Below are 72,089 nucleotides of genomic sequence, written 5' to 3'. Positions count from 1 at the left end.
AGAAGAACCAGACTCTGAGCAGTTCCTCTCTCAGGACTCTGAAGTCCATGAAGGAAGAAAACGGAATGACTCAGAATCAGCTGTAAATGCAGAGCTGGAAAAAAGCAGCATATTTCATAGTGATGGAGTGGAGAACTTTCCTGAGTCAGAGAAGCAGGCTGGATGTGAAAAGACTCTTTGTGAGGAAACATGTGGTGAAACTGTCCGAAAAAAACCTAAATTAAGTCAGAACTCAGGAACTGTCACTGAGAAGAAGAAGATTAGTTGTGAAATTTGTGGTAAAGGTTCGACCTGTCAGAGTGCATTGTTGATCCACATGAGAATTCACACAGGTGAGAGGCCGTATTCTTGTCAAACTTGTGGGAAAAGTTTCAGTACACAGAGTAATTTGTTGGTCCACTTCAGAACTCACACAGGTGAGAAGCCGTATTCTTGTGAAACATGTGGGAAGAGTTTCAGTAGACGTACTACTTTGTTTCGTCACATGAGAACTCACACAGGGGAGAAGCCGTATCCTTGTGAAATATGTGGGAAAAGTTTCAGTCAACGGTTTGACTTTTTGCGACACAGTAGAACTCACACAGGTGAGAAGCCGTATTCTTGTCAAACATGTGGGAAACGTTTCATTCGACAGAATCATTTGTTGGTCCACAATAGAATTCACACAGGTGAGAAGCCGTATCCTTGTCAAACATGTGGGAAACGTTTTTTTGAAAAGAGCACTTTGTCGGTCCACATGGGAACTCACACAGGTTAAAAAGCCTTTTTCTTGCGAAACATGGTATAATTTTTTTTTTCCGGCCAAGTAGTTTATTGCTCCACATGAGAACTCACGCTGGTGAGAAGCCACATACGTGTGAAACATGTGGGCGAGCCTTTGCCCGGCGGGGTGCCATGTTGGGCCACACACACACAGGTGAGATGCCATATAGAGTTGGGAAGACCACGTGACTTACATGAATGTGCATAAATGTATTCATGCTGTGCATCGTTCTGCACTGTGAAAACTAAAAATATGTTACATGTTATGTATATTTCATTGTATATACTTTTTTCTTTTCTCCTTTGATCACTTGCCTCTGACATTTTCTTCACTTGCATTTTAAAAAAATTAAAAAAAAAAAATTCTGCACAATGCGGAAAGTCACGAAATAAATCTCAAATGCTTGTCACAGGTGCGGGATGGAAGGACCTACGTGCAGGCAGCCAGGCGGAGTTCAAACTTATTTATTGTGGTAACAGGAACACAGGATTCAGGACGGCTCCGCTCGCGGAAGACGTTTTGGAGCTGGATTGTGAGGATGACTACGAGACAATCTCGGAGCTCCTCATATCCGAGGAGGAGAGTGAGGACAATGTCCTCATTCCCTCCGCCCAGCTTGCCGCTCAGCTCGGCACGCCAGGTGCTGAGGCTGTCCTCGGGGGTGAGGAGGGAAGCTCGCCCGCTCCCTCCGCTGTCAGCATGGACATGCAGGACGTGTGCAAGCGCGCTGCATCCCAGCTGAACATCCCCTGGCCCGATGTAGTAAAGGAGACCACCAGGTCCCGTTATGAAGGGAAGAAATTCCCACAGGCTTCGAGGACAGCTAAGCAGCTGCTCCCCGTCTTCCCCGAGCTGCTCGATGAGTTGTCCTCCTCATGGAAGGATCACCCATTCATCGGCAAAAGCTCCGTACACGGAGCTTCCTCCCTGGATTTCGAGGGCATGGAGAAGCTCGGTATTCTCCGTATGCCCCCCATGGAGCCGTTAGTCACTGCACATTTGCACCCGCAGCTATGTTACGACCCGGCTCGTAGGGAAAAGGGACGCAACATGGATAAAGAAACAAAACATTTATTTGTGTATGTAAAGAAAAATGGCACAAACCAGGTGGGCAAAAGGTGCTGTCAAAACAAAACAACTAAAGAACTAAAAAACCCAAAACTCTAAATTAACTGAGCACTCACGCTGCTGCTTCTCAAAATAAGACAAAACATAACAGAACCAGAAAACCCAAACAAGAAAATGCCCACAGACTTACGCTGAAACAGCACCCCCCAAACTGGAAATTACCAGCCAAAGCCTGACACAGCAACTCTCTACACACACAGCGTTAACAAGTGATTCCTATCAGGTGTCTGCCCCCGTCTGCATGCAGCTCCCGGCCTTTTATCCCTGCTGGCTCCTAATTGGTGTGGTGAGGCACCAATGGCAGGATCGAGGGGCGGAGCTGGAGACCTCTGGTGGTCCACTCAGGGACGAGCACTGACACACTCTGCTTTGCATGCTCTGAGGGATGCACACCTGGAGAACAGAGGGGGTGGAGCAGAAGAGGAAACACAGGGGGGGTCGTAACAGCTAGCCGCTTCATCCAGGGATCCCACGCTGCCCTTCAAAGCAGACCGCGTCCAGTCCGCCATGACTGAGCGGGCTTACAGGGCAGCAGCGCTGGCTGTCAGGGCGCTTAATGTCTCCTCCATGCTCTCCGCTTACCAAGCGGAGCTGCGTGAGGACATGGCGGCCAAACCTGATCCAGCGCTGTGGGACCAGATTAGAACAGCTGAAAAGATCATCGGATGCCCTCTTCCCTCCATCAGAGACTTACTCACATCCCGCTGCCTCAGCAGAGCTGAGGCAATCAAAAGAGACAGTACCCACCCAGCACACCACCTGTTTGAACTGTTACCCTCTGGCAGGCGCTACAGGTCCATCAAAACAAAGACAAACAGACTAAGAAACAGCTTCTTTCCACAAGCCATCACTGCACTGAATCTGAAGGGTCACTGACAGACACGCACTCATGGAAATGTGCAATAATCTGCAAATACTGCAAGTTCTTTTCTATATATGATTATTTTCTATTTATATTTTCCTTTTAAATTTGCACTATTGTTAGGTTGTTCTTTTAAATTATATATACACGGATGCTGCTTGAAATTTCGTTGCACATTGTGCAATGACAATAAACTGATTCTGATTCTGATTCTGATTCTGAAGCGCAGCTGGAACCTGGGGCACGCCTGAGCGAATCTGCCTCCCCATAAGGAGCTGCCCCGGAGAGTAGCCACTCTCCAGGGGTGTGGCGCGGTACGTCTGCAGTGCCGCTGCCTTGTCACCTTTTCCTTTCCACAGCCCTTTGACTGTGGCCACAGTCCGCTCTGCCTCGCCGTTGGCCTGTATATATCTGGGGCTGCTGGTGACGTGAGCAAATCTGTATGTTCCGGCGAAGGTCTGGAACACTGAACCGCTGTACTGCGGCCCATTGTCAGATATTACAGTCTCTGGTGTTGAGGTTGAGATTGAGGGCCCTGATCGCTGGGAGGCCTAATAAAGGCTTGGACAGTTCATTCACAACATACACATCCTGTCTAGTTGTTTTGCCCTTCACTGTCAGACTCCCTTTAATCACCCCTCAACCTCATGTCTGTGGTGCCCTTAGCCACACAGCATTTTTCTTGGCTGCTGCAGTGCCCCATGGACTCTGCTGGAGTATGTGCTGCTGGGAATCGCAGTGACTGCAGCCCCTGTATCCAACTTGAACACTGGCCGGGCATTCTTTCCGTGGATGTTTTTTTAGCGTTCCTACACTTGCCACAACGAGCTGTCTGGCTGTCTGTTCTCTCGTGCACAACTTTACGCCCCTTTTGTATCTTTGTTAAGGATTCTACTTGTCCTGCTGTCTGCTCAGCCACTCTCAGCACCGGCTGTTGTTTCTTTACTGCTGCACTTTGTTTAACTTGAGTCATGGCTTAATAGTAATGTGGTTGGTGGTTCCAACAGTAATGTGTTAGTTGGCTCTAACAGTATTGTGGCGGGTGGTTTGAATACGAACGTGTTGGTTGGTTCACAGAGTAATGTGTGGATTAGTTCTAATAATAATGTGTTGGTTGGTTCAAGTAGTAATGTGGTGGGTGGTTCTAATAGTAACATCAGCCACTGACAGATTTTGCACTGGGCCTCTGAAATCTTCAAATATCAAATTAGAGCCTTGAAACCACGTCTATACCACTTAGAAGACCCCCAGCTGATTGTTATCTTATTTGACATATCTTCAAATGTCAAATTAGAGCCTTGAAACCATGTCTATACCAGTAGCTGCTTGACATTTCCAAAGGCAGCCCTCTTTTTGGCAACAGCAGAGGTGTAATCAGCAAAGATGGAGATCTTCTTGCCGTGATAAAGGAGAGGGGAGAGTTAACCCACGCAACGTAGAATCTCATTTCAAATATGAAAATAGTGGACTCTCCCCACAAATGGCCGAGGTGAGGCTCCCTCCTGGGGCTTGTCCCGAAGTGTCCGATGTGCACGGTCCAGCAGAATCTTTTCATCCAGGCGAAGCAGATCCTTAAGAGCTGGGCGATGAACTCAGTGGCGCGGGGCCCCTCGGATCCCTCTGATAGGCCTATAAGCAGGATATTGTTTCTCCTGGATCTCCCTTCAAGGTCCTCGCAACGGTCATCCAGGTGCTTCACTTTAGCTGTTCGCGTGCTAACTGTAGCCTTCTGCTCCGTTATACGGCCACTGTGGTCTGTAGTGTGATTGCTTGCTTGCTCGAGGTTTAGCATAGTTAGCTCGTGTTGCTCAACTTTGTTTTGAAGTGGTTCAATCACGTCTCTCAGTTCCTTGCGAACAGAGGTGATCTCGGAGCGAAGACTACATGACAGCATCCTTCTTTTAGAGTCCAGCTTTCCAAAGATATCAGCTTTAAGGGAGTCCATCATGGATTGTAGAAGATTGGCACTGAGAGCGTTGTTGGCAGCATCAGCAGTGGGATCATCAACTTGTTGCACGGCCACTTCAGGACAGGTCGAGGCTTTGCTGCGGCCTCCTTTTTGGCAAGTAGAAGACATGATGGTCGTTTAGGTTGGTAAAAGGACACCAGTTGAACTGGCAGATCGCAGTAGTGTATTTTGACACTACAACCCAGCAGGCACTTGACGTTGATGTAACGTTGGAACAACGTTGTACTCCAACGTTGGATTACCATTGGATTATGATGCGAAAATGAAAGTTAGGTTTACGTTAAATCCTTACGTAGCCTTGACGTCAACTTCCAACGTTAAATAGACATTGAATATTTGTTGGACTTCCAACGTTGGATTACCGTTGGATTATGATGCGAAAATGAAAGTTAGGTTTACGTTAAATCCTTACGTAGCCTTGACGTCAACTTCCAACGTTAGATAGACATTGAATATTTGTTGGACTTCCAACGTTGGATTAGCATTGGATTATGATGCGAAAATGAAAGTTAGGTTTACGTTAAATCCTTACGTAGCCTTGACGTCAACTTCCAACGTTAAATAGACATTGGATATTTGTTGGACTTCCAACATTGGATTAGCATTGGATTATGATGCGAAAATGAAAGTTAGGTTTACGTTAAATCCTTACGTAGCCTTGGCGTCAACTTCCAACGTTAGATAGACATTGAATATTTGTTGGACTTCCAACGTTGGATTAGCATTGGATTATGATGCGAAAATGAAAGTTAGGTTTACGTTAAATCCTTACGTAGCCTTGACGTCAACTTCCAACGTTAAATAGACATTGGATATTTGTTGGACTTCCAACGTTGGATTAGCATTGGATTATGATGCGAAAATGAAAGTTAGGTTTACGTTAAATCCTTACGTAGCCTTGACGTCAGCTTCCAACGTTAAATAGACATTGAATATTTGTTGGACTTCCAACGTTGGATTACCGTTGGATTATGATGCGAAAATGAAAGTTAGGTTTACGTTAAATCCTTACGTAGCCTTGACGTCAACTTCCAACGTTAGATAGACATTGAATATTTGTTGGACTTCCAACGTTGGATTAGCATTGGATTATGATGCGAAAATGAAAGTTAGGTTTACGTTAAATCCTTACGTAGCCTTGACGTCAACTTCCAACGTTAAATAGACATTGGATATTTGTTGGACTTCCAACGTTGGATTAGCATTGGATTATGATGCGAAAATGAAAGTTAGGTTTACGTTAAATCCTTACGTAGCCTTGACGTCAGCTTCCAACGTTAAATAGACATTGAATATTTGTTGGACTTCCAACGTTGGATTACCATTGGATTATGATGCGAAAATGAAAGTTAGGTTTACGTTAAATCCTTACGTAGCCTTGACATCAACTTCTAACGTTAAATAGACATTGAATATTTGTTGGACTTCCAACGTTGGATTACCATTGGATTATGATACGAAAATGAAAGTTAAGTTTACGTTAAATCCTTACGTAGCCTTGACGTCAACTTCCAACGTTCAATAGACATTGAATATTTGTTGGACTTCCAACGTTGGATTAGCATTGGATTATGATGCGAAAATGAAAGTTAGGTTTACGTTAAATCCTTACGTAGCCTTGACGTCAACTTCCAACGTTAAATAGACATTGAATACTTGTTGGCCTTCCAACATTGGATTACCATTGGATTATGATACGAAAATGAAAGTTAGGTTTACGTTAAATCCTTACGTAGCCTTGACGTCAACTTCTAACTTTAAATAGACATTGAATATTCGTTGGCCTTCCAACGCTGGATTACCATTGGATTATGATGCAAATAGAAATTTGGATTTACGTTAAAACCTAACATAGGCTTGAAGTCAACTTTCAACGTTAAATAGACATTGGATTTTGAATGTAGGTTTGATGACATCCTCCAACATTAAATAGACATTGGATTTTGAATGTAGGCTTTTTGAATGATGGGTTGACGTCAAAATCCAATGTCGGGATAACATTAACCTCCAACACTGAACAGACACTTAAAGGTATAATGGACGATTTTCTCGAAAAAGTCGAAGCCAAATGTCTCTTACTTGCTTTTTGAAAAACGTGCATGCGCCAGACCATCCTACCGGCTCTGCTGCTCCTACGAGCACGCTTGACGGCGTTACGCAAGCATTTCTCCAGCATGATTGACATGTTAGAGGACCAATAGTTGAGACTCGCATCACGCCAGTCATTGGTTAAAACATCGTCTATTATACCTTTAAGTCAAGGAAAAAAAAAAAAGCTTGAGCACACAAAAATGTAGGTCACAAATTTACTCTTTAGAATTCTTTAAACAGTGCAAATAATGACTATAAACTGCGCATATAAAACAGCATTATATAAAGCTAGCTTCTTTGTAGGTCCCCTTCCACATAAGTTGAACTCCGCCTGGACTTCTTGCGTCATCAACCTGTGGGAATAAGGATACAATTATACATTAACTTAGCAATTATCTAGTGTTCCAGGGCAAATCATGGATTCTTAAAATGTATCTGGTCGCCAAATCTGTGCAAGGCTTGATTTACCTTATCTTCACAATTTCACATGTGCACAAGTAACTGTGGTGGGGTGGCGAGTGCCTGGTGGCTACAGCTTGTGTAGGCGGGGCCTATGGTCTGATTCTACAGAAAGTGTACAGCTGAACTAACGGCTTGCTACACATGCATCGCTTAAACTTACTTGTCCATGACCTATTTGACATTGGTTTCCATACTCGTTCCTCTGTCTACCATTGCCAAGCGTTGAATCTGAAATTGGAGAAAATCTGTGTTAAACAAGGTTAGTGTTCAGTATATCCCCATGACTGTGTTACAAGATGATTCAAACAGTACACATGAGAAAATGCATTATGTTGTAGCCTTAACATTGCCAGTAGGGTTGGGCACCGAACCACGGTGCTTTGTTGGCACCAACCGAATGATATCAGTCCACCTATGACCAAACACTAGTTATAAATTCGGTGCTTATCTTCAGTACTTTAAAAAAAAAAAAAAAAGGGAAAAAATACACCACCACAAAATTACATCAATCCCGTCCTTAGTGCACATGCAATCAGTGAGGAATGCTCAGAGGAATCGGGTGTGCCAAGATCGGATGATATTTTCCCTAAGGGCAGTGTTACAGCAATGATTTGTGTTGAAACCCAATGCCTAGGTTTTGTGACCAATATTGCTTTCAATCTAGCATGTAACTAAACTACAAAAATCAGTTTGTCACCAATTTCGACAAAACTGTTGGAAATTATTTGCCACAAATGAATGTATTGAAGGGTCATTTTTCATCTTACGGAATTCCATTGCAAAGAGATAATGATTTATGTTTTAAACAAAATATTACCAATGTGTTATGGCCACGTTATTTGAATAATGCCTAATAACAGCATGTCTCTAGTTTCTTTTGCAGGTTGTTTTGTGAAGATCGAGCCACATTTGACCGAATGACGCCAGCTCTGGCGAACCAATATGCTGTTACAGAAATTTGTTTAAGACCCAATAATGTTGTTTATTTGTCACATTTCCAACCACTCCAAGAAGATATAATAGGAATTATGGGTTTATTATGTGCATTTGTTTGTAATTAATAGAAATATGACCAGTCTTTATCACCAAATACGGTGAATGCGAAAAACTCTCCACTCATCCCTCAATTAGTGCAATGTGTAAAATAATTTGTAGTGTCCGTCCCCCGAATGTTCTGTCCTGATTCACATGTAATATCAAGAAGGATTGGGGAACTATGGTTGTTCATATGTGCATCTTTGCTTAATGAATAGCAACATTATGTTTGAAAACATGATTCCCCATCTAATTTTTGAAATCGGGGCCACATTAGTCGCTGTGTAGTGTCCGTCCCTCAGTAGTGTCCGTCCCCTCTTATTCTCTGACCTTCAATTACCAGTTGTAATTGGTGCATTATTAGGGACCGAGCCCCGGAGGGCAAGGTGGCCGCAGGCCACCTTGCCCGTAGGGCAAGGTCTCTATTGTTTTTCGTTCGTTTGTCGTTCTCGTTCTCCTCCTCTATTATTATACTAACGCCCAAATAAACGCCAATTTGACCCCCTAAACATGCACGAAAACTCACCAAATTTGGCACACACATCCGGATCGGCGAAAAATTCGATAAAATGGAAAAAAAAACAGCATCTGCTCTATAGCGCCACCTAGATCCCGAAAAACGTCTAAAACAGACGCTACGGCCCGCAGGAATGTCGTAGAGAGATCAAACCAACACTCACGCGTTCGTCTCATCAAGATCTACATTTCACGCGCTCACACCCCTGACCTAAATCCAACAGGAAGTCCGCTATTTCCCTTTCAAAGTAAAATTTTGCTCAAAATCACTCCTCACGAAAAAATTATCTCCTCCGAGACCGTTTGTCGTGCAGACATAAGAGTCACGCGACGTGAAAGAGGACAATTTTCTCTACAAAAGTTGTGAACAACTTTGTCAAAAGTCTGACGGTGTGGATTTTATTAGCGTACAAAGTTGGAAGTCTGAAATCCTGCCTTGCTCCGGCCCTCATCCGTTATAATGGGGAAAAAAGGAAAAAAGTCGCCTTTTTTCAGCACCTCAAACAAGTGGCGGCTGCGGCTAAACCGTGACTCCTATCAACAAACCGAGCACATGGAAAGTTCCAGCAGGTTCTCCCGAACAAGATGATGTAACATAAGTGGGGAAAATATCATGTTATATGTATGTTTTCACAGGTAAGAAAAGGTGTGCGCTCTGCATTTTTTTGGTTCTCAGTTATAATGGAGCCGGATGGGGAAAAATCTCGCGCTTCTCACAAACTGAGGCCTCTGCGGTCCAAACTAAACGTCTGACTGCTCTGAAAGCCTCACCAACTGAAAGACAACAAATTTTTCTATCAAACGTGATATTTTTTGTTCAGTTTTGCCAAACAGCAAAGGAACAAGGACCAGTTGTTTCCCGAAAAAAGACTTTTATTTTCTCCTCTCTCCACTCTAACTGAAATGACCATATATGGGCATGCATTGCAGTTACACAGCTGACAGCAGCTGTCAATCAAACTCTGCCACTGATTGCCTTCATTCAGTGACTGTCAAAAGCAGCTGGGAGAAGCTAACAACTCCATGTTAGTGGATGGAACATGCTAACAACTCAATGTTAGTGGATGGGAGACGCTAACTACTCCATGTTAGTGGATGGGAGATGATAACTACTCCATGTTAGTGGATGGGAGATGCTAACTACTCCATGTTAGTGGATGGGAGATGCTAACTACTCCATGTTAGTTGATGGGAGATGCTAACAGCTTGATGTTAGTGGATGGGAGATGCTAACTACTCCATGTTAGTGGATGGGAGATGCTAACTACTCCATGTTAGTGGATGGGAGATGTTAACTTCTCCATGTTCGTGGATGGGGGATGCTAACTACTCCATGTTAGTGGATGGGGGATGCTAACTACTCCATGTTAGTGGATTGGAGATGCTAACTACTCCATGTTAGTGGATGGGAGATGCTAACTACTCCATGTTAGTGAATGGGAGATGCTAACTACTTTATGTTAGTGGATGGGACATGCTAACTACTCCATGTTAGTGGATGGGAGATGCTAACTACTCCATGTTAGTGGATGGGAGATGCTACCTACTCCATGTTAGTAGATGGGAGATGCTAACTACTCCATGTTAGTGGATGGGAGATGCTAACTACTCCATGTTAGTGGATGGGACATGCTAACTACTCCATGTTAGTGGATGGGAGATGCTAACTACTCCATGTTAGTGGATGGGAGATGCTAACTACTCCATGTTAGTGGATGGGAGATGCTAACTACTCCATGTTAGTGGATGGCAGATGCTAACAACTCTGTGTTAATGGAAAACAGATTCTAAAAGCTTCATGTTAGTGGGTGGACGTCTCAGTCGCTGGCCGGCGGGGAGGCTCGGTCCCGACCAATGCCGCTTGCGGCTTTAATTTATCATTGTTTATTGTTGAAGCACAATTTCATCAAAATGCGTTGCTTATTTCTGTGTCAGGAAGGCATTTGTGTTAAATTGTGTAGTGTCTGTCCCTTCCTTTGCATGGTCTGTTACATGATGTTACATGAGCTATGATGGAAATTAAATAAGGGTTAAAGGTTCGACTGGAGAAAAAAATTAATTGTTGTCTGATATTAACTGATTTAATGGCAGTAAGATACACATGTAACTAACTGTGGTGCGTTTAGTATGATTCATTGACCGTGTTGACAACATGATCACATGATGATACTCATCAACGATGCAAACGACACTCAATATCAAATGATATTTTATAATTTACTTGAATATTGACATTTTGAAACACTGAAAGCTTGCTTTGGGACAAAAACTTGCAGAAAAACACCATCAATCCCATTGAGATCACTGTTTAAATGGTCTTTGTACGAATATGTCATCAGGCGTAGCGTCCGTCCCCCTTTTCTTGTGAATCGTTACTTAAGCTACAATTGATAAGGAACATAGTTAAATGAGGAATAAATGTTTAAATGGAGAAACTGAAAGGTTGTTGTTTGATATTCAACTAAATTAGAGCAGCGAGATTTCACTCTGACGAACAATGGGGGCAGATATAGTCTATTCACGGCATGAAATTTTTAAATTTTGTGAAATTACTCATAAAATCAGTTGATATTTTGCAAGTTTCTTGCATTTTGGTGTTCTATAACACGAAAAGATTACTTTGGGTCACAAACATGTAAGAAAGACACCATCAGTACCATGATGAACACCCAGCAGTTGGTCTCAATAGGATGCATGTTCGTGTTGGAGTGTCCGTCCCCTTAAAAAATGCGGATTTGGGTACCTGCGTTCGTTGCCTTTTTATGCGATAATGGTGTATGGATACTACAAATCATTGGTGCTTCATTATAGAAGAGGTGTTCAAGTACATGTTGCACCAACATACATGGGAATTTGCCAACATGAAATTTTCAGTCACCCTGTCCTGAAAGTCATGATCTGATCTTGGCACACCCGAATGCATTATTATATTATTCTCACTGCGCAAGACTTCACAACAGATATGAAACCTACCAGTTTTTGTCTTTCCTCCACCGAGTTCAGCGACTCGTCAAGACTTTTAAGTTCTTCAACTGTTGTAGCCTTGTCAGGAAGAGCTGTGTCCTGCGGCTATGCTTGAATGACCTTCAGCTCCTTCAACATGTCTCGGATCTCCACAAGCATCTGCATAACTTTTCTGTGAAATCCTAAAGCAATGAAACAAATGACAATTGCAATTAATCAGAGCACAACCTTACCAACTCAGCACTTGCCCCCATTAGTTTTATTTGTTCCACTTTACTGCAGTAAAACTCACTGGAGGGGTGTACCCTGGTCCAATTTAAAACGCATACAATTTTGGTGTGGATCCGACTCATCAGGCAGTTCCACTGGCCATCCAAACTCGACCTTCCGTTGACCTCCATTCATTTTTTGGACCAGGATTACACCTCATTTTCATACTTAAATTTGTTTGTCAATAAAAATTGTAATACATAAAATGTTTGTATACATATTTGCTTTCACCATGTTAAGTTTCATTATGGTGGGAGTAAAGGAAAAATGGCCGCCATCATGAAATTTTTGGTGGCTAACGGCTTTTATCAAAAAAGCAATGCCCAAGGAGCATGTGTGCCAATTTTGGTGCTTGTTTCCACAAGTGAACGATTCTCCTGTAATTTGCAGTTATCTGCCCCACTATCTAGTCTGTGTCGGGGTTTGAAAGTCACCGGTTCGAGGGTCCTACCGGCACGGCAGTGATAAAGGTGAGGAATGGGGTTGTTCCTCCACCGGGGTATCAGGATCAGGTTCAGGTTCTGGGACAGCTCGTCACCTCTTTGGTCAAGGAGGAATCCATGTTCAATCCAGGGGTTCAGCGTACCAGTGGTTATCAACCAAGGGAACAAAAGAAAACCCAGCCTGCATGACAATAAAAACCTTATTGTACACAGGATGTTACAGAGCATATGGCCATTTGTGTTATTCAAATTTCTGCATGCTACTTAGTAAAGAACACAGTAACAATCATTTCTATTCACTCCTTTCAAGACTTACTTGTCTTTATGAACCAATACATCAACTCAAATAGAATATTTTTTTAACCTATGAATTGATGATGGGTTCAGTTTCTTTTAAACCATGAGTTATGATTACAAATTTTTACCATGAAATCCATTGTTTGTATTTCAAATCATGAACTAGAATATTTTTCTAGCACAACCTCTAACAAATTAAGTTTTTATAGTTATTGCAACTTTTTTGCACACAAAAACATTATAAACCCATATTTTACAAACAAACTGGCAAAATCTCTTCACAAAACAATCAAACCAGTTAATTCAAATCAATACTCAAGAAAATTGCACTGGTGATTTTGCAAAACACAACTGAATTAAGCTACAGCTCACATCAGAGATCCCAAAGTATAATCAAACCACAATAAAATGTCTTTTAAAATTAAATAAATCTATCTATCAACTGTATCCTAGCAGTAACTGTCGTTTCAGCAGATGAACCAAGATGACAAGAAAAAAAACACATGCTGCAAGCCCGCCATCAGCAGGGCGCAGCAGCTAGCTTGATCAGACACGTGCGCTCATTAGCTGAGCTGAGAATATCACTCACCAAGAATTTCGGAGAGTTTTAGCATCACTTCCTGGATGCTTCCTCGCTTCCAAGTGCATTCATGGATGGCTCAAAGCTTTTCCAGCTCTTCATCCGTCCTTAAAGTAATGATTTTTCTCAGTTCGCCTCCTCCTGTGTGTCTCCTCTCTGCTCGTCCGGATCAACTGCGCTGCTACCGACGGGGTGGGAACTAGCTTCCCTCCAACCAATAGGATTTCAGTATTTCTACATAGCAACCAATGAAATGAATGAAGTCTCACAGACATCGTGAACAACCAATTAGTTTCTTTTTTTTCTTCACAGTGTCTGAGAATAAATGAATAAAAAAAATAAAAACCACAATATAAACGAAAATAAATTAAAACACATTTATAAAATATACACACAGTATGAAGCTCAGTTCTACTGGGCAACACTGACCAACAGAGATCGTAAGCGTCTGAGAGATGAGTTCTGCGACCTGATGAAAGTCTCAGACTTTTCACTCATGGTGACTGTGACAGATCAGCATCGGTATGAAAATAATCACTTGTAAAAATGGCCAACATAACAGCAAATTTTACTCTGGCTCTCTTCACTGCTGGGCATGATGGGTAATGTGGAGCCATCTGAGAATAGCTGCACTGTAAAAGCGACCGCGACCATGAAGCTGTGATATTCTGCTGTGATGGAGATCCTCTCTCACTGTTTATAGTGGATAGCATGAGGACGTTGTAAGTTTTTTTTCCCCCTAAATTACATCCTATAACCAGCAGACACTTTCGGACGTTAATTCACCAAAGAGCCCAGGAGGGCTGACTGTCGCTGACTTTTTTTTTTTGGGACGATCTTTGGACATAATTACTCACTCCAGTCACAGAGTCTCCCTCAAGACAATAAGACGATAAAATCACATTTAATAGCATTGTGGAATAGAATGTGATAAAGAGATTATGAGGGAAAGTTTGTTGAATCAGGTCACATGATCACAGCAGGTAAACAGCAGACCTGCAGTTCTCACACCTGAGACACAAGCGCTCTACCGTGGGACAATTATGCACCAAACATCTCCTTCCACTGCTTTGCTGAAGATGTCCAGTTATATCTCCCTATGAAGAACTCCTTTGCTACTACAACCCGTTCAGAGAGCGGCAGTCAGCTGACCAACGGTGCTTAGTGTTGCCAAAGGCCAGGCAAAAGGCCAAGGGAGACATAGCCTTTGCGGTCGCAGCCCCCAAACTCGAGAACACACTCCCACCTCACATCAGAGCAGCTGAGACCCTGGAGGTCCTTAAATCCCTCCTCAAGACCCACCTCTTCTCATTTGCTTTTAAATAAGTGTCCAGCCACCAGCCCAACCCATAGATAAGTTAGGCTTTTTCATTATTATCATCATATTTAATTACCCTCTGTATATATATTTTATCAAGCTCTTTATGCACTGTTTTTATGTGAAGCAATTTGGTTTCAGCTGTTGCTGTCTGTAAATGTGCTATAGACATAAATTTGACTTCACTTGACTTGATGTTAGAATTTAATGTTATTTTGACGTTGTCATTGTGTAATGTTCAGAGGATGTTGGAATTTGGTTGTATACCCTACGGCTGAATGTCAGCATTCTACATCAATTTGACGTTAGCCTTTAACGTTGACCAGACGGTGGATGTTGGTTACTTGCCAACACAACTTGAAACCAACTAAATGAGAACGTCAGGGTGACGTTGGAATTTAACATTGTTTGGAGGTTGTCAACATAACATTTAAAAGATGTTGGGCTTTGGTTGTAAACCCAAAAACTGAACGTCGGTATTCTATGTCAATTTGACGTTGGCCTTTGACGTTGACCAGACGTTGGATGTTGGATACTTGCCAACACAACTTAAAACCAACTAAAGTACAACGCTGGGTTGACGTTGGAATTTAACATTGTTTGGATGTTGTCAATATAACGTTTAGAAGATGTTGGGCTTTGGTTGTAAACCCAACAACTGAACGTCAGTATTCTATGTCAATTTGCCGTTGGCCTTTGACGTTGACCAGACATTGGATCTTGGTAACTTGCCAACACAACTTAAAACCAGCTAAAGTACAACGTTGGGTTGACGTTGGAATTTAACATTGTTTGGATGTTGTGAAAATACCGTTTAGAAGACGTTGGGCTTTGGTTGTAAACCCAACAACTGAACGTCGGTATTCTACGTCAATTTGATGTTGGCCTTTGACGTTGACCAGACGTTGGATGTTGGTTACTTGCCAACACAACTTAAAACCAACTGAAGTACAACGTTGGGTTGACGGTTGAATTTAACATTGTTTGGATGTTGTGAATATAACGTTTATAAGACGTTGGGCTTTGGTTGTAAACCCAACAACTGAACATCGTTGTTCACGTCAATTTGACGTAAGTCTTTGACGTTGATCAGACGTTGGATGTTGGTTACTTGCCAACACAACTTAAAACCAACTAAAGTACAACGTTGGGTAGACGTTTGAATTTAACATTGTTTGGATGTTGTCAATATAACGTTTACAAGACGTTGGGCTTTGGCTGTAAACCCAACAACTGAACGTCAGTATTCTATGTCAATTTGACGTTGGCCTTTGACGTTGACCAGACGTTGGATGTTGGTTACTTGCCAACACAACTTAAAACCAACTAAAGTACAACGTTGGGTAGACGTTTGAATTTAACATTGTTTGGATGTTGTCAATATAACGTTTAGAAGATGTTGGGCTTTGGTTGTAAACCCAACAACTGAACGTCAGTATTCTATGTCAATTTGCCGTTGGCCTTTGACGTTGACCAGACATTGGATCTTGGTAACTTGCCAACACAACTTAAAACCAGCTAAAGTACAACGTTGGGTTGACGTTGGAATTTAACATTGTTTGGATGTTGTGAAAATACCGTTTAGAAGACGTTGGGCTTTGGTTGTAAACCCAACAACTGAACGTCGGTATTCTACGTCAATTTGATGTTGGCCTTTGACGTTGACCAGACGTTGGATGTTGGTTACTTGCCAACACAACTTAAAACCAACTGAAGTACAACGTTGGGTTGACGTTTGAATTTAACATTGTTTGGATGTTGTGAATATAACGTTTATAAGACGTTGGGCTTTGGTTGTAAACCCAACAACTGAACATCGTTGTTCACGTCAATTTGACGTAAGTCTTTGACGTTGATCAGACGTTGGATGTTGGTTACTTGCCAACACAACTTAAAACCAACTGAAGTACAACGTTGGGTAGACGTTTGAATTTAACATTGTTTGGATGTTGTCAATATAACGTTTACAAGACGTTGGGCTTTGGTTGTAAACCCAACAACTGAACGTCAGTATTCTATGTCAATTTGACGTTGGCCTTTGACGTTGACCAGACGTTGGATGTTGGTTACTTGCCAACACAACTTAAAACCAACTAAAGTACAACGCTGGGTTGACGTTGGAATTTAACATTGTTTGGATGTTGTCAGTATAACGTTTAGAAGACGTTGGGCTTTGGTTGTAAACCCAACAACTGAACATCGTTGTTCAACGTCAATTTGACGTTAGTCTTTGACGTTGATCAGACGTTGGATGTTGGTTACTTGCAAACACAACTTAAAACCAACTAAAGTACAACGTTGGGTAGACGTTTGAATTTAACATTGTTTGGATGTTGTCAATATAATGTTTAGAAGACGTTGGGCTTTGGTTGTAAACCCAACAACTGAACGTCAGTATTCTACGTCATTTTGACGTTGGCCTTTGACGTTGACCAGACGTTGGATGTTGGTTACTTGCCAACACAACTTAAAACCAACGAAAGTACAACGTTGGGTTGACGTTGGAATTTAACATTGTTTGGATGTTGTGAATATAACGTTTATAAGACGTTGGACTTTGGTTGTAAACCCAACAACTGAACATCGTTCTTCAACGTCAATTTGACGTTGGCTTTTGACGTTGACCAGACGTTGGATGTTGGTTACTTGCCAACACAACTTAAAACCAACTGAAGTACAACGTTGGGTTGACGTTTGAATTTAACATTGTTTGGATGTTGTCAATATAACGTTTATAAGACGTTGGGCTTTGGTTGTAAACCCAACAACTGAACGTCAGTATTCTACGTCATTTTGAAGTTGGCCTTTGACGTTGACCAGACGTTGGATGTTGGTTACTTGCCAACACAACTTAAAACCAACTAAAGTACAACGTTGGGTTGACGTTGGAATTTAACATTGTTTGGATGTTGTGAATATAACGTTTATAAGACGTTGGACTTTGGTTGTAAACCCAACAACTGAACATCGTTCTTCAACGTCAATTTGACGTTGGCTTTTGACGTTGACCAGACGTTGGATGTTGGTTACTTGCCAACACAACTTAAAACCAACTGAAGTACAACGTTGGGTTGACGTTTGAATTTAACATTGTTTGGATGTTGTGAATATAACGTTTATAAGACGTTGGGCTTTGGTTGTAAACCCAACAACTGAACGTCAGTATTCTACGTCATTTTGAAGTTGGCCTTTGACGTTGACCAGACGTTGGATGTTGGTTACTTGCCAACACAACTTAAAACCAACTGAAGTACAACGTTGGGTAGACGTTTGAATTTAACATTGTTTGGATGTTGTCAATATAACGTTTAGAAGACGTTGGGCTTTGGCTGTAAACCCAACAACTGAACGTCAGTATTCTATGTCAATTTGACGTTGGCCTTTGACGTTGACCAGACGTTGGATGTTGGTTACTTGCCAACACAACTTAAAACCAACTAAAGTACAACGCTGGGTTGACGTTGGAATTTAACATTGTTTGGATGTTGTCAGTATAACGTTTAGAAGACGTTGGGCTTTGGTTGTAAACCCAACAACTGAACATCGTTGTTCAACGTCAATTTGACGTTAGTCTTTGACTTTGATCAGACGTTGGATGTTGGTTACTTGCAAACACAACCTAAAACCAACTAAAGTACAACGTTGGGTAGACGTTTGAATTTAACATTGTTTGGATGTTGTCAATATAACGTTTAGAAGACGTTGGGCTTTGGTTGTAAACCCAACAACTGAACGTCAGTATTCTACGTCATTTTGACGTTGGCCTTTGACGTTGACCAGACGTTGGATGTTGGTTACTTGCCAACACAACTTAAAACCAACGAAAGTACAACGTTGGGTTGATGTTGGAATTTAACATTGTTTGGATGTTGTGAATATAACGTTTATAAGACGTTGGACTTTGGTTGTAAACCCAACAACTGAACGTCAGTATTCTACGTCATTTTGAAGTTGGCCTTTGACGTTGACCAGACGTTGGATGTTGGTTACTTGCCAACACAACTTAAAACCAACTAAAGTACAACGTTGGGTAGACGTTTGAATTTAACATTGTTTGGATGTTGTCAATATAACGTTTACAAGACGTTGGGCTTTGGCTGTAAACCCAACAACTGAACGTCAGTATTCTATGTCAATTTGACGTTGGCCTTTGACGTTGACCAGACGTTGGATGTTGGTTACTTGCCAACACAACTTAAAACCAACTAAAGTGCAACGCTGGGTTGACGTTGGAATTTAACATTGTTTGGATGTTGTCAGTATAACGTTTAGAAGACGTTGGGCTTTGGTTGTAAACCCAACAACTGAACGTCAGTATTCTATGTCAATTTGACGTTAGTCTTTGACGTTGATCAGACGTTGGATGTTGGTTACTTGCAAACACAACTTAAAACCAACGAAAGTACAACGTTGGGTTGACGTTGGAATTTAACATTGTTTGGATGTTGTGAATATAACGTTTATAAGATGTTGGACTTTGGTTGTAAACCCAACAACTGAACATCGTTCTTCAACGTCAATTTGACGTTGGCTTTTGACGTTGACCAGACGTTGGATGTTGGTTACTTGCCAACACAACTTAAAACCAACTAAAGTACAACGTTGGGTAGACGTTTGAATTTAACATTGTTTGGATGTTGTCAATATAACGTTTAGAAGACGTTGGGCTTTGGTTGTAAACCCAACAACTGAACGTCAGTATTCTATGTCAATTTGACGTTAGTCTTTGACGTTGATCAGACGTTGGATGTTGGTTACTTGCAAACACAACTTAAAACCAACGAAAGTACAACGTTGGGTTGACGTTGGAATTTAACATTGTTTGGATGTTGTGAATATAACGTTTATAAGACGTTGGACTTTGGTTGTAAACCCAACAACTGAACATCGTTCTTCAACGTCAATTTGACGTTGGCTTTTGACGTTGACCAGACGTTGGATGTTGGTTACTTGCCAACACAACTTAAAACCAACTGAAGTACAACGTTGGGTTGACGGTTGAATTTAACATTGTTTGGATGTTGTCAATATAACGTTTATAAGACGTTGGGCTTTGGTTGCAAACCCAACAACTGAACGTCAGTATTCTACGTCATTTTGACGTTGGCCTTTGACGTTGACCAGACGTTGGATATTGGTTACTTGCCAACACAACTTAAAACCAACTAAAGTACAACGTTGGGTTGACGTTGGAATTTAACATTGTTTGGATGTTGTCAATATAATGTTTAGAAGACGTTGGGCTTTGGTAATATACCTGACGTCAATGTAACGTTAGCAGTCAACGTTGAGCAGACGTTGGATGTTGGTTACTGGCCAACGCAACTTGAAACCAACTAAATGACAACGTCAGATTGACGTTAAAATTTCTACGTTTAACTGACGTAAGCTTTAGATGTTGTATCAACGTTGGCTTTTGGTTGTCCAACGTTGCAACCCATATCCAACCAAGAACCAACGTTAATACAACGTAGTGTGTCTGCTGGGAACTGACCAGGATGTTACTTATTTTTAAAGAGTAAGCCACATTCCCAGGAGCAGCGGAGACACGCGTCCTACATCTCTGCACACCTTAGCGGCCCGATTTTTCCCAGTGTCCACGAAGTATATTTTTTTGGTATCTGTATTTAGCATTTATTTTTCTGATTACTTTTTACCTGTATCCGCTACATTTTAACACAAGTATCTGTACTTTTTACCCCGCACATTTTTAAAACAGGCTCGTTACTTTTAATGCACGACAACAATTAAAGTCCGAGTTAACCAAAATCATCCATTTTCTTCTAAACACCTTAAATAAGTCATAAATGTGTTTCTTTACAACATATAAAAGCCATTCCTCCATCTATGATTTAATTTTGGAGGTAGACTTCACAGACTTTTTTCAGCGCTTCTGTGTTCAGGATTTAATGGGCGGGTCAGAAATGAGGGCCGCGTTACGCAACGCGGCCCTCATTAGCATAAACCCGCCCCCCGGATGCTGAGCAATATAAAAACATCTAGTGTATTAGCATCGGTGGTTTTCCCGCTCGCTTTGGAGTCTCGGATAGCATCTCGTACGACAGTTTGCAGCTAGCTAACCAGTCAACCAGCCAGCTAACCAGGCCTGTCACCTCCACGTCGCTCGTGCATCTTCCCTGGTGCCACAGTGTGCAGGGGAACGATGCCGTGAGCTAAATAAACCCACGCGGCCCGCCTCGTGGGTTGCCCTCGTCCCCGAGGGGCGTCGGCTCACCCCGGGCCCGCCACCGCGCCGCGAGGCGCGGCCGGGTCCGGGAGGCCTCCCCCCCGGGGGTCGCGGGGGTTCCTCTGCAGGGCGGTGTCCGACGCCACCGCGGAAGGCGGATCGGTTTCGGAGGGGGTCGGGTCGGCGGCGGCGACTCTGGACGTGCGCCGGGCCCTTCCCGCGGATCTCCCCCGCCGCGGACCCACGGCTCCCCCGCCCGGAGCCGCGGGTCGACTCGGCTGGCGCCTAGCGGCTGGTTTAGAACTGGTGCGGACCGGGGGAATCCCACTGTTTAATTAAAACAAATAAATGACCATTCTGATGGAGACTGTGAGGAACGAGGCTGAGCTCCTCAGCATCTGACTCAGAGTCAGTTTTGGCTCTGATGGCTCACATTGGTAGGACTGGGTCCATCTCGGACCCAGCTGGAGGCGGCTCCCCTCCCGCTGTGGGCGTCACTCCAGCGCTTCTAGCTGACACGCCCCCAGCGTTTCACAGCAGAGAGAAGTGCTTGTTTTTACAAGATTTTGAGACCTTATTTTATATACTTCGCAATTTTTTTAATCATTCAAATTTGGCTCAGTGATTAATGACACCTGTTTATGCAGTGTGACAAACTCATAACACACATTTATTTCTGCTTAACTCGGACTTTAAATCATTGTAATATTATTTAGACCAGAGTTAAAAACATCTCCGCAGGCTCCGCCAATCGTATGAAACATTACTCACGGGTCCATACATCCCAACTTGTGATTGGCTCACTGTCCATGATCCTTCTTTTCATTGGCTACAGAGACTACACCCAAGCACACAACTTTCTCTGCCTCTCTTCAGGTTGCATAGTTGTTGTTTTTTTTTTTCACGCTAACTCACTTCAGTTACTTGAATGAGAGATTTGTGAATGTGAGGAAGACTATGGAGCCAAACTGGGCAGCAGGAGCAGCAAAGTGGACAGCAAAGTGGTAGCAGTAAACCCTGATGACTCCACGCCGGACGACAAGCCAGATGAACGGGACGAACGGTCCACTGCCCAGGATGACCACCCATGGCCGTACTTGAAGGAAATTTTCACATTTGTCGGCTCAAAAAAAGGATTCCTGGCGAATGAACTGTGTCCTGTGCAGACCCAAAGTCAGAGAGCTTCTCGCTTACAAGAATTCTCCATCAAATTTTAAAAAACACGTCATGGTAAGCAAAGTAAAAAGCAAAGTGTCAACCTGATGTTATGCTAAGTTAGCTTAGCATTCCATGATCATGATGTATCAGCAACGTACCAGTGAAGCATAATGCTATAGTTTCGTAGTTTAAAATTTTTTCATATGAAATAGGTCGATAATTTTTCAGCAATTTGAGCCACGAGACCACCTTTCATTTCATGAAATTTGGCTTCTTAGACCCAAATCTTGAGCTATAATGTTAATGTTTGATATGATTTGGTCCATAATTCCATGCTATAGCTTATTGGCGTTGGTAGAGTACAGGCACATGTTGGTCAAAATAACAGGTGTAGACTTAACAAATTAAGTAATGCAGATGTTTGCCAAAAATTGAACTCCTCATTTAAGGCTTTATAACTTATTTATTTTTACTTTTTTTATTACTTCCAGAGAAAGCTCAGCAACCACATGGACAAACACTTGAAATTAACTTCCATCAAAAGAAAATCCTCCGAGCCAGAGGACGGTGAAGGTCCCCCTGCCAAGCAGGGTTGTAATGGAATTTTTTTGTTACTTTTTAAGATTCAGAGCTCAGAAGATGCTCTCAGCACACTGATGTCAAGGATTGACCTAGTTTTTATTTGTAGTCATCAGGATAGAGAGCCTGCCTCAGAGAGGCAACATGCCCCCTCCAGCCTGACATTCAGTGTCACACCGGTCTTTTTATACAGGAGACATACAAAAGTAACAGACGACCAGCCCTTATTAGAGCATACTGTAGACACTTTAGTAGAAGACACAGTTTGAGATGTTTTGCAAATGTATTGGTGAGACACAGCTGTAATCAGTTCACATGACTCTGCTCAGCTTTTAATAGGTGCTGCTCGCAACATTTTTGAGAGTGGTACTCCATCGGAAATTGACTATAAATATAGTCAGTAGTGTAATTGTTATTTTATGTTTTCCCACCACAGGTTAAACTATGGAAAACCAAGAGAGTTTCGCAGAAGAGTGTGGATGATGCCATCATCACCTTCATCAACCAAGGCCTGCAACCTCTCTGAGTGTCGTGGAACAACCAGGCTTCAAAAGTCTTGTACAGCACCTGCAGCCAGGGGGCAGTGTCATCTGCAGTGGTACCGTCAAAAACAGAGTGGTTAAAGCTACCCATGACATGAAGAAGAATCTGAAGGCTGCAATGTCCAAGTTCATCGCTACAGCAACAGACTGCTGGACAGCACACAGAAGAGGATTCCTTGGTGTCACAGCCCATTGGTTGGACCTCTGACGATGAGACGATGCTCCGCTGCTCCCCCTGCTGTCAGTTAGGAGGCTCTCAGACCTTTGCAGTACTCGCTGGTGCCCTTAATAACATACACACAGAATACAACATCCGGGCGAAGGTAGTATGCACAACCACTGACAATGGCTCCAATTTCATAAAAGCATAAACGTTCATGAAAGTGTCTGGGCATGATGAACACTACAACACAGGAGGACCACTCCAGGGGGCAAGTCAAACCAGAGAAGAGAGCAGTGATGAGGAAGAAGGTGAACCTGTCAAAATGGTTGACGCTGGAGGTATATTGGATGAAGACGATGCCCTGGCAAAGCATCACCGCTGTGCCTGTCACCTTCTCAACCTGGCTGCAGCAGGTGATCTCTCTGCAGCAGGTGCTGATCCAGTCTATAAGAGGCTCTCTCGCTCAACATCTGCGAAGTGCCAGAGTCTGTGGAGCAAGACCAGTAGATCCACCCAGGCCGCAGAGATCATCAGAAAAAAACACAAACTGCAGCTCATGAAGCCAGTCGAGACGAGATGGAATTCTCTCTTCTTCGCTGTGGAGAGGCTCATAAGAATCATAAACGGACAAGGAGAAGAAGCCATTACTTCTGTTTGCAGTGCACTAAAAATGCCCATGTGAGTATTACTGTTTTTAAAACTGATTGACTGCATGAGGGAATAATATTCATCAATTCATATTTACCAATTAAGGTCAAATAGTTTTGTGCTAACATGTTTCCACTAACTCCTCACATTCCTACTTCAAGTTTACAAAATAACTTTGCTAAATATGTTAATGTATAATTTCCATGATTTTATTTTTATAATCGAGGGGTTACAGCGCAGGTAATGGTGCTTTAAATCCTCTGATTTTGTAATTCCATAGGTCTTGACTGCATCAAAAGCCATCTGAAGGATCAATCCACAATGCATTCAGGTGACACTTCCCAGTCTTCCGATGAGGAGGACTTCTTTTCCACCATCAAAAAGGGCACGCATTGGGTCGAAGAACTTTGAGAAACAGCTGAAGCGTAACAAACCTTTCTGGTCGTCCTGTGGAGTTGAGATAATGTGTTTGGGGCTGTATTGTGACAGACAGTGTTCCATCAGAATGTTCATGGTTTAGGTACCTCAGTTCAGTTGATTCAGAAAATGCCTAAATTTCATTTCATTAAGCAGCTAGCATGGGTCTACAGTGGCCCTGTAATGTGAAAACAACACTACCTGCAGCCTGTGAGTTGGAAACTAATTCTTGGTCAATGGCCAATTTTAACTGAGACCTGTGTTTGGAGTTTAACGTTAAGACCTGAGGACCTGATTAAATGTTTAATCACATGAATATCCTATAAATTCTAACAGTCTTCTGAAAAAAAAAGTTTCTATAGCTGTACAAACCTGCTTGAAGATATATTCAAAGATTTGCACAATTTCTTTTCTTCAAAAATGGCAGATCTACAAGCTTACAGTACTGCACTTGCTTTGCCATGAGCTTGTAGATCTGTTACTTATCAAAATGTAATTGTACAAGTGTTTTAAAATGGCACAGATGAAGTCCTAACAGCCTTCAAATTAGCCATTATATGATGTGAGGTTAAGAGGTTACAGTGGACTTTACACTTTTCTGCGCTGGCTCTCGGAGGAGGCGGACGCTTTTCCTATCGCTCCTGCTTTTCTCTCCCTCCCTGCTGTCTCTGCTCAGCACTCTGTCTCATCTGTTTGACTGGAGCAACCACCTGACTTGATTTTCTTGGAAGAATCAAAACATATCAACCATGGAATTGATCAGCTGGTCTCTCAACGCAACTGATACAATTTTCTCACAAAGAAGTGCAGGAGCGGGGGAGCCTGTCTGCCCTGACGGAACTCGGCATGCTGGGTATGCGATGGAGTCCCGCGGTCAGTGGAGAGCCGTCATATGTCTCGCATCGCTGAGCGTCGAGGATACAGAAGATATTTACATTTTCGGATTCATGATGGTCAGTCTGCTGCTGATTGGCCTGGGCTGTGGTCTGATCCTCTGGAGGATTAAGAAGACCGCCATCATAAAAGACGTCCAAGGGAGGACGGTCTTTTCAAATCAACGGGCAAAAGCTGAGGCTGACCGAATTTGCCAATTCTTTCAAAAGATGGACAATTTCGCTGGGATTTTGGACGATCTGAGACGCAAGATGGATTTGATCACGAGAGGCTGCTGTCTGAAAACAGTTGAGAACCAGCGAAACTGGAAGGTCATAACGACTCCTTCCTTCCAAAATAAGATACCAAGAAACCTTTTGACGCATCTGGTGCCCCTTGGAATTCAAATAATCTCCTGGAAGAAGATAAAGTACACGAGGTCGCTCTCTGTCTCCCACTACTGACTCCCCTCCCTTTCTGGACTGCTTCTTCGGAGGACATCCCCATGGCAACGGAGGTCACCAGCTGAAGCGCGGAGAGGACGGGCCAACCACACACACATACATGGACTGATGAACTGATAAAGCACACACTCGCACACCCCCCCACCCCCACCCCCACTCTCAATGTCTCCTCTCTTCTCTTCTGCTGACGACGAGTGGTGATGGCGTGTTGCACCGAAGGTGGCTGCGACCGCTGATCCGTCAGTCTGATAGCAACTTGTCTCATGTGTCTCGCTGTGTTTGTGCGCAGGTTGGCTTTTTTTGGTCTCTCACTTCTAATCACGACTCCCTTCGGAACCGCGATCTGAATTGATGTATCTTTTGTTTACCCCCCCCCCCCCCCCCCCCCACAATTTCTGTCTGAGTTTCTTAAAAGGTGCTGTAGGCAGGATTCTGCATCTCCGCCATCTTGCTTAGGTTTACCTAAGCAAGATGGCGATTTGACCCATCTAAGATGGCGATTTGAAACCCAGCACAGCCAATCCTGTCCTGTTTTCTCTGACATCACGCCCTTACGCAAGTTAAGCCCCTCCCACAAGAACGTGCGACGAACACCCCTCGACCAATCACGGTTAGAGCCTCAGGGGCTCTTCTGATTGGTCAAAGATACCTGGAGCTGTCGAGATTCCTTTTCAGCTCAGAACAGAGACAGATGGAAACGCTGCGCCCTCGCGGTAGTGCAATTATGCTACACTCCTAAAGGATTATCAATGGATATTCTAACATTTAATCCAAAGAAAACACAGAAAAATTAGCATTGACTAGCAAAATCCTGCCTACAGCAGCTTTAACTCTGTCTCCTTTTCAAGACGGAGCGCCGTAATTGGCTGCCTTAAAAACCCATGTATTTCGTTGTAACTTGTAACTTCAGTAACTTGTTGCGATGACAGTAAAGAGTATTCTATTCTATTCTGTTCTAGAAATGACTGGTGAAAAAGAATTACTTTGTACTTTTACTCTAAAAGTACATTTCATAGCTTGTACCTTTTACTTTTTTCTTGACTAATTATTTCAATGAGTACTTTTACTTTGACCAAAGTCATTTTTTTCACAAGTACTTGTACTTTTACTGAGTACAGAATGTAAGTACTTTTCCCATCTCTGTATTGAAACCATCTAAAGAAACTTTAGACTTTCTTCTTTCATCAGAAAAAAGTTTGTTTCTAGTCTTATTAGAACTTAACAAATCAACAATAGAACATAGAGTGGTTTCAGTCGTTTGTCACCAACTGCCGGGTGTACCGTGGAGCCGAGCTAGGTAACACAGACCACCGTCTCCTGGTGGCTCAGCTTAGGCTGAAGCTTCGAGCCAACCAGTGTACCAAGACTCAACCCCGCCTCAATTCCTCACTCCTCAGAGCCCCCAATATCGCCACAGACTTCAGTAATTCCATCCGCTGTACCTTCGATGCCCTGGCTTTGGACCAGAAGAGTGATTGGCAGACCTTTAAGGAAAGTGTGCTCCAGTCAGCTCAGAAAGTACTTAGGTGCTCACGACCACCACCCAAAAAGCCGTGGATTTCGGAGAAGACACTCAACATCATCGAACAGCGGCGTGAGGCACGACTCCGAGGCGACCCGACGGAGTATCGCCGACTGAACTACGTGCGAAATGTGGCTATAGCGGAGGACAGGGAGCGGTTCTGGCAAGCCGAGGCCATACATCTAGAGTCTGCAGCCAACAGCAACAACATGAGCCGCGTATACAATTTACTTCGTCAAGCTCGCAATGGCCCCCGCATCAAGTCAGCCCTGGTGAAAGACTCTGACGGCAACATCATAACAACAGAGACAAACAGCCTACAACGCTGGAAAGAGCACTTCAGCCTCTTACTGCACCGCAACACCACCCTTGCTCCCTCCATCATACCAGCTGCCTCAGACACAGCCCCCAACCGCGCCTGTAACATGGACCCCATAAGATCCGCGGAGGTCAGAGCCGCCCTGAAAAAACTGAACAACAGGAAAGCCCCCGGCATTTGCTCCATAACCGCCGAGATGTTAAAGTCAGGCGGGGATAGCACTGTCGAGTGGCTGACCCACATCTTTAACAAGGCGTGGGTAACAGAGCGGCTCCCCAGCAACTGGACCAGAGGGATCATCCTGCCCTTCTGGAAGCGCAAAGGTGACAGGCTTGTCTGTGGGAACCATAGAGGCATTACACTACTCTCCATCCCCAGCAAGCTCTTTACTAAGATCTTGCTGACACGTGCTCTCCCAGCCCTTAGAAGTAGCCGCCGTCCCCAGCAGGCTGGCTTTATGCCCAACCGCTCCACATCAGATCACATCTCTGCCGTCCGTCTTCTGACAGAGAAGGTCTATGAATTCCGGCGAGACCACCATCTCTACATAGGATTCCTAGACCTCAAGGCTGCATTCGATACAGTCCACCACTCATCATTGTGGAGTATCCTACAAACCCTTGGCGCACCCCCGAAGATCATCACTCTCTTCAAGCTGCTCTACAGCAACGCACAGAGCTGTGTCCGTGTCAACGGTCGTGACTCCGACTGGTTTTCCATCTCCAGTGGTGTCCGCCAGGGCTGTGTAGCTGCTCCAGACCTGTTTAACTGCATCATCGACCACCTGATGCGCAGGGTCTGTGAGCGAGTACCCGGAGTGTCCTTTGGCAACTAACAACTGACTGATCTGGAGTACGCCGACGACACCATCCTGCTCAGCACCTCCTACAGTCAGCTGAGGGACTCTCTGAGTGTATACAGTGAAGAGGCAGAAAAGCTTGGTCTCCATGTGAGCTGGACTAAGACAAAGTTCATGCATGTCGGTGAGGGACCAGACCCACCTCCTATCCCGCTTGGTAACGGCTCTGTTGAGCTTGTGAAGAACTTTGTGTACCTGGGATCCACAGTGACAGATAACGGGGATCTTAAACCAGAGATTCTCCGCAGGAGAGCCCTGGCAGCCTCTGCCCTGCAGTCTCTCTGGAAACCACTCTGGCGACATCAAGCCATCTCACGCAAGACGAAGCTCCAAATCTACAACACCACCGTACTCTCCATTCTGTTATATGGCTCTGAAACATGGCCCCTAAATAAGACCCTGGCCACAAGAATAGATGGCTTTGACAGCAGGGCTCTCAGAACCATCGAGAACATTAGGTGGCCACAGCGAATATCCAACAAAGCGCTTAGAGCCCGCCAAACCAGCCCAGAGCCTCCTGCCTGGCTGCACAACGCCGCATCCGCTGGTTCGGCCATGTTCTCCGTCTCCCCCTTGACCACCCGTCAAAAGCCATCCTGAAGTTTGATCCAAAGGCCGCAGGCTGGAGACGACCACGAGGCAAGCCCCGCACTCGATGGCTTGACATTATTGCGGACGACCTCCAACAACACGGAGTAACCGTGAAGGACGCAGACCTGCTGGCACAAGATCGCCTGTACTGGAAAAACCTGGTTTCTCTGGTCGGCTCTACGCAACGGGACGGGACACCAGCCCAACGCAGGAGCATTAAGTCAAGTCAAGGTTTCAGTGAAAACGCCTCATTTTGACCAAAAAACTGAGAAAAGGAGCTTTTTCTGCAGAGAAGATAATTCAAACAGAACCATGACTGACATCCAGTTTTTTTAGTTTTAGTGACACCTCAAACATCTGAACAGTTCTTTACTTCTATGAAACAACAAAAACAACAGTTGTTTGCTCATTGATATGTCCATTTATTTTCCATCAAACTCCACATCTCCATGATGGCGGCGGCGGCGGCGGCTGTGGTGGCGGCGGTGTGGAAGGTGTGTGCTTGGCAGATGTACAACGTGGTCTTGATAATTTCGTTGAGTTATGTGATGAAATAAGGCTCCTTCATGGTTCTGTTTTGAGATTATAACCACAAGATGAAAGAAAATGACATGAAATGTGGTTTAAAGCAAGAAAGCGAAACGATCCACTTCTTAAAGGAAAAAGGTCTTTGGACATCTTTGGATGTCTGTGCTCTGGTCATACAAGCCTATTTTTGGCTGTGCAGTCACTAATTAATGATGTACTTGCTAAGTATTCATTTCTACCTTAAGCAGTTTAGTTCATTTTGCTTGTTTTACTGAAAATCCACCATCCCCCTTATTGCTTTATTTTGATTTTGTGTGAGTGTGTTTGCAGTTTGCAGTTGATTAATTTGAGGACTCCCATTTCCTTTCGGTTTTCCAGCTGCATGGTAAGCCACCCCTGTCCTTTTCTTCATTCGATCACCCATTTCAGTGTTTGACCTCTGTTATATTTCTTTCTTTGTTCAGTTTTGTTAATGTATTTGTTTTAAGAGGAAGCTTTCTGCTCCGGTGGTATCTTTCAAACCTACGTGGAATAAATTATTGATGGGATTTCCTGGTATGCAGTTCCCCAGGTGGCGTTGTTGATGGCATTTCCACTTCGCTCTGTCTTGTGCATGCCACAATAAAGTTGGAGTTTACGTTCGGTAATTCATATTAAAACACTAAAGTTTTGGATTACCAAAGGTAATTGATTACTTAAAGTAATTTATTACATTACTAATTTGTGTAAATTGTCCTTTACTAATTAAGAATTACAGACAATTCTGGTCTGTAATTAGTCTGGTCTGGTCTGGCTGGTTTCTTTGTCCTTTCTGTTTGCAGTATATAGTGATATGAAAATATACACAGTGAAAATAGTGCCCACCCAGGAGGCGGAGTAATACCTCCTCGTGATGCGGCCGTGACGCTGTTCGGTTGTTGTGGTTAGCATGTTGCTGGAGATGCTTGAATGCTCAGTAAAAAGAGACCGAAAACTCAAACTGATCTCATCATTGTCTTCCCTGCACCACGGATTCATCTCGAGATGGTAACAGAGATTACTACACTGTTTGTGTCACATGAAGCGATCCCATCAGTTCCCAACAACATACGTGACTCTGTCATGTATGATTTGTCCATCAAATAAATGCTTCACCATGTTCTTGGTTCTAACAACACTGTAACTTATTCTGACAGGAAACTGGCCAAAGTCGCCATAAAGACCGTTTCTTCCACACTGGTCTAAACTGTCACAGTACGGAGCCCCTAAAGGGACATCAAAAAATATATATTTTTAAGTGAGTTCTACGTGCTCACGTAAAGCTTTTACGTGCGCACGTAGAACTTTTACGTGCTCGCGTAAAGTTGTTTACGTGAGCACGTAGAACTTTTACGCGCTCGCGTAAAGTTGTTTACGTGAGCACTTATAACTTTTAAGGGAGCACGTAAAACTCAGCTCCCGTCCGTACGCTCCCGTCCGCGCAGATTCCTCCGGGGACATCTGCGCACAGCATTGGGTGTACACCGGTCGCACCTATACGCATGCTCCGGAGCGCTACAGCAAACAAACCAGTACCGAAGTTAACATTGAAAAGTTTCATTTATTAATCAATCATAAAACGGCACAAGGGTGCACTGCCATATGAAAGATGAGATCGGCATTTGTGCATAGCTCCTTTTATATTTTCATGTTATATATAAAGTTAGATCTTGGATTTCTGCTATTATTGTTAAGATTCAAAATTATTCTTACTCTTTATTTGCACATTTCAATCGCTTTGTTGCACCCCCATGTGTGTTCTAGCCTCTGTAACTTGAAATTTCTCCGTGGTGAGATAAATAAAGTCTATTCTTTTGTATTATGATATTTATCAATATGATAATGGTATGGAAAGATGAAATAATAGCACAGAACGATATTCCGATAATGGAATTGGAATTGCTAAATTACTAAATTATATAGTATTACTATACGTCATTGGTTAAAACTGCACTCCTCTCCGTGACAGGATGAACCAGCGGACTTATTAAAAGTTAAAAATTCTTTATTAATCCCACAAGGGGGGATATTATAAGATATTCTGTAAGAACATTATTTTATTTTTTTTATTCTTTTACATATAAATCCGTACTGAATACATGCATGTGGAAATCATGAAATGTGATCTCCTCGAATAATTATACAATTAAAAGTTGTTTTATGAGTAACCCTATTGTCTTTAGCAAGTTTTTATTATCACAAAATGATATTTGAAAAATATGGGTCGTCTTATTATCAGAGTCATCCAATACTGTGTTATGTACTTTTTTTTTTTTTTTTTTTTTTTTTTGTAGCTGTAGAAAACCTTTCTCACAAGTTTAGGAAATCAGAACGTTTTATAGTTCAAAACATGGAAACATTTTTCCAAATATGAAAGTCTCATTGATTGATTTTTTGCAGTTGTTTATGTATCTCATGATCTGTGCCATTCTGCAAAGCAGGTCCTCTCTGTGATGCTGCAGAGGGCCATACACTCTTGACATTTAAGAGAGAGAGGGGTCAGATTCTCCTGCCTGCAGTGAACAGTTCACATATCTTTGGCTCTGCTGCTTGTTAGACTGTCTCCTTATTTACCCTTTTTCATTATTATTACTATAGGGGCTACCAGAGTTTGCTCTAATACAGAAATAAAAGCTTAACTTACATTGTAATGTATCTTATTTTCACAACAGTCTGAGAATCAATACATAACAAACTCAGTGGCTTAAATCTCTAAGGTTACATGCAGGTAATGCAGAGTGGGTGGTACAGTTTCTTGTTATGAATATGGACTTACCTGAATGAGTGGCATGAAACAGAACTGTGACAGAGCTTTGTCAACGAAATCCCCACCGAAAAATCCCTCGTCCTTCAGTTCTGCTAGAAACGTGATCCAGGGTTCAATTCCTTCTTTTCTCATCACTCCCCACCAGCTCTCAATTCTCTGGTTTGCGGTACTTGCTCCTGAGATGTAGCTTCTCTCCGCTGCTCTGTCATCCACGTCATTTCTCCGTAAATACCGCTGAATGTCTCTGACCACCACGTTCTCAGTGCCCATGTCAGTCCGCACCAGCTCGGGGCAGCCCCCACAGCGCTCCACTGCCTCCACAAAGTAACCCCGATAACTTTCGGGTCGCTGTTCGTGAGTGCGGCCCGCAGCCAAATGACGTTGCGCGAGCACCCGTCGATGCAGCCATTAATGCATATCCCATATGGCTTCAGTTTGTCGTATGAGTCTATGTGCCAAACAAAGTTCGGTCCCTCAGCAAAATATTGCCTCCGTCTGAGACGTCTGGACTGGCGAACTTGAGAACCGACGGGGTCAAGTAGAGAGAGGAGGATCCTGACGTCTTCTTTTCTGATGGAAATACCGTGTTGTTTACACTTTGTATACATCCACCGGTAACCGTGATCCTTTCCTGTGCCTTGCAGTTGGTCGACAATGAAATCTATCCCAGCGTCCAAGTCGTATCTTCGCCGGTAGAGCAGCCTGGCTCTCAGGATTCTATGTAAATGCCGCTCGGTGATAATAGTTCCTTGCAATGCCAGGCTTTTCAGAATGTCTTTGTAGCTCATTCCCAGTCGGAAATAAAATTCAATCACACTGTCTCTGTTCATCTTGTCGTTTCAGTTTCTTCTGCTGCCTCGAACTTTGACCCAGAGAACACCGATGGGTGTGCTCACCCAGTTGCCCGGGAATGATATTAATTCGTGGGAACGAATTAGTAATTCGTGGCCACAATTTAATTTTTTTTTTACCATGTCATGTCCGGGGCTCCGTAGAAAATATTGTACTGGCTGATGGAGTTACTTTAGATGCACTGGTGCCATGAGAGGACTTGATGTAGGAACCAGGAGAGACTCGGACCGGAGGCTGGACGGAGGAGACGGACCTGAAGAACCACGACTGAAATGTAAATATACTATAAGTTTAGCAAATGATTTATCTAATCAGTGATTTTATTCAGGAAAATAACTTAAAGGAGGTAGTAGAAGTAGTTAATGTAGAACTCAACAAGATAAAATAGTGGTTTGACAGCAACAAATTAGTTTTAAATGTTAAAAAAAACTAATTTTATATTGTTTAATGATAGAGAAAATAATATACATATATCAATTAAAATAGATGGGATTCAAAGAGTACATAAAACAAGATTTTTAGGTGTTATTATTGATAAAGACCTTAGCTGAAAGTCACATATAAATTATATTAGAAATAAAATAGCTACATTGATTGCAGTATTACATAAAGTAAAAGCAGTTTTAAATCAGTCAGCATTACTTAACTTGTATAAATCGCTAATTATTCCATACTTAACTTATTGTGTGGAAATTTAGGGGACGACCTGTAAAACTTATACACAAGAACACAACCAATGTTCATTTTGAAAAAAAAAAGGCCCTGAAAATTATAAGTAATAATAGAAATAGAGACCTATCAAACCCACTATTCATTAAGTATAATTCTTTAAAATTTGATGATATAGTTGAATATAAAATACTTCAGATATTATATAAAGCTAATAGGAACATGTTACCAGGAAAATTTCAAGAAAGATTCAAAAAAGAACTTTTTTATAATCTAAGGGATTGACATTTTTAAAAACCCCAGATTCAGAACAAAAATAATGGAACTCACTGTGACTGTTAAGGGAACCAATCTGTGCAATGCCCTTCAGAAAGAAGTGAAAGAAGTGCAAATAATCACAGCATTTAAAAGAAATGTAAAAACTACATTACTGGAAAATTATGCAATGTTGGACACATGAGATTATGTGTCCAACATTGCATAAGTTTATTCTGACAGAATGGAATTTGTTTTTGAATTTTGATTACAGATGATTGAAATTGGAGACGGAATATAAGTGGTTGGATAAAGAAGAGGTAGATAGAGAGAAAAAAAAAATAGGTGTGTGTAATGAGTGTAAAATTCGGTGAAAAAGATTATGGTGTTTGTAAATATTGTGAAAATATGTAAAAATATGAACTGATGAAAGAAGAGGCAGACAAAAGTTATTCTTCTTTCTGCTCTGTTTTCATTCATGTATGTATTACTTTCTTTTATGTATATTTTTTGTGTCATCTTTTGAATGAAAATAAATCTATAAATAAAATAAATAAAATGTGATGCCAGTAGCCCAGATATAATATATTAGCTGACGGAAGATTACATACAGACAGTGGACGTTTAGTCAAACATTTTATTCAGACTTCGACAAGCTGTCATTAATTTTGTTCAGTGTATTATTGATTATTGGTTCCCCAGCCTGGTCACTATTGCGGTCAATGAACGGCAGACTTCTGTTGATCTTTCCAGGATCTCTGCCGTGATGACGGCTGCTCTCGGTCCAGCAGCACCGCTCGGTCCCGTGTCCTGCTCAGCACCGGTCCGGCACTGGGTGTGTGTGTGTTGGGGGGGCGGGGACCTGGCCATGGTGCAGCTGCTGTATGAGACATAAATAAACGAAACAATAAAAATATGAGCTGTGTGAGTGTGTCAGCCTCATTATTTGCTATATCAGGGTTACATGAACGGACCTATTCAAACCTCCGCCGGTGTCCGTTCGTCCACGGTGATGCTGCTCATTGCGGCGTGATCTTCCTCCAGACAAAGTGTTTCTGTCCTCCTTTAATTCCAGTTTTTAGTCCTCCACTGAGCCCCTCCTTATTTACCTCCACCTCAGACCTGAGAGGAGCGATATCCAGAATCCGGAAAAGTTTCTTTTTTGCCAAAATTGCGGGACTTCTGAACCATGAATATAGCCGTGCCATCCGCTGCCGGTGCAGCTGAATCAAGACCAGCAATCATGTTTGCTGTAGCGCTCCGGAGCATGCGTATAGGTGCGACCGGTGTACACCCAACGCTGTGCGCAGATGTCCCCAGAGGGATCTGCGCGGACGGGAGCTTATGGACTGGAGCTGAGTTTTATGTGCTTCCTTAAAAGTTATAAGTGCTCACGTAAACAACTTTACGCGAGCACGTAAAAGTTCTACGTGCACACGTAAAAGCTTTACGTGAGCACGTAGAACTCCCTTAAAAAAATAATTTTTTTGATGTCCCTCTAGGGGCTCCGTATCACAGTGCTGTAAACAGGGAGGACCATTTTAATGAGAAAGTCAGAGAAACAAAAAAGTTGTCAAATCATGAATGATTGGTTTTATAGATGCACTTCATGTTCTACATAAGTTTATAACTTTGACAGTGATTGTTGATATGATTTAGTGAAACATTTACAACCAATCTTAAATTCCAGACATTGTCTCTCATTAAAATATTTGATTCCACGTTGATGTCTCACAGACTGTGATCATTAAACTGATAGTTGTAAAAGACACAGGACAGCTGATTGATAAAGGAGCTCCAGCTGTTTGAGGTGAGTCCACTGAGCTGCAGTTCCCCCTGTGTCCAGTAGGGGTCAGTATGAAGCTGAACGCTGTTTGTGATCCTCCAGAAAAGCGAGAGAAGAAGCAGCTTGAATGGAGGCTGTGTGGAGCTGAGCTGTTGTGTCACCCAGAGGAAACATTTCTCCTCCTGCAGCAACAATGACTTCAGTTCAGGCTTTAAGAGAGTTTATCAGCGAGAGACTAACTGCTGCTGCTGGAGAAATCTTCACCGCGTTTCTACAAACTATCGTCCCCTTCGAGGAGGAGATTGACCGACAGAGAAAACTGCTGCAATTCAGCTCCGAACTGAAAAACAAGTCTCACAGAACAGGTATGAAAACGTGTGAATGAACACATGAATGTGGTTGATGGAGGAGCGTTACATTTGTTTAGAAGCTGCAGACAGAAATGAGGCTGCAGCTGTAGTTCAGTCCGGTGTTTCGGATTAACTGGTTTCCGTGTTAGCTGGTGACCGACAGGTGTTGAAAACCCGACTGAAACTTGGAGTTGTTCCAGTGAACGTCAATTATTTGCAGTTACAGTATACTTTTAAGTTTAGAGCCTTTTGTGAGCTTTACTGGATTATCTGCTGTTTCCCGCATACGTTTACAGACATTAATCACCAGCTAGCAGGGGAACCAGTTAATCCGAAACACCGGTAAAGTTGGAAAGCTCGTCACAGATTCAAACTTTCAGCATCAATAACTCTTTAACAAAACATCTTCAACACACAGCGTACACATCTTTCGTTGTGAGCTGGACAATGTGCTACAAGCCCTTTTTTTATTAGAAGTATCTGTTTTTCTCTCAGCAGAAATAGTATTGATCTCTGAGAGCAGCTAGCAGTGTGGTGTTCAGGGACCGTCTGTAAATTACAAGACTGTGCAACAGTGAAGACAGACAACACAAAAATATAACTGATATTCACTGCAGTGTCACCAAAATCACTACAACCTTCACTTGTCTCCTGATGATCAGACTACAACACTTGGTTTATGAATCAAAAAGTAGTTTTCATAGTTTGAATGGAGTGTTGTGAGTGATAAAATTCAGTAACTTCACTGTAATGTGCTGTAGATGAATGAAACAATCAGAAGACTCCTATTGAACACACTGCAGCTTTTATTTGAACAGTTCCACTTTATGTTTAATAGAACTTTGATTCATTGTGGAATTTGTACAAGATGGACTCTGCAGTTCTTGTTCAGAGTGAAACAACAGGAGTGATTTTAAAGCAGAAACCTTCAGCATTAAACACATCTGGATCAGAAACTGCTGTTTGCAGATTGAAAAAGTGATTATTTCCTCTCAGTCTGAGCTAACATGCTGACGTCACTGTGGTTTCTGCAGCTTTACAGTAAATCTTGAAGAATGATGATGCCTTCAGGTGTTGCTGGGAAAATAAAGTCTTCACCGCATCAAAGTGGAAACTTCCCACTAACATTTCAGAGCTCAGAGAGGCTCATGTTGCATCCAGACAGTTTTCTCATTAATGTCTAAACCTCACAGCTGCTGCCAGTTGAAGTGAAAGGAGCATTTTGTTTGTAATATTTGTCTTTTAAATGTCTCCTGTTGTGTCTCGTCCGTCCATCAGTGTAAAATATTCCCCTCCATCCCAGAGTGACTTTGTCTTGTTTCCCTCCAGAGAGTCCACAGCAGCACATTGGTGAGCAGAAGAGCAGCTCCAGTGTGGAGCAGGAGGAACATGAAGCTCCACACATTAAAGAGGCGTCTGTTCCTGATGGTGAAGGTGACGATTCCCACCACTCTGAGAGAGACTGGAGCAGCCAGAGACTGACTGCTGCTGCTGTGGAGATCTGCACCCTGTTTGAACAAGCTATTGTCCGGAGCCAGGAGGAGGTGGAGCGTCAGCACAGACTGCTGGAGACCATCTGGAAACCTCAGATCAAGTTACACAGAGCAGGTAATGAAAAGTGTGAATGAACACATGAATGTGACTGAGAACTCTGATTAATTCACTTGAACATGAATGCGTCACACAACACAGAGGGGTGTGGTCGGCTGCGGCGTCCCTCACAGTTAAAAGCGTCCCCACGATCCTTCCAGTCTTCAGTCATGCACTGGACAGTTCTTCACCCAGTTTTAGTTTCTGCAAGCTCCTCAGATGGGTTCCCTGCTTGATGCATGCCAGTGATCGGACGCTTCTCCAACAGTCCAGCATCTTTTCCTCGACCACGGGATGTGTCTTTCCACATGGCTGTTGAAGAACTGAGGAGCAACTCTTTGCACCAGTTAGTGTTAAATAACTTGTTGCCAGCTGAAAGATAGTTGCACATGCAGTAATTATTCAATAGGAGGCTTGGACCCATGTGCTCAGCTTATTCCAGGTGGCGACTTCATCTTTTGCCAGGCAGTGTCTCTTTCAAGGCCACCGCAGTCTGAATGCTCAAGTCGCATGTATGAGGCGTCCAACGTCTCTGACATGGGACTGACGCCACAGATCTGCTCCAGGAGAAGCAGCACAGAGAAAGCTGTGCTCTGTTTTTACTCAGTCTCCTTTCCCTGGTGATTTCCTCTAAATTATGTGGCTCTTAAGGCAGAACCACAGGAAAAGTGACATGCCTTCACTGATCTGTGTGTCGTCCATATTCACTGCTGTGAACAGCGCATTTGGCGGGCGGGAGTTTGAACGTAGCCCAAGTCTCACATGCTGCGGTCTGCTGGAAAGGAAGTCCTCCATCCAGCTGCAGAGCTGGTGGTCCAGGTCCAGAGACAGCAGCTGGTTGGCCAGCTTGCCCGGGTCGACAGTGTTGAAGGCTGAGCTGAAGTCAACAGACGTCCTCCTCACAGACGAGTTTGGGTTGGAGTTCATGAGACTCTCCTCATCAACTGGAAATCCAACCAGAATCTATATATAAACACAGCTGATTGCAGTGAGGCTCATTATCAGGCTTTCTGCTGAACTTGGTGATGAACCTTCATGAGATTCAGGTGTGTTGAAGCAGGGAGACATGGAAAACATGCAGGTTTGCGGCCCTCGAGGATTGGAGTTTGAGACCCCTGATCTAGAACGGGGTGCTCAGTCCTGCTCCTGGAGAGCCCCTGTCCAGCATGTTTTCGTTCTCTCCCTGCTTCAGCACACCTGAATGCAATTATTGTGTCATCGTCAATCACCTAACCGAACACAAGGATGAGCCTGTCATTACATTCAGGTGTGCTAAAGCAGGGAGAGAACGAAAACATGCTGGATAGGGGCTCTCCAGGAACAGGACTGAGCACCCCTGATCTAGAAGAAGATCATCTAACAAGGAATGGTTAATCCAGCAACGGTTCAGCTGCTGAAGGTTCACAGCGGCTGTACGCTAGTTTAAGAATTTGAATTGTAATAGTAGAAGTAATGTAACTAACCTGTGATCTTGTACTTTCTGTCCCTCCAGAGCTCCAACAGCACCATGACTGTAGAGAGGAGCAGCTCTTTAAACAGGAAACACACTGCTGTCTGGAACAGGAGGAACCAGAACCTCCTCAGGTCAAAGAGGAACCAGAAGAACAGGAGGAACCAGAACCTCCTCAGATCAAAGAGGAACCAGAAGAACCAGGACTTCTACAGTTTCCTGAGTCAGAGAAGCAGGCTGGATGTGAAAAGATTCTTTGCGTGGAAACATGTGGTGAAACTGTCCGAAAAAAACCTAAATTAAGTCGGAACTCAGGAACTGTCACTGAGAAGAAGAAGATAAGTTGTGAAGTCTGTGGTAAAGGTTCGACCTGTCAGAGTGCATTGTTGCTTCACATGAGAACTCACACAGGTGAGAAGCCGTTTTCTTGTCAAACATGTGGGAAAAGTTTCAGTTCAAAGAGTTATTTATTTGTCCACTTGAAAATTCACACAGGTGTGAAGCCACATTCTTGTAAAACATGCGAGAAAAGTTTCATTAGACGGAGTCATTTGTTGCGTCACATGAGAACTCACAGGTGAGAAACCGTCTTCTTGTGAAACAGGAAAGTTTCCGTCGTCGGTCATTGCAGCAACATGTGGAAGCTCATAAAGAGATGAACTCCAGTTGTTCTTCAGGAAGTTCAGCTCGAACCAGAAATCACAACTCTTCATCCATTTTTAAGGAAATGTCTCTGTTGAGGCTGAGCCTCAGGAAAAGGAAGGTTTCTTATTTGTCCCCCGAATGGTTGGAATGTGGGCGGGTTGTGACCGGCTGCGTAGTGACACGGACATGATGGAAACGTGTTGCTCTCCTCCGGCTGCAGTGGTCCTGGTTGTTCATGCTGTGTTTAGAATTTTCTTAGGAGTTTGCTCGATAGGTGTTTTCCTCAGGCAATTTAGAAATTGACATTTTGCCTAATAAAGCCTCGTTGACTGAAATAAAGGATACCTCATGATCTTTGTGACAAATCCGTGGTTGTTGTCGACGGTGTCAATTTTCACGCATTGTTCCCCTTTTAAAGGGGCTGTATCCTGCTTTTTTAGCTCGTCCAAACCCTAGAAATGGCATTAACATGGTAATAGTTTATTTTTGGCACTAAGGAAAAGTCATTTTGTGTGAAATAAAAGATTTTCTGGGGCTAATTCTGAAACCCGGAAGAGAAAACGCTCTGTTTCACTGAAATCCCGCCTCTCCCCCTGTGGACTTTGACTGACAGCTACTTCAACCAATCAGAGCTTCAAAACAACAACATACGCTAGCTAGCTTTAGCTCTTTAGCTCTAGCTTCTCCACGCGCAAAAACGTCTTTTCCTGTGAGAAACTCACCAAGCGCAGACCCTTCAGACCCTTCAGACCCTCCAGACCCTTCAGACTCTTGCTCCTGCTTAACTGTTGCTTTCAGACGATGGTTAAAGTTTATCCTCGAAATCGGAGTTACAAAAAACAGCAACGCTGGTTGCCGAGGGCCTGTGGGAGGGAGGGGGGCTCAGGGGAGTCATCTTCTCCGTGTGACGTCAACGTGGGAAAACAGAGCGTTTTCACGGTGCGGGAGGGGCTGCCTCTCTGAGCAGCACAAACACTAGGAAAGCTTAAACACGCAGGCACGAAGGGAAAAAAATGCTTTGGGGGTGTTTTAGGTGAGAACATAACTATATAACAAGGTTGAAACATACAAAAAGTGAATTTTGCATGATACAGCCCCTTAAGTATAGTTTGTATATACAGAGTGGCAACAATGAGACGGCCCCCAAAACAGGAATGGTTTTCCAGGTTCACTTCTCATCTCTTTTGGCTGATTTTTCACTGACTGACTTTTGACTGCTGTAGTTCTTCATTCGGCTTGGATCGACATCTCTGTGGACAGCATGGTGCAGTACCTGGACGCTACAGAGGCTGCACAAGTAGTCCAACTCCTCCAGGATGGCACATCAATACGTGATCTTGCAAGAACGTTTGCTGTGTCTCCCAGCACAGTCTCAAGAGCATGGAGGAGATTCTAGGAGACAGGTACTCCAGGAGAGCTGGACAGGGCCGTAGAAGGTCCTTAAACCCTCAGGATCGGTATCTGGAGGAACAGGATGAGCACTGCCAGAGCCATACAAAATGACCTCCAGCAGGCCACTGGTGTGAATGTTTCTGACCAAAGAATCGGAAACAGGCTCCATGAGGGTGGCCTGAGGGCCCGACGTCCTGTAGTGGCCCTGTGCTCACTGCCCAGTGCCCAGCACAGTACAGCTCGGTTGGCATTTGCCATAGACCACCGGAATTGGCATCTGTGCCACTGGCGCCCTGTGCTCTTTATTGATGAGAGCAGGTTCCAGCTGAGCACGTGCGACAGACGTGTAAGGTTCTGGAGATGCCGTGGAGAATGTTGTGCTGCCTGCAACATCATTCAGCATGACCGGTTTGGTGGTGGGTCAGTGATAGTCTGGGGAGGCATATCCCTGGAAGGACGCACAGATCTCTACAGGTTAGGTGACGGCACCCTGAATGCTATTACATATCGGGATGAAATCCTTGGACCCTTTGTCAAAGCTAGAGCATGACAGTTTTCGGGAATTCCCGTGGATCAAGGAAGTGAAAAGACACTGGGCAGCTGGCAGCGACACACAAAACAAATCAACATGGAGGGAGAAGACGACGCGCTGAAAAGCGAGCTGCAGGACAACGTAAAAAATAAGGCTACGTTGGTGAAGCTCGGAAGTAGTACAGAGATTAAAGAGAGTGGAACATAATAGGAAAAGCACTGTATTTGCAGCGTGCAAAACTTGCTCAGTGCTCATGAAGTACTCCAGCGAGTCGGGGACGAGTGGGCTCAAATGACACACGTGCAGCACAGCCCGCTGAGAACCAGCCAAAAAAATTCAGCTTTTATCAAACGTGTGTGTGTGTGTGTGTGTGTGTGTGTGTGTGTGTGTGTGTGTGTGTGTGTATATATATATATTTATATGTAGAGAGAGAGAGAGCACGGTCTCTGTTCCTCAAATGAGTCAACTCTGGAAGCTAACTGGAAGCCAATGGCAGAGGTGAGCATTAAGCGTTACTTATACCAAGGAGACGCTCTGTCCCCCCTGCTGGTCTGCAGAGGCCTGAACCCCCTCAGCCGGATCATTATCAACAGTGGATCCGGGTACTGATTCTGCAGTGGAACAATTGTGAGTTGCCTCCTCTACATGGAGGACATCAAGCTGTATGCCAAGAGTGAGCTGGACATGGACTCCCTGATTCCCCTCACCAGGACATCCAGCAGGGACATGGGGACGTCTCTGGGACTAGATCAGTGTGGACGGATGGCACCAAGGAGACAGAAGATGGTCACTACTGAAGGGGTTGAACTACCTGAGGGCAACATCAGAGATGTGGAAGAAGCTGCAGATACCGGGGATACCACAGGACAATGGCAGCCAGGATGAAGCAGCCCGGAGGTCAGGAGGTCAGACACAGCCAGATCCCTCCAGAGGGTGAGACAGGTCCTGAACAGTCAGCTGAATGCCAGAAATCAAATCCAGGACATGAACATGTCTGTCCTACCAGTAATCAGATTACCCAGCTGGTATAATATCCTGGACACTGGAAAAGGTGCGAGCAGTGGCGGCTGCTGGCCTTCAAAGGAGAGGAAGCTCGTTTTCAGAATACATTGTAATATGCAGTGATGGGCCGTCAGGGCCTGCAAAGCCTTCTCTGCTGGCCTAAAAATTATCTGAATTACAGACTGATGTAAATTATATTTTGTCCATAAATAATTAATAAATGATTCCAAACGGTATGTTCCAGTTCCTTCCATAGTTTTCCCGTGGTTGCGCTGCTTCCAGACATGTTTTTTTCATATTAAATCATTTAACCAATCAGATTTCAGGCATCATCTGTTGCTAGGGTCAAAGAAATCTGCCCGAGGCCTTCACTGTCCGTTCCTGATGGCGCAGTGAAGTAAAGTGAAGCGTCAAACAGACAGTTGCTTTAACCAATCAGATTTCGACTTGGCGACTCAGCACCTTCTAGCTAGCTACACTAACAACAGCAGATCCAGGCCTTCTGATTTACATTCACCAAGAGATACAGTAGGGGGCGGTATGCACCTAAGTTGTTGGTCGCCACCCGCAAATATTCCAAAGAAGAAGAAGAAGAAGACCTGAAGAGAAATAAAACTTACGCCAGAAATCCCACAGGGCAGCTGGACTTTCAGCCCTGGCTTTATGGAACTGAAACACACGGATAATCTATATGACAGAGCAGTTGAACTCTTTTTGAGGAAGGAAAGGAGGATGGATTTTGTTTTCAAATAATCGGGATTTTGGTGAGTAAAATGTTCCTCTTTTCCTAAATAATATTGCTGTTTTATTAAGTTGTTGATGCTCATTGTATGTGCACAGATGTAGTAGGAGAATTGTGCACTTCAGCAAAGGCTTTTATTCTGGCTGCACAAGTATCTATCTGCTGTGCAACAACTCTTTATGTGCATATCTGAATAATAAGATTGTTTTATCGACATAAAATAGTTATTGAGAGGTGGATTGGTTCAGGCGGATCTGTTCTGAAGGCCTTAATGTGAAATGCACGGTCCGCCACTGGTAATATGTGTCTGCTTATTGTATGTAAATTCTATTAACTTCCATGCCTTTTGTACGCCCTGTCAAAGTTAGACAGATCCCCAAAGCCCACTTTTGACCAGACAACTGATCCTTGAGATGGTTTCATCAAGAGATATGGCCAACAGTCCATTTTACTGGTGACAGCACTTCCAGTCAGCAGCTCACCTTGTCATACCAGGACAGCTGAAAAGACCGGCTACTTTTCCCCACGTTTTGCACGAGCTCAGTCTAACCCCCAAATTCCACATCCTCCGTGTCCGCTCCGCTCCGCTCCGGTCCGACCCCCGCAGCAAATACGTTGCTATTTTAATGACAGTAGCTGATTCCACAGCCTCCGTTCCGCCATGTTCGGCTCCGTCTGGGTCCTCCTCGTCCGCTCCGTCGGTCCAAAACAGAGCTGAGGTCTATTTTTCTCTCCGGTCCGGTCCGTCCAGGTCTCCGCACGCATAAATTTCCACAGTTCAGATCACACCAAACAGGAAAGAGAACTCCAACAACCTCCGGCTTTATACAAAATAAAATCATTTTGTGTTGATTAAAAACTTTAAACTGTTTAAAGACGTTTTATATGTCCTCACATTAATTTTCAGATATATCACGAATAGACATACCATACTGATTAAAATATACACTTTGAAAAGCAGTACAAAAAAAATTAAAACACACTTTCAAGTTTTATATGATATAAACTTCTATTTTGCCTGTAATCAAACTATAGTGGAATGTTTCTGAATGTTTACACAGCGGCATATATATGGCCCATTTGTAGGCTGTTGTCTATGCATGCACATGCGCTTCTCTGCTTCTCCGGCCGGGCGGAACAAAGGCGTCGTGGACCAATCCGGAGCGATGTGCGCGCTGTGGGTTTTCAAAATATGGAGCAGAGCAGAACGGAACGGACCGGAACGGAGCAGACAAGGACGATGTGGAATTCCTGGGTAAGGGTCACATATGGAACTCAGAAAAACGAAACTAAAATGAGGGGTTTGGGTCTATTATACAGTGCAAAGCGAGCACTGTTTTGGGGGTGATACTGTCACTTTGAGCACCGCAGGGCGAGACTCGCGAGAGCTCAGACTTCAAGTGAGATTTAAAACTCACAGAGAACAGGAGGGAAAAGATACACTCGCAAGTATCTGGAGAAAGGAGGCGATTGAGGCGTGCTGGTTGTGTTATTTCACCACCGTGCTGAGGGAGACTGAGCAACAGAACAGCGTGAGTGATGTTCATTATTGGGTGAAGCTGAGTTAATCTGTTCTGTATACTCTGTGATTGCAATGGTTGTGTGCTGTGTGTGTTCTGTCAATTCAGAGGGGAGATTTGCTGTGCTGAGTTCCGGGTGTGTGTGTGTTTATGCACAGGTCGACCACAGGAGTGGAAGTAAGTTTATAGTATGTTTGTGTTCGCTATATCTGAAGGCACGTCAGTATGACATGAAATAGTTGGATTATTTTGTTTGAAGAAACTCATTCTGTTGTATTTTATCTGTGTTGTCTCTGTTTAGCAGAGAGCTCGTACTGTTGTCTATATATTGCCACAGTTGTATGTATTGGTTGGGTTTTCTGTAAGCTACAAACCTCAATCCTAAAACATTAATGCTGAGTCTATGATTTGATAGATCAGTCGGGGAATCAAGTCCCACATAAAACTTAAATTGTGTCCAGTCATTTCTTGACCTGGCTACACATAAAAGTTGTTAAATATTGATTGATTTTATAGTCACATCCTCTAAAATTATCCCCAAGAAATACAATTTGCCAGACCGGCAGTGCAACCATTCAAGTGACAAGTTAGCGCTGTTAGCAGTACTTGCAATGAATATCTCAGAGCACATTCTATACATCAGTGAATATTTGTAACATATTTATGGTGGAAAATAAGTACTTTTAATGTTTTAAACTCCTTAATGCACCTTGAAGCAACTGTTTATGAAGTATAATACCACACTGTCGTCCAGTGTGTGTTGAACTCACCTCATCTCGGAGCAGGATGTCTGATGAGCAGGTGGAGCAAGTCCTCCTCCTTCGTTATAACAGACAGTTTTGCACAATGTTAGCTTTGGACTGAATGCAGACCTAAAGTTGGGTAACTACTGTTGCCTACAAATCAGTCAACAACTGTGAGGGCAGCCCATGCTCTTTTACAATTAAGCTTTTCTCAGTTCGACCTTTCCTGGTAACTGAACTTAGACCTTTTTTATTTTGTTGTTGTATTTATTTTTGCAAAACAATACAATATAAAACATTAAAAACATTGGATTAGATAGTGAAACACTAAGAGAGCCTTTTCTGTTTACAATGAAGGAAAATATTGTATGTTTGTTTTTTTAGAGGGCATATTTTCTTTGCAAGCAGTGCAGTTCAATGGTTACAAACTGTGATTGAGACTTAGTTGACATAAGTTATTTTCTGGGTTTCTATTCAATTCTGGTTTCTTTTGTGCTATTTTAAACATTTTGAGGGCAGCTGGTTGTATTTACAGGTCATTTTTCATTTACCTTTGTATATCTTGGTTGCTCTGGGGGGAAAAAAAAACGTTTTTGCAAATACAAAAATATTTTTGTCAACTGTCCAGCTATAACTCTTATGAGAATGAAAATTTGAAGTATTGCAAGCTTTATTTGCTCTCCTTTTATGATTCTTGATAGAATTTCGAAGTTACCTGATTTGTTACTGCGAGGTTCTGGTGAAATGCTGTCTGAGGAGTCCACTGAGCTGCAGTTCCCCCTGTGTCCAGTAGGGGTCAGTATGAAGCTGAACGCTGTTTGTGATCCTCCAGAAAAGCGAGAGAAGAAGCAGCTTGAATGGAGGCTGTGTGGAGCTGAGCTGTTGTGTCTCCCAGAGGAAACATTTCTCCTCCTGCAGCAACAATGACTTCAGTTCAGGCTTTAAGAGAGTTTATCAGCGAGAGACTAACTGTTGCTGCTGGAGAAATCTTCACCGCGTTTCTACAAACTATCGTCCCCTTCGAGGAGGAGATTGACCGACAGAGAAAACTGCTGCAAATCAGCTCCGAACTGAACATCAAGTCACACAGAACAGGTATGAAAACGTGTGAATGAACACATGAATGTGGTTGATGGAGGAGCGTTTCATTTGCTTTGAAGCTGCAGACAGAAATGAGGCTGCAGCTGCAGATCGGTCCGGTGTTTCGGATTAACTAGTTTCCGTGTTAACTGGTGACCGACTTACGGTAGCGTTCCTTTTAACAGCAGATGTTTAAAACCCGGCCAAAACGCCCAGTATTTTTTTTAAGTTTCGTGCATTATGTGAGTCTTATGTTAACATTGACTGTAAGTAGCGTCTGTTTACAGAAAACAGTCACCAGTTAACAGGGGGTCGAGTTCAACCGAAACACCGGTAGCGTGGGCAAGATCGTCACAGATGGACTTTCAGCATCAGTAACTCTTTAACAAAACGTCTTAAACACACAAAGGGAGTCTCTTTCCTATCATTGTGAGGTGGAAAATGTACTAGAAGCGCTTGTTCTAAATCAAAAGTATGTCTTAGTTTCGTGCGACAGAAATAACATTGAGCAGCCGGCAGTGTGGCGTTCAGGGACCGTCTGCAAATTACAAGACTCTACAACAGTGAAGACAGATGCCACAAAAATATCTAATACCATCACTGGTTTTCACTGCAGTGACAACAAAATCACTACAACCTTCACTTGTCTCCTGGTGATCAGACTATAACACTTGGTTTTATTTGAAAATAATGTTTTCACAGCTTCAATGGATAATTGTGAGTAATAAAATTCACTTCACTGTAATCTACTGCTGATTAATAAAACTTGTCTTGACAATCAATGCAGCTTTTGTTTAAACAGCTCCACTCTATGCTCAATACATTTATTTCCATCCAGATTCAGTGTGACATTTGTACAAAATGGACTCTGCAGTTCTCAGTAAGGTTTGATGATAAAGTGCTTTTCACAGATAATATCAGGAAGTTCTGTGCAGAACGATCACTGATGGTGTGGAGGTGTTTCATGTTTCCAGAGTGCTGGGCGCCAGAGGAGTTTTGGGGGGCGAGGAGTTCCTGAAGATAAGAGGGGGCGTGATCATTGAGGCTCTGGTGGGTTGGGAGGGAGGACTGATACTTTTAAACTGTGTCTTTGGGACCTTCAGGAAAACTGAAGGGTTCACTGTGAGAAGTAGTCTACTTCAAGTAGAGGACTGTGTACTTGGGGGGGGGGGGCAAGATTTCCTCTTTACTTTTTAGTAAACTAAAATGACAAAATGTTGAGGACATTAGATTTTAAAGGATATTAAAATATTGATTATAGGAAGAGTTTATTAGCTGTTGTAGCTAATGAAGGCTTTTCTATTGATTATGGAGAAGGGTGTGAATAATTCTGGACATAACACTTTTTGTTCAAATGTAAGTAAAAGAGAATTCTTTTTCTACGATGGTGCTTCTTGTACATCGTCTTATCAACTTTTGGAAAATCCCTGCATCATATCTGGTAAATGAAATAAAAAAATGGATGAAGAAAAGTAATTTTGAGCCTAAATTTAACTGGAATATGAATAATTTGCGGCTTAAATGTGTGTGCATCATGACAACGACTCAATATGATGTAGTTCATATTCCAGGCCTTTAGGTGGTGCTGTGACTCTCTAACTCAGCCAGAAATACACCAGAGAAGAAGACATGGAGCTCCACACTCGCTGCTCTGTTAACAAATGCAGCACAAGAGGATGAAGCTTTATTAAATCAAGAATCAGGGGCTTCTGCAGGACTCGGGGACTTCAAACTGTATTTTGACCACATCCTTCCTGACCGGTCGGTCAGACAGGAATTTGCCAGAAAAACTAGTCCGTTGTGAGCGTTTGGCAAGGCTTCTGCCCGCCAGAAAGCTGATGTCATCACACACCCTGTCACAGTCATGTTTGATTGGTCCATCGCGAAGCTCAGGAGGAAAAATCAGTTTCCTTATTTGTGCACTGCTCCCCACATGTAGCTATATAGACTTGTTTTTAACTGCTACAGCATTATATACATTTATTGTTAATTTATTGGACATTTCTTCTTGGACCTCAAAGTTGTGGCTTGCTGACTCCTGGGGGTCTGGGGGCTGCTGCTTCTGTAAAAATGCTGTTACTGGGCTGACCAATTTTTGTTGAACTATATTAAAAAAAAAAAAAAAAAAAATTAAATAATAATGAATTGTTCAGTCTCAGTATTTTTTTTAGCCATTTGTTAAGTTTTGTACTCGTGCTGCGTTTGCTCACGTCCTGTGTGTCCCCTGGGGGGTGAACCCAGTGACGGGCCTGTCTGTCAACACTTACTACTCTCTAATCACTGAGCGGAGGCAGAGGTCAGTGGTGAATCATGTGACAGCAGTTTGATTCCGAGCTCTTTCAGAGTAATTAAACACTGGGGTGGGCGATATGGCAAAAATGTCATATCACGGTTTTTTTTAATTAATATCACGATCACGATTTTATGACGATTCTTTTTTATATTGATTTTTCTAGACTAATTTTCAAGTTTGACCATTTTTTTCCCCCAATGTTAAACATATAAAACGTATAAAATGTATTTAAACGTGTAAAACCCTAAAAGAAAAAAAAGACAATTTAAGCTAAAGAAACTGGCTTTAATTTAAATAGTACAGTTTTTTTTAATCAAAATGTGTAATGAACCAGGGATTAAAGTCCTCCGTCTGTAGACGGATTTCCGTCAGTTGGAAAAAGAGGGAGGGAAAAAAAAGTTGCATGTGTGTTTGTTGTGATTGAGTTTTGACTATGGAAGTAATGACGGTGTAAACCAATAAAGCCAGCCAGAGCCTCGCTGTTAGCCAATCAGAGACAGAGGAGGGCGGCTTTACCACTGACCCCCCAGAGAAGGATCTGGAGCTTCTCTCAGCCATTCCGCGACAGTGATGGGAAAAAGTGCGACCGGGTCCACTGGTCTGAGGGGACGATGTAACCAGAAAATATAAACTTTTTTTTTTTTTTTTTTTTTTTCCCCCCCTTGTCCTGTTCGGCAGCTGGGGCGTGCAATATTGTATGATTGTAGCCTTTTACTATCCGAACAGATTTTAATGTTAGCAGCAGGACGAGACTGAGTCTCCTCCTGCTGCTGCCTTTATTTAAAGCTGGCATCCGGCATGGCTGAGGACAGGACCGGGACGGAGACGCTCAGAGAGCGAGAGACAGAAAGAGAGAGAGATAAAGAGAGGGAGAACGGGGGGGGCACAACCTATGTACAAAGTCACAATACAAAACAGTGTTGTCGACGCACCACACACAACCTAGAACAATCCCAAACCCCCAATCTAGACAACACCAACACAGAGCCGACAACCAACACAGAAAATTACAGAACCATACATACATTTTTTTTTTTTTTTTTCCGAACCACATTAGTGAACAGACCAGGCCACAAAAATAAAAGGAGGTGTAGGGGAGGAAGGGAATGCAAGGACACCACAAACCCTTTTTTTTTTTTTTTTTTTTGAATATAGCTAGTCGTAACTAGTAGTAAACTCGGGGCGTGCATCAAGAGAGGACTGCTACAGATCACCATTAGTCTAACCACCACAAGAAGACAAGGTAACCCAGTATGTGAAGAGTGATTAAAGATCAATGTGATCATGTGAATATGATGGTGACAGTGATGGTGACAGTGATGGTGATAGTGATCATGCATATATGACCTCTGACCTCTGAGAAGGCCAGAAGCAGGCCAGAGAGGCCCTCAGAGCCCAGACAGCCGGCGGACATCACAGAGCCCGGATCCAAGCCGCCCCCCCAGGCAGACGCCCACGCTCCGGTTCAGAAACGGGGCAGAGGAAAGCCCTGGCCGGGGACCCCGGTGGGCCCGGGGCCCGGGCCCCGCGGAGCCACGACCGGCAGGAGCCGGTCCTCCTCAGGCGCCGGACGCCCGGGGCGGGCAGGGCCGAGAGCCCAAGGCCCAAGAGCCCAGGAGCCAACCCCCCACCCTGGGCGGAGGGCCATGGCCCCCCCGGGAGAACCGGCCCACACGGGCGGCTACCCACCCCAGGCCAGTACACCCCCCAGCGCTCCGGCCACACACCCCGAGATCCAGGGCATCACCCCCCCCCCCCCACGACCCTCATCCGGAACCCACCCCCCCGTCCACCGCCCGGCCCACCCCTCCCACCCCCTGTCCTCTCCCGCCTCACTCCCCCCCGCCTCAACCCAACACTCATACTGACACACACACACAACCACTCATCCCTAAACCAAACGCACACACACACTCACATTCCAACACACTCTCACGCACACGCTAACAAGCACGTGCGCGCACACACACACACACACACACAGTCAACCCTAACCCAAACACACTCACATTCCCGCGTCATCCAACTGTCATATCCTGTGGGAGACCCCCCCGGAAGGCAAGGGAACACCGAACCCCACATCCAGGACCACCCACAACTGCCGCCCCCACCCCCCCCACCGCCGCAGACAGATATGCACCCCCCAGAGCCAGCAGCCCCCCAAACCACAGCCGCTCCAAACCCCAGGCCTGTGGCGAAAACAACAGGGCGTTTAAAGGTCGTCCGTCCTTCGCGTCGCTTTGGAGCCTCGGCGCTCCACCGCTCCACGCTGTGCGCGTTCAGGCGAACTGTTCCACACATCCTCCAGAAGCTTTTCCGGCACTACAGACTGTTTCTCTGCTCCTTTATTACAGATTATTTAGAGAAAATTAAGCACATATATTGTCAATACGTTATCATTTAATATTAAAGTTTATTTAGCCTTTTTTTTTTTCTGTTTTCTGAATCGCGGGGCGCCGCCGGAGCGATTCCCTCGGCAGACCTTCTCCTCCCTCCAGACAGGCTGCTGTCTCCATCCACGAGATGCCGTCACTTTTACTGTCATGTTTTGTTTTCTGTGGCGCTCTGGCGATGCATATACCGGCGCGACCTGCGCGCAACGCGGTCACAAATTCTGGCTGCTGCGCGGACGTCCGCAGATCGGTCCGCGCAGACCAATGCGCAACGCTCACCCACGCAGACATGTGAAGCAGGACGGACTTTAAATCTTATCGGTCAACGGTTATTAACCGGTAAAAGGGCGTCGGTTAACGGTCATAAAAAAATATCTAAAATGTGCATCCCTAGTTGTTTTTATGAATATGAGAAGTATTTTCACAAATAAAGATCGAGATTGAGATGCTCCGCCCACCGCCATGGCTGCTCTGCATTATTTGGCGTGGAGAAGTCGGCTCCGACTGCGGCCGAGGCGCCGCCTCTCTTCTGGCTGCCTGCTGCCCTCCGGCGGCGGTCTGAGCTCGGTGAGTTCCAGCGTCTTCTGCAGGAGCTGCCCGGACGGCCGGTTCCAGCGCTGCTTCAGGCTGACGCCCAGTTTCCACCAGAAGCGGTGAACAAGTGAGATCGTGCACGCCGCTCGCTGCAAGCAGCTCGCCGCTCGCTTTGCCATCATGCCAACTGTTCTGCGTAGTCGGAGCCCTGCTGCCCTCCGTCAGCTCGTCTGTGAAGACCTCCACGCTGATAGGCTGTCCTGGTGCCAATTCGCTTGAAAAGTTCAATTATTTCAACTCGAGCGGCGAGCGTGGAGCGATGAAGCGGCGAGCGGTGGGCGGCGAGCGGTGGGCGGGGCCGACTGGCAGTGCAAGTCGACGGGCGTGCAGATTTTTCGCTGGAAACGCTCGCCGCCTTCTGCCCGCCATGTCATCGTCCGCCGCCCGCCGCTCAAGATTGAGCAACAATTGCGTCATTATTGACTTTGTATGTAATCTCGTCGCACGAAAAATTTGCGTCGCGTCCGGTGGAAACACATCGAGATCCATCCTCTGCTGGAGTCACAGCAACACCAGAGAAAACCCAGAAACGAACATCGAGTGTGCTTGAATTATTTGGTTTTACCTCCAAAAAAAAAGAATTCAAACTTGTGTTTCGTTCTGTCACTATTGCACTTTTGTTAATTGTTGTATTTATAACTGTTCTGTCCTGTTCCTGAGGAATAAAACCTGAACAGAAAAGATCTGTAGATGGTTACTTGTTTGACTGCATTACAAACTGAGTCAAGCCCTGCAACAAGCAACAGTTTAATTGAATAGAACAAAACATTTAAGTTAAAAGCAAACAACAATAAATAAACGGCTCAAAACAACTTAAATGCTGCATTAGAGAAACTGAGGGACTGATAAAGCATTTAACCTTTTTTCTTGAAATCTTTGGGAAACTATTGCGTGAAAAAGGTGTCATTAATGTGTGCAGCATATTGCGTGGAATATGAACTGGCCTGGAAAAAAAAATTTCAGTCAAAAATATTTTTTTGCTTTAATCCCTGGCAATGAACACAAACATAAAAAGTAATGAACAGCAATAGAGTGCATTTTTGTAACACAAAAGCTAAACACACCAAATAGATTATTAAAAAGGGTCAATAAAAATGCAAACTTAGCTGGTTACCTCTTAAAGGGGAACGGTCGTTTTTGCAATCTGGACCTTATTTCACATTCATAACAACATTTACTCACCCGTTTGACTTTCATGTGATTTGCAGTTGTTTCGGAGATAATTCGATGCTCCCATATCCATATAACGGCAGCGGGCGGGGCACCGACATGCAGCCGTTACAGACGCTCTTTTCTCTTATGTTTGTTGTGGGGTGGTAGATACATGTAAATTTATTAAGTCAGCATCACTTAGCGCTATTGGGAAGTCTGTAAACCGGCTAGATTGAGCAACTCTCCGGGAACTCTGAAGCGATGATGTCATCACACTGCGCCATGGCGCACATTCATTCTGTTTGTTTACATGGAAGTAGCGTCTCTGCTCTGCAGTCAGACCACGGCATCTCCATCGGCTTTTTTAGGCAGTCAGAGTTTATTTTCAGCTGGTTGTAACTTTGGTACAATGGTTCCAGTGTGCATATATCCTGGCTGTGAAAGTAAAATGACCAGCTGGACGTCACTGAGCTCACAGGCTCCCACTGCGTGACCGGGATTTATTGAAGCTATGGCTAATAGCGCTCAACACGGACCCCAGCATCAAAGTTCCAACTTTTCGGCGTTTAGATTATCGGGTGTGTAGTGTCCACTTCACATCGGAGGACTTCTTCCCAGTTCAGGAAAGAAATGAAGGCCAGAAGATCCAGAGAATGAACCTCAAAAAGAATGCCATTCCAGCGGCTGCAGGAGGAGAGCAGGTCGAGGTAACATGATGCTAATAATATTCATTTTTTTTCTTTACTCATGTCTAGAGTTGGCTAGAGTTTTATAAACTTGTTCTTACTCCTTTTGAGCAACAGTGTACAGAATATTTTACCGTTTATGTACAACTCTTGTCATTGACAGATATACTTGTATCATCCTTTGTTGTTGCTCAAATGAACTAAACAGTAAACATCCAGCCTCTAGACATTAGTAAAGAAAAAAATGAATAGCGTTAGCGTCTTGTTACCTCGACCTGTCCTCCTCCTGCAGCCGCTGGATGGCATTCTTTTTGAGGTTCATTCTCTGGATCTTCTGGCCTTCATTTCATTTCTGAACTGGGAAGAAGTCCTCCGATGTGAAGTGGGCACTCCACACCCGATAATCTAAACGCCGAAAAGTTGGAACTTTGATGCTGGGGTCCGTGTTGAGCGCTATTAGCCATAGCTTCAATAAATCCCGGTCACGCAGTGGGAGCCTGTGAGCTCAGTGACGTCCAGCTGGTCATTTTACTTTCACAGCAGGATATATGCACACTGGAACCATTGTACCAAAGTTACAACCAGCTGAAAATAAACTCTGACTGCCTAAAAAAGCCGATGGAGATGCCGTGGTCTGACTGCAGAGCAGAGACGCTGCTTCCATGTAAACAAACAGAATGAATGTGCGCCACGGCGCAGTGTGATGACATCATCGCTTCAGCGCTCCCAAAGAGTTGCTCCACCTAGCCGGTTTACAGACTTCCCAGTAGCGCTAAGTGATGCTGACTTAATAAATTTACATGTATCTACCACCCCACAACAAACATAAGAGAAAAGAGCGTCTGTAACGGCTGCATGTCGGCGCCCCGCCCGCTGCCGTTATATGGATATGGGAGCATCTAATTATCTCCAAACCAACTGCAAACCACACGAAAGTCAAACGGGTGAGTAAATGTTGTTATGAATGTGAAATAAGGTCCAAATTGCAAAAACGACCGTTCCCCTTTAAAGGGCAACAATTTAGAACAAAACAATTTAACTTTAATATCTACAACCTCAGTGAATAATACAGCTGCTTGAGAATATTTTTTTATACAAAGATCTAAGCTTTATCTCCTTTTAAAAATGAGGTAAAATAATGAACAATAAAGTTACTTTTGTAACACAAAAAACTAAACATATCAAATAGCTTTTCAGCACCGTTTTAATGGGATATAGTTTTAATAGTTGCGCTATCTGACCACTAGAGGGCTCTGTCTCCATTGTTCCACTAGTTATCAGACTAAAGGTTCGTTTCAGCTGTTAACTTGATGGTTTGTTCACTAAGTGTCTTTTCACATTTCTATGATTTGTTGTATATAAAATCCCTCATGCTAGCTTGTGAACTGCTAGCGGTAGCTTGCTAGCTAGCGTTAGCATCGGTGCTAGCTTCAGCGTCTCTCCCTCCAGCTTGTTGGGGTGTTTCCATGGCGGCTGATCTCTTGTAGATCCTGTACTGCTGCTGTAAACCAGCTCTGCCTGACCCAGCCTCCACCCAGCCTCCACCCAGCCTCCACCCAGCAGCAGCTCCAGTCAGAGAAGCTACAGCGCTCCGCTCGCTGTTAGCTGCCTTTGGTCCTGAACGCAGCACTGGCTGCATTTTTTTTGTTTTTTGGGTTTTTTTTTAATCATCGTTAATGTAGCTCCACATGTATCTATCATGTATGTGGAGAACTGCAGTAGAGGGAATATTTAGTTGATATTATCTGAAGCTTTCAGGTAACACCATCACTCCAAGAAATATTATAAAAAGGTGCAAAAAGAATGAGAACGTGCCCTACAGATGGTTTAACGATCTTTCTGACTTATAAGATTGTCCCGACGTTATAATCCTTAACGATCTTATATCGTCATATTGCACACCCCTAATTAAACACATTTTAATAAGTAACGCCTCCGTCCATCAGTGTAAAATATTCCCCTCCATCCCAGAGTGACTTTGTCTTGTTTCCCTCCAGAGAGTCCACAGCAGCACATTGGTGAGCAGAAGAGCAGCTCCAGTGTGGAGCAGGAGGAACATGAAGCTCCACACATTAAAGAGGCGTCTGTTCCTGATGGTGAAGGTGACGATTCCCACCACTCTGAGAGAGACTGGAGCAGCCAGAGACTGACTGCTGCTGCTGTGGAGATCTGCACCCTGTTTGAACAAGCTATTGTCCGGAGCCAGGAGGAGGTGGAGCGTCAGCACAGACTGCTGGAGACCATCTGGAAACCTCAGATCAAGTTACACAGAGCAGGTAATGAAAAGTGTGAATGAACACATGAATGTGACGCTGGAGGATCTCCATCGTTATGGCTGTTTGACACAAGCAGGATCTGAGTCTCTTATGTTTTCAGTGTCTTTAATCAGCTTTATTCACCAGACTGGGAACTCCAAACACACTCTCTCTTCTTCTCCACTCTGTCCTTCCACTCAGCCACACAGCGCCCCCTCTGGTGGGGAGGTGGAATCACAGTAACAGGATTACTCTTTCGGAAACGCATCTCCCTTCTCAGTGTTTTCTGGAAGTTGTGTTTTTTCATCCATTTACACAACAATAGAGTCAGAGCACTTTCACTAATCGGAAATGCGGGAGCTTTTCTCAAAAAGTTTCATTTGCAGCTCTGATTGGTTGAAGTTCGCTGTCAGTCAAAGTCCACAGGGGGAGAGGCGGGACTTTCAGTGAAACAGAGCGTTTTCTCTTCCGGGTTTCAGAATTAACCTCTGAAAATCCTTTATTTAACACAAAATGACTTTTCCTTAGCAGCAAAAATAAACTGTTACCATGTTAATGCCAATGATAGGGTTTGGACGAGCTAAAAAAGCAGGATACAGCCCCTTTAAGTTCGATTTCTGTGCATTATCCTCTTCTCTTTAGTTTTCTGCAAATAAGTAAGTCAGTGAGGGGTGCAGCGCAGCAGAATCCTCTTCTCTTTTCCTCCTCCTCTCTCAGCAACAGACAGCACAACACCAGCCCAGCAATCCTCGGACCTGAGCAATAAAACACAATAATATCCCTGCATGTCATTCAGAATACTGACAACAATCAGAAATCTCTTTATAAAAACGGGCACTTTGATGATTAATATGTGCCTATGACAGGATTGTGTTCTCACCCGTTTAATGTGACTTCTGTTTTCGGACATCACTGGACAGCCTCTCAACATCGGACATGTGAGATGAAACTTCAGTCTTCACACAGAACAAGCTCTCCTCTGTGAAGCGGGGCGGTGTTTGCGCCTGCCGTTTCTTTTACCGCGTCTTTGCGTGGAGAGGCGGTTTTCCTCGCATTATCTCTCGGGTTGCAACAAAAGTTGCAGCAGTCGTGGAGTTTGGAGATGAAATCCACTTCTTGAATCAGTCTTTGTGCTCCTCTAATTTCTTCAGAAGCATTTTTTCTCTCACTGCGAACTGGGTTAATTTAGCATGCCTTCCCTGAAAATGTCTCTCCAAATTACTAATTTTGTTATTTGATAACTTCTCGTTACAAAGCAAACATGCAGGCAATCCTTCCGCTTTGGCAATAAAAGCAAATGATTCAGTCTATTCTTCCTTGAATATCTATCTTTCTCTTTTTACCTTTGGGATCCATGGCCATGACAGGTTTGTTCACCTGCCTGACGCCGCGCTGCAGCGCCGTCGCAGGCTGTGACGCAAATCTTCGTTGACAGAAATGTTGAAATGTAATATTTATTATGCACGCCTTTATAGCATTGTAAAAAGCTAAGAATTTTTGTCGTGTTTGTCCTACAGAAATCATATTAAAACAAAAAATATATCCCCCGATATTTTTCCATTTTCATACATTTTTGAAGAGGCTCCAGGGAGCCACTGGGGGGCGCTAAAGAGCCGCAGGTTGCCGACCCCTGATCTAGACTAGGGGTGTGCGGTATGATGATATAAGATCGTTAAGGATTATAACGTCGGGACGATCTTATAAATCAGAAAGATCGTTGAACCGTCTATAGGGCACGTTCTCCTCACTCGTTTTTCACCTATATATAATATTTTTAGGAGTGATGATGTTACCTGAAAGCTTCACATAATATCAACTAAATAATCCACATACATGATGGATACATGCGGCACAACATTAAAGCAATACTTCAACATTTTGGCAAATTGGCCCATTTGGGGCAATTCCCTAGTCATTTAGAACAGCAGACTTACTTTTTTTGTGAGGGCGAGCTGTTGTTTATTCAGCGGTGCGTCTGAGGAGAGCTTCACGGCGGACATAATAGAAATGGATGGTGCATTTGCTTCCCTCGTCAAACTCATCAAATACACAATCCAACAACCCCAAAACACTGGGGTGGACACGTTATAATCTGCACATTCACAACATTATTAAATGTTCATTGCACATTTTGATTAGAAAAAAAATTGTACTATTTAAATTAAAGCCAGTTTCTTTAGCTTAAATTGTATTTTTTTTTTTTCTTTTAGGGTTTTACATGTTTAAATACATTTTGTACGTTTTATATGTTTAACATTGGGGGGAAAAATGGTCAAACTTGCAAATTAGTCTAGAAAAATCAATATAAAAAAGAATCGTGATAAAATCGTGATCGTGATATTGATTTAAAAAAAAAAATCGTGATATGACATTTTTGCCATATCGCCAACCCCTAATCTAGACCCACTGGTCTACTTCAAAATTTCATCTTATAAGTTGTCTCATAGTTGTCTTATGTCTCATGACCTCAGTTTACTGCAGACAGCTTCTTCAACATGTAGTGCGATCGTCAGAGGAGCAAACGACAGGAGAGTAGAAGGGACAGAGCGGCTCGTGATTAAAATGCAATGAAAATGTTTTCAGGCGTTATTGGTTTTCATTAATCTGATGGCTACGAATGCATCAACGCTGACGGCCTTACTTCAAACATAACCGGTATTCACAGGATGTAAAATGATTTAATAATAATGCATTGGTTTTATATAGCACTTTTCAGGACACTCAAAGACGCTTCACATTGCATTATTCATTCACACCATACTGGGTGGTGGTAAGCTGCTGCTGTAGCCACAGCTGCCCTGGGGCAGACTGACGGAAGCGAGGCTGCCAGGCTGCGCCATCGGCCCCTCCGACCACCACCAACCATTCACTCTCACTACTTTCATACTAGGCAACGTGGGTGAAGTGTCTTGCCCAAGGACACAACGACAGTTTTACGCCTGCGGGAGCGGGGATCGAACCGCCAACCTTCCGGTTATAAGACAACCTGCTCTACCAACTGAGCTACTGCCGCCTTTCCGTTTCCACAGTCGTTATGGCAGGACGATGTTTGTTGTGTGAATGTTTTGAACATTCAGTCTCTTTCACACCGTGACTTCCCTCTTTCCGAAGTCCGTTCTTGCTCCCCTTGTCGGCATGTGTGCGTGGTCCGCAGTGCTCCCTTTGATGTCGAAGTAGTCATCAACACCTGTCCGCCAGACTGCATGCTGATTTCCCTGCGGACGTCCATGCGCAGCCCAAATTTTGTGACGGCATGTGCCACAGCAAACTGACAAAGGTGGACGCCAACCTTGAGGAGCGACTCGGTGAAGCCATCAGGTTCTCCCCTCATCTTTACAATCCAGGTCTGAAGAACTACAAAGACATCCATATGGAAAAATACTCATGGACAGAGAGAGCAAACTCAGTGATGAGAAGGTCTGCAGACAGAAGTGGAAGTTTCTGTGTGATTGCTGTCAAGAGACGGCGCTCGGGCGCCGCCCCGCCCCACAATTCAGAAACTGAAAGAAGAAGCAAAATAAGAGAGATTATTTTACTTGCAGTGTATGTCCTTCATTTTCTATTAACAATCTGCAATAAAAGACCAGATAAACAGCTTGGAGAGCCGTAAAAGACGCTTCGCGTCTTCATAAGGATTCCACCAATCACTTAACTGATACAATATGAAATGACATGAAATGACACCAACCAGTGGCGTTTCATGGCTGCGGTTTGGGGTGAATTTCGGTTTGCCCATCGCTACCTGCTGTATAAATGCACTGATATTGAAGAATGATGAAGCACCCCACTTTAACCCGTTCAGCCCGACGGACCCTGTAGGGGGTCCAACAGCTGTATGCTCCTCTTCAACATGTGTAAAAACTGACTAAAATGCTGTGAGGATGATTTCTTTCAATTGTGTCTCAAATAAGAAGCCTTGATCTCACTAACTGAGGCTCCAGAGTGTTTGTTTTATAACAACTTTAAAATCCAGATGCAACAATTCGACACGCCCCCCTCACCCGCACCTCCCGACAGAAAACGCAACAGAAAGCAAGATCCGTCTGCTCCGCTCCTACGTATTTGGTATCATATGAAACTACAAAAGCTGCTCTTTAAGAGACACCAGGCAGAATATTCTCCGAGCCGACCGCCTCCCGTCAGCGGCAAAACAAACCCAAAACCGATCTTCACATTTCACAGCCAGCACCTCAGATCGCAGGTTTCTCACACACTTCTTCACTAAATCTCAAAGCTGTTCACACCAAACACAACATAATTTATTTCCTTACTGTTCTGTGGTCGTTTTCCATCTATCCACGCTCTCCTCTGACCAAAATTAGCAGCTTAATCATCTGGAAGAGTGAAAGAGCGTCATGCGTCTGAATGTGATGTGCTGCCTCTTGTCGCCATCTTGTGGGTTTGTCGTTAATTTTTGGAGTTCAAATAAAGTTTGACGTTCTACGTGTCGCGAGCTTTCGAACGATATGTTACACGTGTCTGAGGCATCATCCAGCTGGGAGACATCTTTGAGTGTAACCACATGAGCGCCGCCGCCATCTGGGATCTAAGATGCAGCGGTGCGCACTGCAGAGCGAGACGCACGCGAATGGCAATAAGTTACTGTTCCTGTGATATATTTGTCAATTTTTTAATTCTGAAACATGCACATTTATCTATATTGTGCTTTATACAGCACATTTCACATTGTGTTTATTTTTTCTTGATGTACATTTTGTATATATTTTTGTTTACATGTTGCAAAGGGAATTGTTTTGTTTTCCCTGTGATATAATTGGCTATTTTTGTATTGATAATATTATTGTAAATATATTTCAATTGTGGACTAAATGTTATGGCTCAATCATTTGTCAAAATGTATTTTATACTGCGCACAATAATAAGTTTCTGCACAAAAACTGTATAGAAACTAATAGTTGTTCCGATACCAGTATCGGAAATTGCGCCAATACTGCTGAAAATGCTGCCAACTAGGGCTGGACAAAATTTTGATAGCAGTAGATACCGCTGCATATTTTTATTCAATAACGGTGATATGAGTTTTAAACACATTTCCGATATTTCGATACAGTGCATTACAGTATGCGTTTCACAATCACGAATTGCTGTCCACGGCGTCGCCGATTCAAGCCGAACAGAAAGCGCTGCGAGAGAGTGATCAGTGCTCTGCAGCACACCACAGCTGGCCGTCCTCCTCTCAGGCTACAAGCTAAGCTCCACCGCGGCGAGTTTGAGCTCCAAAATGAGAACTCGTGATGTAAACGCGACTGAACAAGCTTCCACAAGCTAATTTGTGGCCATGAAATAATAAATCATGGCCACGAATTAGGTACATCATTCACTGAACAGTCCAGTAAAGTCAGCAGCGTATTGACAGATGCGGACTTCCGGTCTCAACATCTCTTTAACAAAACGTCAGTAACATACAAAGAGCGCCTCCATCCCATTGTTGTGAGCTGGACTACATGCTAGAAGCTCATTTTTATTTAAAGTATCTGTCTATCAAGCATCAGAAACAATATTGATTTGTACAAGCAGCCGGTGGTGCTGCGGGGTTAAGGGACCGTCTACAATTTACAAGACGTTGCAACAGTGAAGACAAATACCACAAAAAAAAAAACAGTACAGGGATTCACTGCAGTGTCACCATAATCACTACAACCTGGAGTTATTCTGTACTTAACCTCAGTAATTCTGAGCTCTTTTATTTTTCTTCCTGGTTGAAGCAGCTTTCTTTGAATCCATAACAATAACATAACTGTATTTAAGTGTAAAGTTAAAACTATTTATATTGAAAAAGGTGAAACTTACATTTATTTAACAGTGATTTCGTATTTCTTAAATAAAAGGTAAACATTTAATTTATTGTAGTTTTTATTTCTAACATTTTATGCTGGAGGAGCTTCCTGGATAAGTAATTTCTAGTTTTACAGGTAGTACATTATATGCATGATTCTTAACAGTTTTTCTGAGACTTTTGTATTATTTATATCGATGTCGGAATTATATCGTATCGACCGAAATTAAGACATATATCATGATAACATTTTTGCCCATATCGTCCAGCCCTACGGACATCAGTATCAGCGAGTACTGGAGTCCAAGCACCGCTCCGATACCACATCATTTATTAAATTAGTAACCTATTTACTGGTTACCTCTGACACTTCTTCTTCTTCTGTGATGTTTCACGGCAGCTTCCATCCCATTGGTTGTATTACCACCATCTGCTGGTCATTGGCTCTGACAGTTCTTTGCCGATCTGAAATGGTGCTGCTGTTTTTACTAACGAGGAAGTACGGATCATGTGACAGACGCACAGCGTCGGTTAAAGAAGCCAATTTTTGGTTTACTGTGCAGCTTCTGCCCTTTGAATTTTATTTTTTGAATGTAACTTGACAGGTAGATTTTGGACCGTAACAATTTGGAATGAAATTATTCCTAGATTGATTTAGTTCAATTGTATTTGCACTACTGTTTTTTGTACTGTTCTATTTAAAAATAAATGACTTGAATTTGCTGTATTGATTCACGTTTTAGAGGGTTTAACCTGAGCCAGGCCTCACCACAGTGATAATCATGTGACAGTCTTGCAGACGTGGCATCATATTATTTATAACATACTGGTATCGGATCGGTACTTGGTATCAGCCGATACCCACAGTAAAAGTATCGGAATCGGTACCGGGAGGAAAAAAATATCGGAACATCTCAAGAAACTAATAAAATAGTGACTAAATGTCAGAGCCAAAGGGCGCATTGTACACTCACCAGCCACTTTATTAAGTACACCTTGCTAGTACCGGGTTGGACCCCCTTTGCCTTCAGAACTCCCTTAATCCTTGGTGGCATAGATTCAACAAGGTACTGGAAACATTCCTCTGAGAGTTTGGTCCATAGTGACATGATAGCTTCACGCAGTTGCTGCAGATTTGTCGGCTGAACATCCATGATGCCAATCTCCTGTTCCACCACATCCCAGAGGTGCTCTATTGGATGGAGATCTGGTGACTGTGGAGGCCGTTTGAGTCCAGTGAACTCATTGTCATGTTCCAGAAACCAGTCTGAGATGATTGGAGCTGGATGACATGGCGCGTTATCCTGCTGGAAGCAGCCGTCAGGAGACGGCCCACTGTGGTCATCAAGGGACGGACAAGGTCAGCAACAATACTCAGGCAGGCTGTGGCGTTGCAACCATGCTCAGTTGGTACTAAGGGGCCCAAAGAGTGCCAGGAAAATACCCCCCACACCATTACACCACCACCACCAGCCTGAAGCATTGATACAAGGCAGGATGGATTTTATAGTCAGATTCCTTTCAAAGAACTGCCAAACTCGCCGTATTGCTTAGGCAGCACAAGCACTGATAATAATTTAGACCATGACAAGGTAGGACATAGCTGTATGGCAGTGTGGCACAGGTTGGGAAACCCATCCTCACAGACAAGTTTAGGTTGGACTTCATGAGACTCTCCTCATCAACTGGAAATCCAACCAGAATCTACATATAAACCCACATAAAAATCTTCTTCTGGGTCACATTGGAGAGAAGATCTGCTTGTTATAAAAACACCCTGATGCACCTGGAGGAGGACGTCTTATCATCACTCCATCTCAGGCGGCATGGTGAACAGGGAACAGACTGTTGAAGGAATATGAGAGAAGATAAGTGAATATAGCATCTAGAAGAAGATCATCTAACAAGGAATGGTTAATCCAGCAACGGTTCAGCTGCTGAAGGTTCACAGCGGCTGTATGCTAGTTTAGACATTTGAATTGTAATAGTAGAAGTAATGTAACTAGAAAAATTTGCAGTTCCTGAAGAAACTGCAAGTGTGAATGCTGAGCTGAAAATGCTAAACTGTAATGCAGAAGAAGTTCAAGAAGAAAGGTTGAAAACACTGCAAAGAGTTGAAAAAGGTTGAAAACCTTTGAAAACACTGCAAAAAGTTGAAGAACCTTGAAAAAGGTGAAAACGCTGCAAAAAGTTGAAAAAGTTTTAAAAAAGGTTGAAAACACTAGAAAAAGTTGAAAAAATTTGAGAAAGGTTTAAAACGCTGCAACAAGTTGAAAACAGTTGAGAAAGGTTGAAAAAGTTTTAAAACACTGCAAAAAGTTGAAAAACATTGAAAAAGGTTGAAAACACTGTAAAAATGATGAAAAGTTTGAAAACACTGCAAAAAGTTGAAAACAGTTGAATAAGGTTGAAAATGTTGAAAACACTGCAATAAGTTGAAAAAACCTGAAAAAGTTTGAAAACACTGTAAAAATGATGAAAAGTTTGAAAACACTGCAAAAAGTTGAAAACAGTTGAATAAGGTTGAAAAAGGTTGAAAAACGCTGCAAAAACTTGAAAAAAGTTGAAAAAGTTTGAAAACGCTGCAAAATGTTGAAAAAGGTTGAAAACACTACAAATAGTTGAAAAAGGTTGAAAACACTGCAAAAAGTTGAAAACAGTTGAAAAAGGTTGAAAACGCTGCAAAAAGTTGAAAAACATTGAAAAACATTGAAAAAGAATGAAAACACTGCAAAAAGTTGAAAAAGGTTGAAAAAGTTTGAAAACACTGTAAAAAGTTGAAAATCATTGAAAAAGTTGAAAAACGCTGCATAAAGTTGAAAAAGTTGAAAAAGGTTGAAAAAGTTTGAAAACACTGCAAAAAGTTGAAAATCGTTGAAAAAGTTCAAAAACGTTGCAAAAAGTTGAAAAAGTTGAAAATGATTGAAAAAGTTGAAAAACGCTGTATAAAGTTGAAAAAGTTGAAAAAGATAGAAAAAGTTCAAAAATGTTGCAAAAAGTTGAAAAAACTTTAAGAAAGTTGAAGAAACAGCAGAGTCAGTGTCAGAGTAACAGAGGATCAATAGAGCTCCAGTCTGAATGGGAAAATCCAGACTAATCAAGCAGCAGCAGCACAACAGGTGTGTCTGTTGCTCTGGAGACCAGCTGCACAGCAGCCATGACAGTGAACCAGCAGTTCTTATGGAGTGCGCATGGTTGAGAAAATGTCATTCCTCGAGAACCCAGAGGTGACATTGAAAAAGATTTTTTCACAATCAGATTCAGAAGCCTTTCATGAATTTAATGGTGCAGGAATCATGTCTGTAGGATCATCCATTCAGCCACGGCGATGGTGCGAACATGAGAGAAGTTTTGGATTTGAGTGAGAAAATCTCTCTCCAAAATGCATTGGAGCGGATGGGAGAAAATCCTGCGCTCTCCTCACAGAAATGCAGCTGGAGAGAGAACCGTTTGAGATAGAGACCAAGTGACTCAATTGTACGGGTCACAAGAAAAGTGGCTACGTTTAGAGAGGTAATTGTGTAGATTGAGCCAGAAATGTGGCCAGGGGGACGAGAAAAGAATTATTTTTTTGGTTTAAATCCAGACCCTCCCGCACTCTAAATTCCTTTCTCCCACTCTAGCTTTTCCAATACACACCCATTGTAAACTCCAAAAACGGCTGAAATGCTCTCCGTACTTGAAGGCTCACAGTTTGAATTTGGTAAAAGATGTGGACATGATATAACATACCTAAATAGAGGACAAAAATGCCTACATTTTGCAAGTAAAATGAAGTGTCTACGTCAAAGTATGACAAAGTTGTAAGGGGTCAAAGTTGAAGGAGTTCAAAGGTCCGTTGAAGGGTTTTCCCATTGACTTCAATGTTAAAAATAATTTTAAAAAGTTGAAATATTTGAAAAAGTTGAACAAAGTTGAAAAAGTTTAAAAAGGTTGAAGAAAGAGTTTAAAAAGTTGAATATTTTAAAAGTTGAATGGTTAAAATCGGTTAAGATTTGAAGAAGTTATAAGGTTCCAAAGTTTGAAAAAATCTCCATCCGTTAACATGGGGAAAAAAGTTGCACAAAAGTTGAAATATTTCAAAAAGTTTAAGAGATGTTAAAAAGCCAGAACATAGCCAGAATGTCCTTAAAAAGCTGCACATTTTGATATCTGAATGGTTCAAATCGGACAAAATTTGTAGGAGGAGAAGCGTGCCAAAAAACGGCTTAAGAAGTCAGAAGAGGAATGTAATCGTGTGAATGCCTCAGGCATTCACACAACTAACCTGTGATCTTGTACTTTTTGTCCCTCCAGAGCTCCAACAGCACCATGACTGTAGAGAGGAGCAGCTCTTTAAACAGGAAACACACTGCTGTCTGGAACAGGAGGAACCAGAACCTCCTCAGATCAAAGAGGAACCAGAAGAACAGGAGGAACCAGAACCTCCTCAGGTCAAAGAGGAACCAGAAGAACAGGAGGAACCAGAACCTCCTCAGATCAAAGAGGAACCAGAAGAACCAGGACTTCTACACTTTAAAGAAGAACAGGAGGATTCAGAACCTCCTCAGATTGAGGATCAGGAGGAACTGGGTACCAGCCAGGAGGGAGAGCAGCTTCTACTGAAGTTTGAAAGTGATTCCTTTAAGGTTCCTTCTATTGAGGAGCAAAGTGACCTGAGAGAACCAGAAGAAGAACCAGACTCTGAGCAGTTCCTCTCTCAGGACTCTGAAGTCCATGATGGAAGAAATTCCAATAACTCAGGAACTGTCACTGATAGGAAGAAGAAAATAAGTTGTGAAATCTGTGGTAAACGTTGGGCCTGGAAGAGTGAACTCTCACGTCACATGAGAACTCACACAGGTGAAAAAAATGTTTTTTGTAAAACATGCGGGAGAAGTTTCAGTCAACAGAATCATTTGTTGCGTCACATGAGGACTCACACAGGTGAGAAGCCCTATTCTTGTGAAACATGCATGAAAAGTTTCAGTACACAGAGTTATTTGTTGGTCCACATGAGAACTCACACGGGTGAGAATCTGTGTTATTGTGAAACATGTGGGAAAAGTTTCAGTCAACAGAGTACTTTATTGGTTCACATGAGAATTCACACAGGTGAGAAGCCGTATTCTTGTCAGACATGTGGGAAAAGTTTCAGACAACAGAGTACTTTATTGGTTCACCTGAGAATTCACACAGGTGAGAAGCCATATTCTTGTGAAGAATGTGGAAGAAGTTTCAGTTCGCAAAGTCCATTGTTGATTCACATGAGAACTCACACAGGTGAGAAGCCGTATTCTTGTGAATCATGTGGTAAAAGTTTCAGACAGCAGAATACTTTGTTGATTCACATGAGAATTCACACAGGTGAGAAGCCGTATTCTTGTAAAACATGTGGGAAATGTTACAGTTATCATCAGTCATTGCTACAACATATGAAAACTCACAAAGAGACGAATGAATGAAAGACTCTGAGGACCCTCATTCAGGAAGTCCAGCTTGATCCAGAAATCACAACAGTTCAAATGAAATGTTTTTGATGTAAACATTGTTGAGACTGTGCTGTAGAAAAAAAGGTTTATAATAATGCTTTGGTTTTATATAGTGCCTTACAGGACACTCAGAGTTCCTTTTCAAATGTGATATTCATTCACTCGATACTTGATGGTGGTTTACTGAGTATGTAGCCAGAGCTGCCCTGGGGTGGACTGACAGAAGCGAGGCTGCAGTCTCCCATCCAGGCAGTGACCAGGTCCTCACTGGTTAGAGTGTCCTTTTGTTCTTATTATATCTAATTTGTCTACTTTTCTTGTACTTTGTGTTGACACCTTACTTTTATCAATAAATACCATTATTTTGCCACCCAGTGCCTTGATATTTGTCATTTCCCTTTTCTCCAAAGAGCTGGTTGGAACATTTACATTGAAAAGTATCAAGAGAAGTCAAAGACTAAATGTGTCTACAACTTAGACCTATACTTTAACACTGAACGTGCACTTCAGTACAAATATAAGGCACTACATGCCCTACACGAGAGGGGAGTTCCTGGAATTTGGTCATAAAATACTAATAATGAGTTTGGACTTCTGGCCGTCAGATGTGCTGTAGGTAAGCCTCGTGCATATCTGAAAAATCTGAGCTTCCAGAGTTACACTGACGCCTGTCAGGCGCTATTTATAGTAACAGAGTGCCACTGCGGTCTGCGATTTTTGCAAAATGGCGACATGAACTGGAAAGCCAGAGCAGCGCGCAAACATTAAATTCTGCTTTTTGCTGGAAAAACAGCAGCAGAAACACTTCTTCATACTATCGGCGAGAAGGCACTAGAAGTGTACAACACGCTCACCATAACCCCTGCCGGAGACGCACTTACAATGGAAGAGATCCTGGCAGCTTCTAAGAATTACTGCAGCCCACAGAAAAATATTGTTTTCGAGCGTCATCAGTTCTGGTCTCATCCGATGTCACCAGGAACTACGATAGACAGGTTCATCACAGAGCTACGACAAAAGAACAGACTGGGAGTTTGGTCAAAATGTGGATGATATGATCAGAGATAAACAGGTGTTCAGCATAAATGGCACACGTCTGAAAGAGAGATTACTTCGTGATAAGGAGCTCACTCTGAATAAGACCATTGAAACGTGCAGGTGAGCAGAAGCGGCCGAGTCTCAGATCCAGGCAGTGCAAGCAGGTCCTGTTAGCCAAGATGATTCGGTGGATGTGCTGAAAAAAGCACCTGGACACAAGAAACAAGGAAAAAACAGAAACAAATCCAATGACAAGAAGGCCATCTGTACAAAATGTGGTAATAAACATGAGCTAAGACAATGTCCAGCGTACGGGGTGAAGTGTCACGAGTGTGGTAAAGATAACCACTTCGCAAAGGTATGTAGCACAAACACTGAGAAAAACGGCGATTACAAGAAAACAAAGGCAGTGAATGACATTTACCCCTTTCACACAGGCCAAGAAACCCGTTTAAACCTGCTAATTAACCGGGTCCTCATGGCAGTGTGAAAGTGTTCACTCGGCATTTGACCCGGGTTTTTCAACCCTGCAATCGACGCGAGTTTTTAGCGGGTCTCTACTACCGGCTTTTTAGTGGGAGGGGCGAAAGGGAGTGTGAAAGGCAGACGCGAGTCGACGCGGTAACTTACGTGATGACGTCGACGCAGCGTGGCTACGTAGCGCGCTAGTTGTTGTTTCTGGACACAGCGTGAGATTTCCTTCGTCAAGATGACCCAGTATTGGCAAGACAGTGAGACCAGAGAGCTGCTCTGGATCTGTGGGGAAGAGGAGATTCGTCTACAGGTAACGGGGACTATGTTCCGCTGCATTGTTTACTTTCGCTTTGCTCTGTCGCGCTGATGATGTCATCAACGCGGGACACCATCAGTGCGGGAAGACGCAGCGACGTGGCTCGCCAGCAGGCGGTTAGACGCGGGTCTGCATGCAGTGTGAAAGGACACAAAAGGCGATTATTAGCAGGTCGAGAACACGGGTCGACCCGCTAGTTGTAGTGTGAAAGGGGTAATTGAGACATAAATGGACACTTTGTACTTTGGCATGGTGTGCAGTGATAAAAGTGAGGCCAACAACTGGAAAGAAACAGCAACAATAAATGGAATGCCAGTAACTTTCAAGCTTGACACCGGCGCAGGTGCTAATGTGCTTCCCACCGACATGTACCACAAGTTACCAGGTCCCACTCAACTACTGCCCAAAAAAACTGTGCTAATTGCCTTCGGTGGTGCCCGCATACATGCAGATGGTGTTGTGTCTCTTGAATGTAAAACTGACAAATGCATTGCAGTGCTTGACTTTCTTGTATCTAGCCAAGCAGACAAAGCAATCCTGGATGGACGAGCTTGTGGAGAGCTGCAGCTGGTGAAGAGAGTCGATGCGCTCACAAAGAAATCACCAAAGCCCAGCAAGCCACCAGCCACCAAAGAGGAGCTTTTGGAGACGTATGCAGAGGTTGGGTCTAGGTGAGTTTCCTGGAGTTCACCACATACATGTTGACACAAATGTCACACCTGCCATTCACGCATGCAGAAATGTCCCTCTCGCGATAATGGCCTCACTTGAAGAGACTCTCAAAGATTTATAAGACAGAAATGTGATAACTCCTGTCAGTGAGCCCACAGAATGGGTGAACAGTCTTGTTGCAGCACAAAAGAAGAATGGTACACTCAGGGTGTGTTTGGACCCTTGTGACCTGAATCAAGCAGTCAAACGCCAGCACTACTCCAGCCCCGCACATGAGGACGTCCGCAGCAAACTTGCAGGAAAATCAGTCTTCACTATTTTGGATGAAAAGGATGGATACTGGCAGATCAAACTGGACAAATCATCTTCAAAGCTCTGCACCTTTAAAACACCATGGGGTCGGTATCGTTTCATCCGACTTCCATTTGGAATTACATCTGCCAGCGAAGTGTTTCAGCAAAAGAACTGAGACATTCGGTGACATTCCTGGTGTGTTCGTCATAGCAGATGACATGATCATTGCAGCAAAATCAGAGCATGAGCATGATGGAATCTTGCAAAAAGTAATGGAAAGAGCAAAAGCAGCTAATGTGAAATTCAACAAAGACAAGATTCAGTTCAAAGTGGACACTGAAATACATGGGACATGTCATCACAGCAGCAGGTCAGAAAGCTGATGACACAAAGATCAAAGCTATCGTCGAAATGCCCACTCCTGAGGACAAAGTCTCCAACGCTTACTGGGAATGACAAAGTTCTTAGCGTAGTACATACCAAATGAAGCGTCACTTACTGCACCCTTAAGACAATGACTCAGGAAGGACACTGCGTGGCGAAGGCAACCACACCAATTCAATTCAATTCAATTCAATTCAATTTATTTTTGTATAGCCCAGTATCACAACAACAGCTGCCTCAGAGGGCTTCAAGATGTTACATTGGTCGGTAAAAGTAAAAACAGTGAATAAGCATAATGGTAATATGTCAATATTTACAGTAACGAGACAGAACGAAGCAACCACCACCTTCGACCCTCACACCCGGCAAGAAAAAACTCCAAAAACACAGTGGGAAAAGAAGAAATCTTGGGGAGAACCACAGTATGGAGGGATCCCTCTCCCAGGGACGGACAGCTTTGGCAACAGCTAGCATGAGACAATAAGAAGTAAAGCCTAGGACTATGTTGAGTACAGTCCGTTGGACGGTCCAGCACAAGAACCACGGATCCCAGCAGTAGAACCGAAGCCAGTCCACGGGCAGCACCGACAGGAGTGTCCTCCCGGTCCGGACGGAGCTTGTTCGTAGGCCCTCGTAATAGTGGAGTCAGCAACTGAAACTGGAGAAGACTCCCCCTCAAAGGGGGGGACAGCAGGGGAAAAGCAATGAACGGACTAAAGGGAAGAACATTCAGACATTAGAGGACAGGGCTCAGTGCACCGTACTTCCCACAGCATTCTAGCTCCTGGGGCAGCTTTGTGGATACTTAACTGTTTAAACTAGTATTTAGTTAGTATAGTTTAGTTTAGTTTAATTTAGTTTGGTTTAGTTTAATTTTGTTTAGTGTAATTCGGTTTGGTTTAGTTTAGTTTAGTTTAGTTTGGTTTAGTTTAGTTTAGTTTAGTTTAGTTTAGTTTGATTTACTGTAGTTTGGTTTGGTTTACTTTAGTTTGTTACAGTGAGGCGCTGCAGAAAATCAAAACTTCCCTGACACAAGCACCAATCCTGAGGTTCTATGACCACGAGAAACCCCTCACACTGCAAGCAGACTCTTCTAAAGATGGACTTGGAGCGCACCTGCTACAACGTGGCCAAGCTGTGTGCTATGCTTCCCGAGCGCTCACAGACACTGAAAAAAGGTACGCACAAATAGAAAAAAAGCTGCTTACCATTGTTTTGCCACCAAAAGGTTTCACTAATATGTCTATGGAAGACCAGTCCTATCTGATCACAAGCCTCTCAAAGTGATTATGCGCAAACCGCTCTGCAAAGCACCAGCAAGACTGCAAG

General features: G+C 43.4%; 1 protein-coding gene and 1 long non-coding RNA gene across 2 annotated transcripts; one reads left to right on the top strand and one right to left on the bottom strand.

Annotated features, from left to right (window-relative positions):
• Positions 1–7,029: 7,029 nt before the first annotated feature.
• Positions 7,030–12,069, bottom strand: LOC115399641 (uncharacterized). Its single transcript, XR_003932699.1, has 3 exons — positions 11,800–12,069; positions 7,436–7,503; positions 7,030–7,166 (listed from the first exon to the last, which is right to left on the bottom strand). It is a non-coding gene; the product is annotated as an uncharacterized LOC115399641 (long non-coding RNA).
• A 15,697-nt stretch (positions 12,070–27,766) lies between these two features.
• On the top strand, positions 27,767–67,952 carry LOC115399831 (zinc finger protein 239-like). Its single transcript, XM_030107413.1, has 4 exons — positions 27,767–27,893; positions 46,709–46,713; positions 54,205–54,215; positions 66,676–67,952. Exons 1-4 carry the CDS (start codon positions 27,767–27,769, stop codon positions 67,553–67,555), a joined length of 1,023 nt encoding a protein of 340 aa, XP_029963273.1. The 3' UTR covers positions 67,556–67,952.
• The last annotated feature ends 4,137 nt before the right edge of the window (positions 67,953–72,089 follow it).

Source organism: Salarias fasciatus, chromosome 13 (genome assembly GCF_902148845.1).
Source record: "Salarias fasciatus chromosome 13, fSalaFa1.1, whole genome shotgun sequence".
Classification (NCBI taxonomy): Eukaryota; Metazoa; Chordata; class Actinopteri; order Blenniiformes; family Blenniidae; genus Salarias; species Salarias fasciatus.
Note: the sequence above shows the minus strand (reverse complement) of the source record. Positions and strands in the feature narration are given on the sequence as shown.

Coding starts and splice junctions, on each gene's coding strand:
- LOC115399831 (XM_030107413.1), top strand. CDS start 27,767: ATGTTAAAGTCAGGCGGGGATAGCACTGTCGAGTGGCTGACCCACATC.